The 69618-nt window shown below is 55.0% G+C and overlaps 2 protein-coding genes and 2 pseudogenes across 4 annotated transcripts; 2 read left to right on the forward strand and 2 right to left on the reverse strand.

The window, feature by feature from the left end:
* Positions 1-1375: 1375 nt before the first annotated feature.
* Positions 1376-11575, reverse strand: LOC124245753 (keratin, type II cuticular Hb6-like). Its single transcript, XM_046673455.1, has 9 exons — positions 6705-11575; positions 5741-5949; positions 5009-5069; positions 4511-4606; positions 4132-4296; positions 3741-3866; positions 3272-3492; positions 2401-2432; positions 1376-1845 (listed from the first exon to the last, which is right to left on the reverse strand). Exons 1-9 carry the CDS (start codon positions 7131-7133, stop codon positions 1733-1735), a joined length of 1452 nt encoding a protein of 483 aa, XP_046529411.1. The 5' UTR covers positions 7134-11575; the 3' UTR covers positions 1376-1732.
* LOC124225859 (keratin, type II cuticular Hb1-like) lies at positions 11133-19033 on the forward strand (annotated as a pseudogene).
* A 567-nt stretch (positions 19034-19600) lies between these two features.
* On the reverse strand, positions 19601-33842 carry KRT7 (keratin 7). Of its 3 annotated transcripts, XM_046673402.1 has the most exons (9): positions 33058-33833; positions 31566-31777; positions 29469-29529; positions 28218-28313; positions 26593-26757; positions 25339-25464; positions 22861-23081; positions 20275-20309; positions 19601-19898 (listed from the first exon to the last, which is right to left on the reverse strand). In XM_046673402.1, exons 1-9 carry the CDS (start codon positions 33379-33381, stop codon positions 19741-19743), a joined length of 1398 nt encoding a protein of 465 aa, XP_046529358.1. In that variant the 5' UTR covers positions 33382-33833; the 3' UTR covers positions 19601-19740. The 3 variants fall into 3 exon arrangements, with proteins under 3 accessions (XP_046529358.1, XP_046529350.1, XP_046529341.1); XM_046673394.1 differs by lacking the exon at positions 20275-20309 and having other exon boundaries at positions 33058-33837; XM_046673385.1 differs by lacking the exons at positions 19601-19898; positions 20275-20309 and adding an exon at positions 20351-22053 and having other exon boundaries at positions 33058-33842.
* A 1075-nt stretch (positions 33843-34917) lies between these two features.
* On the forward strand, positions 34918-40700 carry LOC124225966 (methyltransferase-like protein 7A; annotated as a pseudogene).
* The last annotated feature ends 28918 nt before the right edge of the window (positions 40701-69618 follow it).

The following is a 69618-nucleotide window of genomic DNA, read 5'->3' on the forward strand; positions in this document are numbered from 1 at the left end:
AAAAAGCTCTTATTCCTAGGTTATGTATTAGCATTCTTTTATTTTTTTTTTTTTAACATATGAAACACACCCAGTTTTTTCTGCCTCTGATTAATTCCAGTATCCTCAGTCTTCACAGGGAGGGTTCTGGAGTGGGGTGCTTCTGCTGACTCCCGCTTATGATGGCATCTTTGCTCACGTTTCACGACCTTTGTTTAATTGTGAGCTTGCATTTGTTGGGACTCTCTCGGAGAATTCCCAGAAGCCTGAGTTTTCATGGCATTCTTCTAGAGAGGATTTGCATTTGCTTTTGCCAGATTTAGGGGGGAAACATCAATCTGGGCTCATTTGAAACTATGTTCTCACCTTGGGTGTTGTAGGTTTTTACCACAGAAAAAAATATGAACTCCAAGCCAAACCTATGTGAGGGCAAACTTGTAGTTCAGAATTATCAGGGAAAACATTTTTCCCTTTACCCAAAGCCAGGGTCAAGAAGGCCCGTTTCCTTCCTCTCCCCTTGCAGAGTCTTTTCCTGCTTCCCCCGGTGCGGGAGACGGCCTCAGTTGTCTGTTAGGGACATGGCGTCCACTCTCCCTTTCAGGGGCCTACTCTTGTGCCCCATCCGTGAGCACGGTGGGCTTCCCTCCCACTCCACCAGTGACCGACAGGTGCCCCTGCCATGCCAACCTGCTGCATCCCTTCCCATCCCTCCCTGGAGTCATGCTTTCTTGTTGTTTTTGCCTCTGATGATCTCCCATACCTTCTTGCTATAGTTGATGAATTAAAACATAGTTTTTAAGTATATAATCCAGAATTTTAAGCGACTTATGACAAAGGGTTTTTCAGAGTTCCTAGTCCAACATATTGCAAGAAAAGAAGTTCCTGGTGGCATTTTTCAAAGAAAAAATTGACAAGGTTTGATGACTCATTGGGTGGGGAAAATAGGTTTTAAGCTGGAGATTTCAGGAAGAACTGATAGAAAGAGGGAAAGCTCAGAAATGAGTATCAGTAGAGGGGAAAATGATGAGATGTTTTGAAGGCATGTTGAATTCCAAATATCAGGGCAACATTCAAATGGAGATGCCCTTTGGGCAGCTGGGAACCTTGGAGACGAATTCATTCATTCTCATAACACTGCCCAGCACCTGCTACAAGCCTCTGCCAGACACTTCCCAGCACTGGAGAATTACCTCGGGGAGCCCTGAGCCCTCAGAGCCCCCTGCTCTACACCGCAAGCCCTGAACACACGATTGAATGGATCGCTGGCATGGCCCTAGCAGCCCCCACCATGTCGAGTGCCCTCCTGGAGATCCCACCCACCCCTCCAGGCCTGAAATAATGGACAGAAAGATTGACAACCATGGCAGGAACTATATGACTTTATTTTAAGCACAGACAGCAAGGAGGAAAAGAAGATTTGGGAAAGGAAGGGATGAGCAAGAGAAGGGGAGGGTGGGGGGCGGAGGGGCTGTCCTCCTCATGGGCTCAGGCAGCCCAGAATCCTCAGACAGAACAGATCCACGTGTCACTCCTCCCAACAGCCTTTCTCAGCCGGAGAAGGCAGGAGTCAAGGAGGGGACTCCCACGCAACGAGAAACAAGAAGCGGACAGCAGGGAAGATGGGTCCACATGAGATCAAGCTATCGCACCCGCCACCAGGCTGCACATGGTCAGGTTGGGCAGAAGGGCCAGCTGGGATCCTCGGGAAGGTGAGAGGGCTGGGGGCTCGGGTGCTCCTCCAAGCCCTGCCAACTTAACACTTCTTATAGCTGCTGCCACAGATTCCCACTCCGCGGGACTTGATGGTGCAGGTACGGGTGGTTGAGAGGTCCCCACATACGACTCCGCCCTGGGAGTTGCTCACACCTGCACAGGGACAATAATGAGAAGTCAGAACCCTCGGTGGGGGTGGGGAGCTGGTCCCAAACAGCCCCCACCTCCAATCAGAACTCCCTCCCTACCAGCCTAGAGCACCCAGGTGGACGGCTCCTGCTCAGCCACATCTCCGGGGACAAAGACAATGGGAGCTTCCCCGTGGTCTGTCCTCGGGACTTCCATTCTCACTGGAAGGGAGTCCATCTTGTAGTCCATCTCAACCCCTTCTTAATCTACTCTTTTGTAACTGATTTCAGGAAGACCTCCCTGGGGACACTGAGCTGATAAAATACCTGTTTAATCCAGAAAAGTGTTGGACACTTTTCTGGAACATGGACCAGCGTGTTTGAATAGGGAGAAAATAAGACCGGCACCCTGACAGGCCTGGAGTGAGGAATTGTTCCACTCAGGACCTGTCAACCCTCTGTAACTGTGTGGCTGGAAATGAACGGGACCCCCACGCCCTGGGTCTGTCCACCCTCAGAGCTAAGATGTTCTTCCCGCTGTCTAACCTCAGTGTCTCCCTTACGGGCCAGAATTACTCACAGATATTCACAGAGCTGATGCCATCACACAGCCTGATGAGGGAGAGAAAAGGTCAGCATTAGGACCGGGCAGGAGTTCCTGGCAATGATCCCAGGAGTCATGTGGTCACCAGCTCTGAACCTGGTCACCCAAGGAATCACCCAAGTCCCCCCCCAGAAGGTCCGAGGAGAAGGTCTGAGGTCTAGCATCCCCAGTAGCTCAGCATCTCCCCAGCTCTATCCCAAAAGAGCACAAGGGGCGGGCTCTCCCAGAATCTGTCTGGGAAGTGAGACCTGCCAAAACGCAGCGAGAGGCAGAGATCTCTTCACCTGCCCCCAGGAATTCAACTCCAGCCCACCTCCCCCGCCCCATAGACTGGCTACGTGACCTGGAACAATGCAGTCTCCCTGGGCCTCAGGTTGTCCATCTCCCTAATAGAAATATGTCTTTCTTTCTATCTTCCCCTTCTGCTTGAGGTCCCCTTCTATCCTCGCCCCTAACAAGTGGTGTTCTGCAACCAGCTCACAGAGCCTCTTTTGCACATTTCTGGCCAATTCTTCATGAAGTCAGAGTGGTAGCTTGAAATCAGCCATGATGGAAGTATTTACACCACTGGAATCAGCAAATACTATGAATCAGAGGGGTTTTTTTTCCCCCTCAGACATCCAGCAAACCGTCGTCCCTAATTAAATCATACAAGAAGACTATTGGAAATCAAGCAGTGGACCTCAATGAAGACTATTCTTTTTAGCCTCTCCCCATGGCAAGGAGGAACCCCGAAAGGGTTCCAAGATGGGAGCAGAAGAAATGGGGGCTGGGAAAGTATTGGGGCAAATAAACGGGTCAGGTCTGCAGGTGAGGATCTGAGCCCAATCGTGCTGGCTGCACCCACCTCTGCTCCTCGCCCTCCAGCAGGCGCCTATAGGTGGCGATCTCGATGTCCAGGCCCAGCTTAGAGCTCAACACCTCCTGGTACTCCCTGAGCAGGCGGGCCATGTCCTGCTTGGCCTTCTGCAGGGCTTCCTCCAGCCCGGCCAGCTTGCGGCGGGCGTCAGTGAGGGCCACCTCGCCCTGCTGCTCAGCCTGGCTGACGGCCGCCTCCAGCTTGGAGTTCTGGGGACCCAGAAGAGAACAGGGTGGGTTGTGGTCCCTGGGTCTCTCTGTCCATCTCCTGCATGTGTCCAGGCCTCCCGCCCAGCTGGGAACACCCCAGGAACAGTCCTCCCGCCCTATCCCCTGGGTCTCCCTGAGTGACTACAACCAGGGACCCTACTCATGCACATGGGCTGGGGGATGAATGGTGAGATCCACACGGAGCACACACTGCCTGTGGGACCCGGGTAGCCCCAAACAACCATTACCTGGCTCTTGGCATTATTGATCTCGGCGGTCAGCCTCTGGATCACGCGGTTCAGCTCGTTGATCTCCTCCTTGGTGCGGCGCAGGGTCTCCCCGTGCCGGACCACCGTGGCCTTTATCTCCTCGTACTGGGGGGAGGCAGAGAGACTCCTTGAGGCTTAGGATGGGACATCCCACCATTCAGGACAGCAGAGATGATAGTGCAGGTTGTACAGTGCTCAACCTGCGCAACCAAACATGGCAGCCCTGCCCTACCACCCCAACCTGAGCCCTCTCTGCGCTTTTACTATCATCCCAAAGATCAGAATCCCCAGACAAAAGAAGCCTTTTCTAATATACACCTCACATTCCTCCCACTGCCATGTGTGGAGGCAGTTGTCCTGTGCCACTTACCTTGCCGCGGTACCAGGACTCAGCCTCAGCCCGGCTACGGCTGGCAATGTCATCATAGTGAGCCTTGATCTCAGCCAGGATGCTGTCCATGTTGAGGTCCCGGCTGTTGTCCATCTTGACGATGACCGAGGTGTCTGAGATGTGGGCTTGGAGGACGCGGATCTCCTGGGGGACCAACAGCCATTCACATCACATATACCATCCCGAGCCAAGGAGAACAGAGCTCACATCCTTCCTTTACACCCATGCACACACACACATGGAGCCACCATTTCCAAAGCCCTCAGGCCTGCAGACCCCTCTGTCTGTTTGCTCTGGACACAGGCTGGCCTGGGACAGAGAGAGGAGGGTGACCAACGCCCTCCCTGCTGATGCTCACCTCCTCATACAGGGACTTCAGGAAGCTGATCTCCTCCACCAGGCTGTGGGCATTGGCCTCTAGGTCTCCCTTGCGCACGTAGACACCGTTCACCTCCTGGAGACACAGACACACAGGCAGTCCCCAGATGCTGTAGAGGTTTTCCAGAGGACTCCACCTCCCCCAGTCCCACCCTGGAGGAATCCCCAATCCCACTGCCAGCCCGGCAAAGCCAGTCACGGGCACAGACCCAGAAGTTGAGGGTCAGGGAGCTAAGCTCTCCCTCCCACAGTAGCAAAATGCAGCATGTGACTTTGGAAAGTTCCTCCACCTCTCTGGGCCTCTCTGCAAAGGCAGATCCAGAGAATTCCTGCCCTATGGACCTCCCAGGGTGTGAGGAGGAAAATGCCCTTCCATCGGGGGAATCAAGTATGAGCTGATGAACTGACAGAGGGAGGACCGCATGCCCCTGGGGCTGCCAGAGTCCCAGGCTGCTGGCCCACAGGCAGACTGACTCACCTGCTTGATTCTGACAAACTCATTCTCTGCCGTGGTCCTCAGGGTGACCTCCTCTTCATACCTCCACAAAAGAAAGGGATTTGGGAAATTATTCGGAGGTCTGGCTAGTAATGGAAGGGAGGAAAGACCACCCCAACCTGACCTGTCATGTTCCTCCCCCGGGATGTCTGAAATATCCCTGTCATCCATGTCCCTCCCCCCAGCTCTGAAACACCTGGCTCACCCATATCCTCAGTAGTACATTTCTCTAACTTATATAAACATTGCTCATTTTAAAGATCTGGGTTTTGCTATTCATCTAATATAATAAGCTGACTGCCCGGGCTTAGATCTGGGAAGGCAGGTGGAATTGGCAACAGGAACCAGCGGGTGGGAACAGTGGGGCAGAGGTGGTGTCATTTCTTTGTACCCCTGGTACCTAGCACAATAATGGAATAGAGTAAGTGCTCAGACCAGGTTTATGGGATGGATGGAAGGATGGATGGATGGATGGATGAATAGGGATGGTCATCCTGAAAAATTCATAATGCCATGGGGAAGGGCTCATAGCTGCTGTTTTAGCTTCTCTTCTCTTCATGTGTCTTCCCGTCACTGCCTTTGAAGCTGATAAAAGCACAGAGCCGGTTCATGAAGAAAGAAGTTTCTAAAGCAAGCGCGTTCAGTGGCCCCCCACCCCGTTGTCGTATCGTGTATCCCCTTCCAAGAGAAGACGCCCAGCCCCACCACACTCACTTCTTCTTGTAGCCCTCCAGCACCTCCTGCACGTGGTTGAGCTCCGAGGCCAACCTCCCGCTGTCGGCCTCCACGCGCTCGGCCTCCCGCCGCAGCGTCTCGATGTAGCCACTGAACAGAGGCTCCAGGTTGCTGTCGCAGCACTTGCGGTTCTGGTAGAACTGCCACTTGGTCTGCAGCAGCTTGTTCTGCTGCTCCAGGAAGCGCACCTGAGGCCCCAAAGAACAGCCATCCATTTGCCCATAATTCTGGCATCCTGGAGGACCCATCCCCCCCCCAGCTTCCACGTCAGCCTTTCCCTCCCCTCCCGCCCCCCCCACACACCAGGGCCTCTCTCTATCATTTGAAATGGTTGCAAGTATTAGTCCAAGTTTCCCATGATCTTGGAGATGTCCAAGTGGAGACATCCTTTCTCATACCCAGGGTCACCATGCCAGGGATCAAAATCCCCTCCCAAATCACAGAGATTTCCCCTAGGACACCTTCTCTGGCTAACTCTCCTGTTGACCCACACCTGTTGGGAGGGAGCATTGCCCAGGAGGCCTCAGCTGGTCCCATGTTCACTATGAGTGTGTGTCTATGTGTGTGTGTCTGTGTGTGAGATCGGGCTGGGAGTTCCAGGCAGCAGGATCATCCCAAAGGATGACCCTGTGGTCCTGCTCCTATCTCTTATGTGTATTTCTTATGCATCTTGTGTACATGTATGGCCTCCTCTCTCTGACAGGCAGTTCTAAGTCTTGTCCTTGTCTCTCTTTGGGGACCCTGTCAATCTGGACAGAGGTTGTGTTTAATAACAGTTGTATCGAACCAGGAATCCCTGCCCTGTTATCTCTCCGTGTCTGTGGCCTGGATGTGTGTCCATCTCTCCATCAGACTGGGAGCTCACCTGGACCCCATCCTCCTGCCTCAGCCTGAGTCCTGAGCATGGGTGGGACTCAGGAAGTGTGTGATCAAGGACACCCACCTTGTCGATGAAGGCAGCAAACTTGTTGTTGAGGCTCTTGATCTGCTCCTTCTCCTTTTGCTTCACACCCTGCGCGTTGGGGTCCATCTCCAGGTTGAGGGGCACCAGGAGGCTCTCATTGACCGACACAGTGGTGATGCTGGGTGCGCTAAGTCCACACAGGCCACCAGAGCGGTATCCGAAGCTGCGGCCGCTGGAGCCAGCCCGGACGCCCCCACAGACGCTGCGGCTGCCAAAGCCGCTGGCAAGGCCGCGGTAGCAGGAGATGCCGCGGTAGGGGGCGGCGGTGATGCAGCAGCGGCCAGGTCGGGGCCCACAGGCCGAGGAGCAGCTGAAGGTGCGGCCAGAGCTGTATCCTTGAGTGGCCACACAGGAGCTGGACGTGCGGACTCCACTGCAGGAGCTAAAGCGAGCTGATCCACAGGTCATGGTGGCTGTAGGCTGGAGGAGACGAAGGCAGAGGAAGAAGCGGAGGATGCTGTCCTCTCCCCCGCTGCCTGCCCCTTTTATACACCCGGACACCTGGGTCTGCCCGCCTCCCCGTGTGGAGCGGCCGCGTTGTCACCTTTATGGGCTTGGGGAACTTCCCAGTCATTTCTCCTCTCTCCTTGGGTAACATCAGCAAGATGGAGTTTTGGAAAATCCTACACTCAGGCAACACTGAAGCCTCAGCAGCATTTCTTCCACAGCGGAGGGCCCGAGGGCGCCCGAGGGTGAGTCAGGCGAGGCCCGTGCACTCTGCACTTGCTGAGATGATGAAGGTGGGGACGGGAAGCCGGGTTGGGACAAGTTCGTTCAGGTGGTGAGCTAGAATCATAACCTCCATCTTTCAGTTGGGGCCACAAGATGCGCTGAGAGCAGGGACAAAGGACGGGCCATCTTAGGGGTGAGGGAGGGGGCAGCTTTGAGAGGAAGAGCCTTCCAGGGGCCCCGCAGGCAAGGCCGCAGGGACCACACTTCAGGGCAACCTAGAACCCTTGGCCCTGGGCACGGGCCGAGGGAAAGCGCATCTACACTCACTAAAGCACGGAAATGGCTCCCACACCACCGACACATTATTTGTTCACCCACTTCATGCAGCAGGACCCAGGAGCTTGGTGGCTGTGTGTCACCAGTGTTGGGGGAGGGTTCCAAACATCTGGATTCCTAAAATCCCCAGCCAGTCCATCCACCTCCATCCCTTCCCATGAGCCTGCACGATCCCTCAGCCCCACCCAACACAGAGTCTCTCTCAGCGAGACCATCAGCACAGGGCCACACTCTCCACACAGCCTCTATCAAAGGGCTCCCTGTCGCCTGGGACCCTTTCAGAGGGTCTTCTCCCACAAGGTCTGACCCTGGAGTGAGCAGTGGGACTGGGGGTCCCAGCCAGAGAGCATCCGTGTGAGGAGACCACAGCTCCCAGGCCAGGAACAGCGGGCTGGCCCAGGATGGGAGGTGGAAGGGGGGAGCCGGGGGATGGTTACCAGAGCAGGTACCTGGGGTGCCCAGTGAGCAACAGAGGGGAAATAACAACAACGACAACAGTAATAATAGCAGCTGGTATTTATTGAGCACCGACTATGCACCAGGCCTTGTACTAGTGCTTTACACACACACCTCACTACCCTCACCTCGTCCCTGGAAAAGTGTGGTATCTTCATTCTAGATACAAAGGAAACTGAGGCTCAGACATGTTATGTAATTTTTGCCCAGATGGTAAGTGGCGGAGCCCAGGCTTGAACCCCAGCGGTGTCTGATCCCAGAAGCACTTTTGACCACTATCCAACCGAGAAGGAAGCACATTGAAAGGGGCACGTTGATGTTCAAGACGTTTCATAATGATGCCTTGGGTTACCAAAGGAGACACACACACAGACACACTTTCACACACACACCCTATGTACTATGCCCATGTCCCATTTGCTCACACGCCTCTGAGCATGGCCGTCTCCACATCAAGCTCCTCCAGGCTCAGCTTGACATTCTAAGCCACTCCGCCCATCCACCAGATCCACCACCCACCCTCAGCCTGCCTCCTTTCCCCTGCCCTCATCTATCCCCTATTTTTCAGCCAAACTGGACCGCCCACTGTTCCTCTCGCATCCTGCGACCTCCCTTCCTTTGTGTCTTTGTCTGAATCCTCCTCCCCTCTCCTATCTCAGCACAGCTAATTCTCCACCTTTCTTCAGGCCCAGCCAACCTGCCATCTCCTCCAAGGACCCTGCCCTGACCTCTGGCCCCAAGCCCCTGGAGTGGCGGCTCACTCTCCTGCCAACTGCCCATGGCACGCAGCATTCCTCCCTGGCGCCAGGCCCCCTGCGGCTCTGTAGCAAGGCCCTCAGTGTGGAGCCTGCCTGGCCTGGGCTGCAGGCTCCTCCTTCACACTCTGAGCCCGGTTCCAGCTCGGCGCTCAGCACGTGTCTGCTCCCTGCCTTGAACTGACTCCTGGGGCCCACAGAGGGATTAAAGACGTGACAACCAAGACAGAGCATTAGCTTTTCATCAATAGACCGGTGGATTGGGGATTAAAAGGGCAAGGGAGTGAGTTCTAGAAGATCTGGTGGAGAATGGAGCAGCCCCCCCCTCCTCCCCAGCACTCACGCCTACCAACCCTCTCCACGGGGAAGGCTGTGCGTGACTGTGTCTGAACTCCCTCACGCTTCAGCCCGTTAATCCCCACTGGGTCCCAAGAATAATGAAGGGGACCCAGGGCACATAGTCCCCTGGGGCTGGGCCAGCGCTTAGTACTGACAATCTGGAGGACCACCTTGCTCTAGCTGCCAAACCTTTCAATTCCATCCCCTTCAGGCTGTGACCTTAGCAGGCACAACTCAGCCTGCAGCCTTCCAGTCTCTGGATTTTAACTGCACTTAATTATCTGTGTAAACAAAGGCTGATTATCAACCTCCTCACTGAGTGTGATAGCACAGAAAGTCTGCTCCACCCGCCCACCAAAATCCAGAAAGGTCCAAGCAAGCATCATGTAAGTGCCTCCATGAGTCTAATTTAAGGTCTCCACACTTCACGGTAAGTCCATTTCCTCTGTGAGGGAGACACCAAGGAAAGACTTCTCCAATACTATATTCCTGGAGAAAATTGCATAGCCCCAAAGCCATTAGTCACACAGCTGGCAACCCCAGTTGGAGCTGGAAGTGGACGCACGAGACACTGTAGAGCTGGGCTCCGACTTCCACAGAGGCCAACACGAAGGATGGGCTGAGTCTCCTGCAAAAGCAAGGCTGGACCCCAGGGACTCCGGCCCACGAGAGTGTGGGAAAGATGGCAAAGGGGGCAGTGGGGCGCTCCCTGGAAAGGGGATGCCAGCCAGGCACAGTTGGCCGTGGTGACCGCTGGGGCTCCAGGATTTAATTACCCTCTGCACGACAACAACTCATATTTAAAAGCAAAGGAAGCTGAGGGTGATTTGCAGGTTTCTCTTTAATGCTGGCTGCTGAGTTCACACTCTGGTTTCCTCCGCCCAAGAACTGGATGCATAATTAACTTTTCTGATGATGCGATATGGCCTTCCAGAGCCAGTGGCCATGACCAAGCAACAACTGAGGATAAGACTTTGGATCAGGCCAATTTCTCTAAGAACCCAAAGCCTGGCAGTCTGGGCTCCTGCCTGGGAGAAGAACTCCACCCTCACTCAGCCCACCCCCAAGACTCAGACCCTGGCGGGGAGCGAGGAGTACCATGGGGGAGGGCTGGGAGCTTCCCTTCAGATTCTGACTCTGCCCCTGGGTGGAGCCTTCTCTGCTTGACCTAAAACAAGTCCCTGGACCACTCTGAGTTGCCCCTTCCTAATCAGGCAAATGGGCACAATAATGCTGACCTTAGAGGATGCCCTGGGCGTTAGATGAGACCATACGGTAGTTATAAAGCCCTGCACACCGTAGGCACTCCATAAATGCAGCTCCCTTCCCCTCCCCGCAAGCAGAGTGGAGAGGGGTATGGGACGCAATCAATCACTGCCGGAGGAGAGAGGACACCACACTCCCTAGGAGAGGAGCTCTGAGCCGAGTTCTGAGAAAGAGGGAAGAGAAAGTTTTTGCCCAAAGGGAGACAGGATGAATGGCAAATTAATAATAGAATAAATAGAACAAGCAAACAAATAAACAAACATTTACGGTTCCTATTAAGTGCTAGGTGGGGCCCTAAACGCTTTCCGTGCATTATCTCATTAGGTGCTTAACAACTCTCAGACGGGCACTGTTCCTATACCTGTTTTCCACATGAGGAAACTGAGGCTCAGAGAGGTGGTTCCCCTGTCCAAGGTCACGAGAACAATCTGCAGGAGTGACTTCAGAGACCCCTCTGCTACACACACACACTGGCCCCCCGCACCGGGCGGAGATGCCCAGATAACCAAGACCAAGGCTGCCGCTCTGGCACCGATGGGGGGCGCGGGGTGCCCGGCTGCGCAGCCTGGGGTCGGGGCCCACGATGCAGCGCCACCCTGGCCGAGGCCGCGGAGGGGCGTGGGGGGAGCGCAGGGTGTCGCAGCGCACAGCCCGCGGAGCTGACCGGCGCTTCCCGGCCCATAAAGCGCGGGCGGGAGGCAACGCCGTTTTATGGAGGCGGCCGGGCCGCTTGGAATCCCGGCTGCCCGAGGCGCGAGGGCCGACCCCACGCTCGTAAAGCCGCCGGCCGCGCGCTCCCTGCCCGGCCCGCGGGCCGCGATATAAGGCGCCGCGCGGGCTCGGGGTCCAGCGCCCGCCCCGTCCCGCCGCCGCGCCTTGTCCTGCCGCTCAGCCCGCCTCGGCGCCCCCTGCGCGCCCCGGCCTGGCCGCGGCTGCATCAGGGCCGCCCCCTACCGCGGCGTCTCCTGCTACCGCGGCCCCGCTGCGTCTGCGGGGGCTTCCGGGCCGGCTCCTGAGGCCGCAGCTTCGGATACCGCTCCGGCGAAGTGCGCGCACCCAGCTCTCCCTGCATCACCACCGTGTCGGTCAACGAGAGCCTCCTGGCGCCCCTCAACCTGGAGATCGACCCCAACGCGCAGAGCGTGAAGCACGAGGAGAAGGAGCAGATCAAGTGCCTCAACAACAGGTTCGCTGCCTTCATCGACAAGGTGGGTGTCCTTGATTACGCCTTTCCTGAACCTTCCCTTCCTGGGCTATGCACTGAAGAGGTAGTCAGGGGCTGGAGGGATGTGGTCCAGGTGAGCTCCCAGTCTGATGGAAGAGATGGACACACATCCAGGACAGACAGACACAGAGATGAGTATAGGGCAGGGGCTCCTGGTCTGATAGCACTGTTGTTATACGCAACCTCTGTCCAGACAGGCAGGGTCCCTACAGACAAGATGAGTGTCCTTGATCACACCCTTCCTGAACCTGTAAGTCTTGGAAGGACCTGGGAATTCACAGCTCAGACTCCAGAAGTGGGGACTAGGGACGGCTGATATTTGATGTGACAATTTTAGGTGGTACATCAAAGCATTAAATAACATCATAACACCTGATAAGACAGTTAAGATTCAATGGAGAAAATCTCATTGGGTGCTAATATGTCTTTACCATCCCTCTGACGCTTGCTGTGCTCCCACTTTGAATAAAGAGAGCAAGCCTGAGGTTCAGAGCTGTCTGGGGCCACAGTTTCAGCCAGAATTTCATGTCGTATGCTTTCCTTTTACGTCTGCCTGTGATACTGGTTTTACAACCGTGGTGGTCATATAAAGTTACCCCTTCAACTCCATTCAAGTGTAAATGTCAAGCGAATCCATTTACAGGTTAATCAGGAGCACAGTGGCACCAGGAGATGGCACGGTCCTGAAGTCTGCCCAGGAAGTGTTCATATTTGAGGTCGCTGCCAGCAGCCCAGCCCTCTGAGTGTACACAGCAGAGAGAGGAGTCAGGGATAGAGGGCCAGGGCCTGCCCAAGGGCCCACCGAGAGTGGGCAGCAGCAGGACAGCGAGCCCAGGCTCTGTCCATCTCTGCAGCCCCCTGGGCCCCTCCAGGGTGAATGACTTCCAGTGAGGGCTTGCACGCCGCGCTCCCCCGCAGCCCACACCCTCCCTATTTTCCAAAACCTTCCCCCATTCACATTCCCTGCCTGGCCTGCAGGGACACGTGAGTGTCCAACATAGGACTTTGGGCCACCTGGGACCACACCCCTGTCCCTGTGCCTCCTCAGGCCCCAGCCATCCTGCTCAGTGAGAGCCTGCCCTCTCCGCCCTCTCCAGCCAGGTAGCCTTCCCACCTTGACCATCCATCCTAGCCCCAGGCTGGCCCCTGAGGACAGAGATAATGAAGCCCCGGGCCCTGCCCCTGGGGAGCTCACAGCAAAAGGCTTTCATCCTACTCTATCCCTCCCAATCCTCCTCTAACTTCCTTTCCTCCAAGAAGCCTTCCCTGATTGCCGCTACCCTCCACCCATACCTGCCGCCCCCACCCCAGCCCAACAGGAACCCAGCGCAGCCTATGCCCCTCAGCTTTTCCTCATCCCATCCAGGCCCACCAGGACAGACCCTCACTCAGGCCAGAACAAGCAATCACGACACAAGGATTCCGCCAATGGCTCCTCAGACCAGGAAAGCTCGGCAGGGGCTGTGCCAGCCACCCCCTGTCCTGTACGCTGCACCACCGCAGGTCCTGTCCTGAGTCTGCCTTTGCCCTAAGCAGGGCTGGGGGGAGCAGCTCCTCCCACCGACTGTTCTCCCGCTACCACCGCAGGTGCGCTTCCTGGAGCAGCAGAACAAGCTGCTGGAGGTCAAGTGGAGGTTCTACCAGAAGCCGCTGTGGCCGGATGCCAAGTGCGTGGAGGCCAACAGCGGGAGGCTGACCTTGGAGCTCAACCACGTGCAGGAGGTGCTGGGGAGCTACAAGAAGAGGTGAGCACATCGGGGAGGAGCGTCTGGAGAAAGGAGATGGGATTCAGTTAAAGCAGGAGAGCTTTGGATTAGCCCACAAGAAGAACTTTCCAACAAAAAGCAGACGACAAGAAGCCTGTGGGAGAACTTTTCCTTTCTGGGATGGGAGCTTAAACATCGGAGAGAGTCTGAGCTGCTCCAGCTCCCTCATCACCATGCGTTTATCTCATTAATCCATCAAACACTTCCTGAACTTCTACTCTATGTTCCAAGTGCCGTGTTGGGCCCTGAGGTGGGGCAGGGGTGAGAAAGGACAGAGGAGGGGAAAGTGTTCCTGTCCCCAGGGACTTACGATCCAGAAGCAGAGAGGAGGCCTACAAAAATATGCAGGGCACCCACCCAGCCCCCATCAGGAATGAGAGTCCCTGAAACAGGCTGAGCAGTGGGTGACGTGGCTGGGTTTGAGCGCCCGGAGGAAATAGATGGACAGGGTCCCTCCGCATCTGGATTCTGTAACCACCTCCAGAGCACGCGGTTCCTGGCATGTGTTCGTCTGGGCTTCATGGCCAGCCTATGGAATTTCTAGCCACCGACCCTTGTGTCCTTTGTCCCCAGGTATGAAGAGGAGGTGGCACTAAGGGCCACCACTGAGAATGAATTTGTGGGCCTGAAGAAGGTGAGTGACCCCAGAATCCTTGTCCCACACCTCAGAACTGAGGGCAGAAGCAGGAGGGAGCTCTCTGTAACTCAGAGAGGCTGAGGGACTCCCTCAGAGTCACACAGCACCACCTCTTCCCTATTCCTTTCCCCAAATGCCGCAGTGCTCCCTGAGCTGCCCCAGACCTCAGAGTACTCTCCTGCTTCAAGCAGGGCAGTCTTCTCCCCCATCCAGGGTAACTCCCATCTGGCCATGGGCCTCCTGCCTCCTGCCCTGTGTGTGGCAGAGAGCAGGCACTCTGTGAATGCCGGTGGATGACAGTACGCGACTGCCAGAGGCTGGCTGCATCCTCGGGCCCGGCAGCAGGTGGGAAGAGCTGGCGTGAACGAGGCCGTTGTTCCTCACCTCTCGGAATTCCGTCTGCACAGGCGCCGGCATGGGGACGCTCACCAGGTCCTTCCAGCCACCTCCATATGAGGAAGGCAGGGGTTACCATGGAGAAACTGAGGCACAGAGGTCCAGGGTCTTGCCCTGAATTGCACTGAGACCTCTTCTGACCACAGATCTAGATTTCTTTCCATGAGATTCCAGAGCAGAGAGGGTGGGGCATCACTGGAACAGACCCATTTTACAGGAGATTCTAAGTTTCAGTGATAGCTCCAGATGTGGATTCCAGAGGAGTCATTCCAGTGGGAACCAGAGGAAGTGCCTGGAACCCTCAGGATCCCCCTCTGTTGCCCAAACATGCTCCTCACGGCAGAAAGGACCTCACCAATGCCATGGTACCAGGCACTGGGCTGAGCAGCTCAGAAGGGTGTCTGGGGAGTGTGCCCAGCCCAGTGAGGTGTCCCTCGCTGGTGGGGAGAGCTCTATGTTGTCACTCCAGTGAGACCCCTGGGCCGCCTTCTCCCCTTTAGGACGTGGACTGCGCCTACCTGCACAAATCAGACCTGGAGACCAACGCGGAGGCCCCGGTCCAGGAGATCGACTTCCTGCGGCGACTGTATGAGGAGGTAGGGGCCGCAGGGCCGTGGGGCAGCAAGGAGGGTGTGAGTCAGACACCGGAAAGGACTTGCCACCATTTCGGCTTCTGACCCTTGGGTGGGGGCAGTGCAGAGCAGAGTTCAGAGACCTGAGGAAGTTTATGTCAGAAGGTGAAAAACTGTAGCTTGATGTCTCACTGCCATGCCCCAGATGGGCTGGTGTTTCTCATTACTATGGTGACCGTTATCACAAATTGGTAAATTCTGGTCCTAGACCCAAAGGATGGAGACAGGAGGCCCCGACTGAAATCAGGCAGTGCACCTCCAGCATGAGCTCCTCTCAGCCTCGCGACTCGGGGCCTGAGGAGCACTGAGAGGTCCCAGGGCTGAGGGGGAGACTTCACCTTGGAGGGTCGGGCTTCAGACAGTGAGGCTATGGAGGAAGCAGGGCAGGGGACAGGGAAGGACCAGGAGAGGGCTGCCAGGCGGGGCTCTGGTCAAAGAAACTCCTACCCTCCAGCCACTCCCCACTCAGCAGCTCCAGATCCTCCACGCCCACATCTCAGACACCTCGGGCATCGTCAAGATGGACAACAGCCGGGAACTGAACATGGACAACATCCTGGCCAAGATCAAGGCCCAGTACGATGACATCGCCAGCGGCAGCCAGACCGAGGCCGAGTCCTGGTACCGCAGCAAGGTGAGCGGGCCCAGTGCCCCAGCAGGGAGGATGCTAAAAGGGCTTCGGCCTTTTTCCAGGTGGGATGGGCAGGCTACTCTCAGGATGGGGCAGCGGATGTGCAAGCTGTGGGGCTCAGTGGGATGTCCCATCCTGAGCCTCAGGAGCCTCTCTGCCTCCCCCCAGTGTGAGGAGATAAAGGCCACGGTGGTCTGGCACGGGGAGACCCTGCGCCGCACCAAGGAGGAGATCAACGAGCTGAACCGCGTGATCCAGAGGCTGACCGCCGAGGTCGAGAATGCCAAGTGCCAGGTACGAGAGCCTGGCCCACCCCTCAGTGCAGGAGGAGAATGGGTTAGCCTGAAGCAGGGGGATCTAAGTTGGACCTCCTGCCAGTGTGTGGGGAAAAGAACAAACATCAAATGTGAGAAAATTGGGCTCTCAAATCAGCCCTGCCACTAGCTCATGACATGATTCGGGGTCACCCATTTCACCTCTCTGGCCCACTGTTCTAGGTCAGTGATCGCACACTCAGATATCCACAGGGGGTGGTAATGAGTGAAGTAAGCTGGTCCGATCCAACTGAGGCCAGCCCTATGGAAATGCAGGCCCAGTGGGGCCGTATCCTCTGATTTTTCAACAGAAGCCAGATTCTGGATTTTTATGTTAAATTTCAAAAACTAAAGACTCTGTGCCAACATTCCCTGGGAGCACTAATTTGCAACTCATGACCCAACAAATGGGTAAAGTCCCTTCTTCTTCTGACAGTCGATGGTCAGTGGATGCCTGGCCTCTGACCCTGGATCCAGAGCAGGGAGCCTTAATAACTCTCTCCTGACCCCCAGGAACTCGAAGCTGGAGGGGGCCATGAGCCAGGCTGAGCAGCAGAGCGAGGCGGCCCTCACTGACGCCGGCTGCAGGCTGGCTGGGCTGGAGGAGGCCCTGCAGAAGGCCAAGGAGGACATGGCCTGCCTGCTCAGGGAGTACTAGGAGCTGATGAATGCCAAGCTGGGCCTGGACTCGGAGATCACCACCTACAGGCGCCTGCTGGAGGGCGAGGGGCAGAGGTGAGGCCCTCAGCGGTGGGGAGGATGTCTCTTCCATCCCCCCAAACTGTGCTTAGAGCCAGGAGCATGTTTGCATATTATTTGCATCTGATTTGCATCAAGATTACTTGGAGGAGGGAATTTGCAGGTTAACAGTAGATTTCATCAGCTTTGCTCCCCCTCAACTAATTTTTGTCTCTTTGCTCTCCCCACAAGGTTGTGTGAGGGTGTTGGTGCTATAAACATCTGTAAGTGACCAGTGACCCATACTGTGGGTTCTGAAATAAGGGCTTGAGATGGGCAAACTTTTTCTTAAAGGGCAGATAGCAAATATTTTAGGCTTGTGGGCCATGCAGCCTCTGTCTCAACTCTTCAGCTCAGTCCATGTGATGTGAAAGCAGCCACAGCCATAAGCAATACTTAACAAATAGGTATCACTGGGTTCCAACAAAACTGTATTTACAAAAACAGGAGGCTGGCGTGTGCGGCCATAGTTGGAAGACTCTAAAAGGAAGGAGGGGGTGTGGCAGTGAATGATTGTAACTTAAAATTGCTATTTCTGCCTATAGGGAGGGTCTGGGCTAAGAGTTTATCAAAGATGCTTGAAGTTAAACTGCAGGAAGGAGTGCTCAGGTGTGAGGATGTTGGGGGAGCTGGGAAAGAGAAATGGAGGGGTGGAGCTCTGAGCGAGAGAAGAGGGCTCTGGGCCAGCAAGCAAGGGGCCGCGTGCCACGACCTCACACGAGAACTAAGCCCTGTCTTCCACCTGCAGGTGTCAGCAGCTCCCGGGCCGGTGTCGTCTGCGGGGACCTCTGCGTATCGGGCTCCCGGCCCTGCACCGGGAACGTGGCGGTGAGCGCCGGCCTGTGCGCCCCCTGCGCGCCCGCCCGGTGCGCGCCCCCGGAACACAGCTGCGGCCGCGGCCGCCTGGTGCGGTTTGCGTAGCGCCTCCGGCTTCGTAAATACCCGGCTCCGCGAGCGAACTGTCCCCGCCTGCGGCGGCGGCCCCGGACCTCCCAGAGGCCCTGGCTTGAGGCCGAAGGGCTGCGGGAACCGGCCGGCCCGACCTGACCAAACTGCGGCTTCTCTCCTTGCCTCTCCCCGCTTCGTCTCTTCGTTTCTTCCGGGCAGGCCGGGCTCCTCGGCCGCATGTCTAGCAGCTCCCCCCACCCCTAAGAGTCTAAACGACTGGTTTCCTCGCAGCCCTGGGCAAAGATCCAACCTCGGGCTGCCCTGGGGACTCAGACGCGTGTGGCTTCTAAGGGACAGCCTGACCCCAGGGCCCCTCGTGGTGGACGCTGTGGCGCGGTACCTCCCCCCCCCCCCTTCTGAACCCTCTGAGGTTGCGTTGCCAAGTACGGACGACCTTCCGCTGCTGCCTGCGCTCCCCTCGTGCTGGGTCTCCACTTTCTAATAAAGGTCATGGGTCATATATAAGTCGCTGCCGTCACACGTTTGTGCTTACACATGTGGCCTTCCGGCCCAGTTTTCACCCCGGTCAGAGGCAACAGAGGAGCTGTTCTCAGCCAAAGAGGGAGAGAGAGCTGTCTGAGGCGCCCTACCCCTAGCCGGATGCTATATACATCCTGAAGGATGGGCGCCAGTCCCAAAAACCCAGACACGGAAGAGTGAGGAGCAGCTAGAAGCCACGAGAGAAGGGCAAGAGGGAGGAGCCTTAGTCAGGAGGGGAAGGGCCTGGCCCTCCAGACACCTGAATGAGGACCTCATCACTTATGGCTGCTGGGGCACCCGTGGTCCACTTCTTCCACTCCCCCCTCCATCCCCACCTCAACATATGAAAATTCCTGGCCATGAGATCAAATATACAGAAACCAACACCCCCTAGGTGGCCCCCCTACTCCACACACACCCCACCACCACCACCCCTGGTGGGGGAGGGGCGAGGGTTCCCAGACACAGAGACTTCCCACCTCCTCCCCAGGACCCATCATAGTGCTGCTGTCCATCCGGGATGGATATTCCCAAGCACAGACCACAAAAACACGCCCCACACTCACAGACACACAGACCCTGACACATAGATGCCCCCACCAAGCACAGACTTAACACGTAGGAGTGTCCCCCACCAGGGATCCAGATACACAGCCCGGCCCTCAGCCCAGTGACCCAGGCACAGAGCTCCCTACCAGAGATATAGACTCTGGGAACCTCTCCCCCTACCCCCTCCCAAACACACACACATACCCCCTCCCACCGCCATCACCCCCCAGAATCCCAGACCCAGAGAGCTCCCTCCAGGGCCCCAGGCCCCGGCAGATCCAGCACCAGGAAGAGCTCAGGGCAGCTGGTCTGAGAGTTGGCTGGTCCACCCGAAACCCAGACCTGGGCAGCTGAATGCTTGTGGCTTCTCACCACCCAGGAATGTCCTCTGGCAGCACAGGCATGGGGGGGAAGGGGGAGACAAACAACCCTCCCACCCCCCTGAGTGGGAGAGGACTCCAGTGCTCACTTTCTGGCAGAGGGAAAACTTCCCTGGGGCGTTTCTTCAGGACACGAGTTGGGATTGGCCCCAGCCCTGGGAGGGGGCCAAGGCCTCACGCTGGATCAGAGCCAAGTTCTAGAGAGCAGCACCCCACTGTCACCAACGTGCCTTCCCAGTCCTCTGCACAAAGGCTTCCTAGCTATCAGAGCAGACCCTGTGTGCTCCAGGGCCCTTCCCCCACCACCCCCTTCCCCCAACCTGATGGAGCCAGGAGCCCAGGTGCCAGGCGCGGGGCTCGACCAGGCCTCAGAAAGAGGCTGCTTTATTGGAAGTTACTCTGACATCATTTTGCGGACTGCTTTGCAGCCTTGGGACCAGGGATGGGAGTCCTCCTGTGCGCAGACGGGGGTATGTGTCTCCTCACACCCAGGGCTCAGTTGCGGGTGCTCCTGCGGTTGGCAGATGTGGTCCCAATGGAATAGGCTTTGAGGACCCCCGGTCCCCCACCACTGTAGAAGCTCAGGGCATTGCTGCCCATGGTTCCCCCGAAGCCCAGGGCGCTGCCAGCGCCGCCAGAGGAATTCACCACAGCTAGAAGAGAAGGGGGGGCTCCGTCAGCACGAGGCCCCACCCAAGGCCCCATCCCCTCACTCCACCCCCCCCCCGCCATAGCTACCCCTCTCCCTACCCACCCCCACCTCCCCTTCCCACCGCCCCGCCATGGGCCAGCCCAGAAGGAGCCTGGGACAGTGGTGGAGGCTGCTCCACACATGCCTCCTGCCCCACCCTGCCCTCTTGCACAGCTTTCCTGGGCCATTGAGCCTGGCTGGATGGGAGCTCCAGGGCAGCTGCTGAAAGGGAAAGAGGCTCCTGGTCCCCACAAGGTGGGCCCTCCAGCCAATGCGGCATCCTATGGACACAGCCCAGTCTGGACAGCACAGGGGCTGGGCCGCAGCCAAGGACTCACAGATGTTCACGGCTCCCACTCCATCTCCGGCCAACCTGGAGGCAGACGAAAGACCTGTGAGAGCAGCTCTTCCCTCGGTGCCAAGCAGGATTGGTGTTCCTCCCTCCATCCCCACACTTCTGGAGGGGGCGGCACTTAGGCCCTCCCACCTACAGGTTACATGACCTTGGGCAACGTCCCAGGGCCTCCATTTCCTCCCCTACAAACGGGACTAACTGAGCACCAACCTCACAGGGGCGTTTGTGAGGGTTCAATAACATGATTTGCCTGAAGCCCTGGGCACACAGGATTCGGAAAACGGTAGCCACTCTTATTATTTCTGTAGATGGCTGCCTCCCTAAACCAGATCATAAAATCCTCAAAGTGGGCTGTAGCTTATGGGTTCCTGTATCCCCAGCCCCTAGCATGAGGTCTGGCAGGTAGTAATTACTTAATGTGCGTTGAAATAATTAATGCATTGTTGACTGAGTGAATGCAGCTCCGGGACTGAGGAGGGAGGGGGAGGAAGCGGGTGGCTTTAAGCTGCCTGTGGGGCTGAAACAGGTCTTGCACCAGAAATTAAAAATCCATCTGAGACAGCTGGGTGTATTTGTTTTGTGACTCACAGACCCATTGTCACTGAGCCCATGGCCTTGGGGAAGAGTTTACTCTGCAGGGGGGAGGGGAGACCTCACTTTGGTGGAGGGAGGGAGGGGAGCCCAGCTGGCCTCAGCAGCCCCAAGTCCAGGACAGGGGCGGAGCAAAGGCCAAGGGCAGGAGATGAGTATGCTAGGAAGCTTGGCTGCCCCTTGTTCAAATGACCCCGGCAAGTGCTGGGAGGTACTGGCAGTTGTGGGTGGGGAAGGGAAGTCAGGTTGCAATCAGGCAGCAATTCCATATGAGAATTTCTGTGACAATGACTAAAGAACTCAGCAGGAAGAGATCTGACATGTCTAAGGCCCTAGTGATTTGTGTGATTTTTCTTTTCTCATCCTAAATAAATATTTGCTTTGTGCCTAATTTCCTATTCGTAACTTTGCATCCTTAAGAGAAGGTCCCCCAGTTGCGTGAGTTTCTAAGACCACAGATCCTAGACCTGCCCCTGGAACAGGCTGAGGGGTTAAGGGATATAAACAAGGTGTCCCTCCCCGTGTCCCCCGGAGGGGTGGATAGGATGGTCTCCTCTCAGAGAACCAGGATCTGAGCCCCAACGACAGCAACCTGGACCGAGATTAGACTTTCAGAGGGAATGTCTCGATTGTGGTGTGACCGTGGGCACGCCACTTGGCATCCCTGACCTTCAGCCCCCTCATCTGCCCATGGGAGGAAGTGGATCAGGCCCCACTCTAAGGGTCCCTCGGCTCTGATTCTATGAGGAAGAGAGGGCACGCATTTCCAAGAAAGTGGGCCCCATGCACCTGTGGTGGAGGGAAAAGCCCTCCTCCAACTGGCTGCGACAGTTGGGTTCTGGGGTGGCCCCGTGCCCCAGCTCAGCTGCTCTCTCTTCCCAGAGGCCTCTGATGTTCAATTCCTTTTCCCACAAAGACTGGGTGCCACCCAGGCAGGGGACAGGTCAACTGCAGGGGCAGAGACCCTTCCTCCTCCTTCCCCCTCTCAGATCCTGCTGCCGCGCTTCTTCCCTCCTTGCCCCCAGTGTCCAGGCACTCTGCTTCCAGCACTCGCTCGTTCCCCGCTTCCTTCGAGGACTCCCTCCGTAAGCTCAGCATTTCCCGAAGGCAGGTGACTGATCTCCAGTGCCTCCTCTGCAGATCTGCACATCTCAACCCCTCTGCAAGCTCCCTGAGGGCAGAATTGTGTCTTACACATCATCCATCTCCGTGTTGGGTTCTAACAGGCCAAGCCATGAGGAGGCCTACTTCCAAGCCTGCATCCACGCTGTTCCCTCTTGCCCTCCTCAAATCCTAACCTTCTCCCAAGGCTCAACTCAGAAGCCTTGTCTGTTGACTGAATGAACCAACCACCCATCAAGGTAAGACTGAAGGCCTGCCTCCACAGACAGAGTGCCAGTCTCTCAGGAAGAATTCCCTGTAAGGACCCTGCCCAGCCTCCTCTCCGACTGCAGGTAAGTATGTGAATATCTCTGGGGACAGGGGGAAATTAACCTCCTCTACCACATTCTGGCAATACCACTCGACTTAGCACTCAGCTACGTAGCAAGAAGCAGCCCGGCTCGTGGAAGATGCTTGGACCAGGAGCAGCAGGGCATGACTGCACACTGGCCCTGTCCCCTCAATTAATAAAATGAACCACAGTGTCCCCTCTGTAAACTAGGGAATAGACAGCACCTGACCTGCTTACCTGAATGTGTTCTGAGGATCAAATGATGACCCTGCTAATAGCCACACACATGAAGGGGCTGTTATTACTTCAACTTTCCCACTGAGCTTTATGCCACATGGTCTTTCCCTCCAAAAAGTCATCTCGTCAAGGGCAAGGAAGCAAGCATCAGTGGTACCCTCCCTGCATTTCCCACCCTCCGGTCCCTGCAGAAGAGGGTACACAGGAAAGGCTGTGGGTGGGTGAATGTCAAGTCCCAGACCCCCCTGAGCCCCAGAAGGATCTCCTTCCCGGCCTCCGTGTCCTCACCGGCTCTCCTCGCCCTCCAGCAGCTTGCGGTAGGTGGCGATCTCGACGTCCAGGGCCAGCTTGACGTTCAGGAGCTCCTGGTACTTCCGGAGCTGCCCAGCCATGTCCTGCTTGGCACGCTGCAGGGCGGCCTCCAGCTCCTCCTGCTTGGCGTGTGCATCCTTGAGGGCCAGCTCTCCACGCTCCTCAGCCTCGGCAATGGCAGCCTCCAGCTTGGCACGCTGTGGGCAGCGGTGGAGCTGTGAGCCAGGGGCAGGCCTCACCAGTCACTGCCTTCCTGCCTCCCCATCCTGCAGGGAGCACCTGGGCAACCTGTTTACAGTGGCTTCAGTGGCAACAGCCTACTCCCCAAGCTCCAGGAAGCCCAAGGGTTAAAAACATGGGTTTGCTGCTTGATGCCTAGGTTCCAGTTCAGTCTCTACCACTTACTAGCTATGTGACCTTGGACCGATCTAACCCTTCTAAGCCAAAACGTCCTCTTTTCTGAAACAGCAATAATCAGTGTCTACCTCACAGGGATACTACAAGGATTAAATGAGGAAATATGCAAGTCCTTGGCACAGTGTCCAGCATACAGGAAGTGCTTAAACGTCATCATGATCACTCTTATTAATAAATGCTTTTATGATTTACAAATGCGCAGCCCCCCACTCCCCAGCCGCAGGAGCTCCAGGGCCAAAAGATCCTAGTTGAGTCCCCAAATCTCAGGCAGCTGACAAGAACCAAAAGCCACCTTCAAAACAGGGAGCAGTTTGGAACGAGCCCAGAACAGGGGGACTCAGAGGAGAGACGCTGCTTGGAACATCCAAACCCAAAATGCACAATCAACGGCGCCCCGGTTTGGGCCAGAGTGGTCGATTCACAACGGACCTGAACAGCAGCTGCCACTTCCTGCCCAGCCGCAGCATCCCTCTGTTCATCCCCCACCACCAGGAGCCCGGGCCTCCCCTTGTTCAGCTCAGAGGGCTGCCATCCCCATCCCATGGCCCACTGCTTCCCCTCCTTCCTTCTCACCCACCCTCCTCTGCCCTCGATCCTCTCCCACTCTGCCCCTCTGCCCAGTCCTTCCAGTCATGCCAGGAGGCCCTGTCATGCTCTCTGCCCCTTCCCTGCCTGTACCCTTCCTGGTCACACTGGTGCCCCCTTGGCCAGGGCCATCCCACTGCTTCTGGGCCCCTCAATGGTGGTAGACACCCCAACTCTGGGGCCTGGCTCTGCGCTGCTGGGTGAGAGGAGAACCAGATGTGGCAGAAGCTGCAGGATTTGGGAAGCCGCCATTCATTATTCTGTGCCTCCCCTCCCGGCCTGGAAGCTGGCTCGCTTCGCCGGTGATTCATGGCCCTGCATCTGGGCCAGGAGGCCGCCTCCGACCTCAGGTAAACAGGCCTGCAGGGCTCCAAGGGGAGGACATTTCTGGTAAATCACCTCCACATCCCCTCCCCGCAGCTCATCTGGAAATCAGCTCTGTGAACCTGCCACACTGGTCACCTCCTCTCCCTCCCCACTGCAGACACCTGCCCAGGTTCAGCTGCCCCGTCCACCCCCATGCCTTGGCCAAGGGACCCTTCCCTCATCAACACCCCCCACGCCAGCTTCACAGCACATCCTCCCATCAATGTCTCATCTGAGACCTGTGTCCCTAGCATGTGCCAGGTGCTGGAAAGGGAGGAGCAGCGAACCAGACAGACCAGACAGGGTCCCTGCTCTCAAGGCATTTTTTTCTATTCCAAGTGCAGGTGGAGGACAGCCAACAACTCAGTTAACACAGCAGAAAATTTCAAACAGTGATCGGTGCTTCAGGGAACTTCAGACAGACTGCTGAGAGAGTGGCTGGGTGGTTGAGGAAGCCATCTCTGGGAAGGGGTCTTTTGTCCCAAAGCACAGGTATGCGAAAGGGGTAGCCATGTGCAGAGCTGGGAGAACCGCATTCCAGGCAGAGGGAATACCACGCACGTGCAAAGGCCCTGAAGCATGAACACGCTCAGCAAATGCAAGTCCCAGGAAGCAGGCTGGTGCGGCTGGAGACAGCGACAGAGGGAGGGGTGGGAAGTGAGGCCAGAGCATGGGGCGGGGCCTTGTGAGCCACAGTGAGGGTTTCTGCTGGCCTCTGCCCCCCAGCTCCCCACGGAGTGTGAGCCCCCAGGTACAGCACACTGCGCCCCGAGCTAGGTACAGGAGAGTGCTCAGTACCCATCTGATAATAAATGGCGGTTCTTCTCTGGCCAGCCAGCCCGAGGCTCCCTCCACAGGCTCTGTGCCCAGCTAGGACTCCTGTCCTCCCTTGGGCCTGAGCCAGGACCTGGCCAAGAACATTCTATCTTGGAGATCTCACGAGTGGGCCCGAGAGACTTGAGCGGCACCAGCCTTCTGCACCCGCAGAACGTATACCCTCGCCCCAGCCTCCTGCTCCTCATCCTCAGCTGGCTGCCCTTCACATGTCCCAAGACACAGAGAGGAACAAGGAGGGCTTGTCCCCACCTGGTTCTTGGTGTTGTCGATCTCTGCCTGCAGCCTCTGGACGGCCCGGCTCATCTCGGCGATCTCGTTCCGGGTGTTCCGGAGGTCGTCCCCGTGCTTCCCAGCCTGGGCCTGGAGGGTCTCAAACTGGAGGAGCCATACAGCCGGGGCGGGCAATGAGGATAGGTGACTCGTCCCTCTCCCCATCCAAGGGAGACCCCAGGTTCCACGTGATAAGCCCTCCTGGCTTATCTTCCCCGGGAGCGACCGTCTGACTCCCAGCAATCTTCATCCTGTGCCAGGAGGCCCGACTGCTGGGCAGGGGGATTCCGCAGGGGTTCCCTTTCCTCCCATCCAGAACAGGGAGGACAAGGCGGGCTTCCCGGGTCACAGCTCCATTGTTCCTGGGGCTCTTCCCATTCCCCTCATGTCCAACCACACGGACAATCACCAGATGTCTGAGATCCTCACCTGTTAAACCACGCCCCCCACCCCATGTTAAAAATACACCTGTTAAAAACGTCAGCACCACCCATTTCACAGATGAGGAGAGTGAGTCCCGAGGATGGAAGGCACTGCCCGAGGATCACACAGCAAATCTGAGCCAGGTCTCCTTGCTGGCATAGCTGTGCTCTTACCCAGGCACTATGGATGACTCGCTATCTCTGTGGATATCTGCTCTAGCTGCTTTTAAACCCTGCCTCAGGCTCCCTCCCCGAGAACACTGGCTTACCCCAGCACCCCCCGCCCATTCCCTCAGCACTTGCACGGTCAGCTCTCCTGCCTCCACACAGCACGTGCCGTGACGAAACCTTTCTGGTCTGGAGACCCAGGACCCAGGATCTAGTCCCTGCTCTTCCATCTCCTAGCTGTGTGGAGTTAGGCAAATGACTTAACTTCTCTGTGCCTCAGTTTCCACATCTATAAAATGGGGATAATAATAGTGCCTACGTAATGGCGTTGTTCTATGGGGTAAACGAGTCAACGCAGGTAAAACATGAGACATTTTGCTCGGCACGGAGGAGTTGTCAAACTTTAGCTATTATAATTTTTAATCCACGTCCATTTCCTCCGCCCTGTCCCTCCATCTGGGCAGAGACCTGGCCTTCACATCCTCTTCTTCCCAGGATGCTGGAGAGCACCACAGACTTAACCATGGGTACCTGCCGGGACAGTGGGGCCCAGGCCTCAAGGCTTGAGACAGGGGAAGGAGGAAGGGAAGCTGCCACCCAGGACCCTGCCAGGAAGAGAAAATGTGCCCCAGAGGCCACGCACCTTGGTCTGGTACCAGGCCTCAGCCTCGGCCCGGCTGCGGTTGGCGATGTCCTCGTACTGGGCGCGCACCTCGGCGATGATGCCGTCCAGGTCCAGGGAGCGGTTGTTGTCCATGGACAGCACCACGGACGTATCCGAGATCTGGGACTGCAGCTCTGTCAACTCCTACAGCGACCAGGAAGAACGTCAGAACTTGGGGCCTGACCCACCCCCGTTCCCACGCCCACCCTGGGATCCCCCACACACGGGGGAAAGAAAACCGGGGAAGAGGCCGGGGTGGGCCTGAGTCTCCTGGGAGAGAGGGGCACAGACCCCACACCTGCTGAACAGCTCTGCCCCCCCGATCCCCCAGGAGCCCATCAGTAACTTCCCATATAAAAGAGCCTGGTGGGGTCACAGCAGATGAAGAAGTGACAGAATGTGGGGAACTATGAAGGCTCCTAGCTGCGAGGGGCTCTTGAAGCATGAGCTCTGTTGTGAAGGGGGTCAACAGGGAGTGGGCAAAGTAAGCCATACTCCACCCTCAAGCGGAAAACTCTGGAGCCTTGGAAAGTGGTGATACGGCTGTATTTACACACAGGGAAATATATCCACGGCATATGCTACATGAAAAAAGGTATGATTCTATTTTTATTAAAATATACATTTCTATATCTCCATGTGTATATATGCACAGAAGAAGTCCGAAAAAGTAGAGGCTAAGATGATAAGAGCAGGTACAGGTGATCTGTTTCAATTTTATGCTTTACTTAATTTTCCGGATTTTTTGCAATGACTAGGTATTACTTTCATAATGAGAGGAAAATAATTTTATATATACACATACACATATGTACATATACATACATGTATATACACCATGGGAGAGACCTATGGAGACCTGCAGTGAGATTAGAAGAGCCAGAAGTCAGCCTCAAGGATCCAGCCCCTGAAGTTCACACACGTGGAAGTTCACTCCAGGGGCTCACAGAGGCTGGATATTCAGGCAAAGACTGGACTGGAGAGAGCTAAGACCTGTCCTGTCATTAGCCTCACATGTGCTTATATCCCAGACCAGACCCACCAGATGAGTGGCCACCAGATCTTTTCCTACAGCCAGAGACTCACACTGATGGGAGCAGAGAGGTTTTTAAATCCCCATGAGAGAAAAGAGCTGGAATCCCAGGACAGGGCCAGAGGAGAGGGGCAGACAGAAGGGGATGGGAGGGGCAGCCACCCAGCCAGTCCCTCTGGGTGTAAACTCTTGGGCACTCCAGTCTCTCCCGCCTTGGGCTGCCCTTGCCCGCCTCATCCAGCTCGCCTTTGAACTCTGTCACAACCAAGGACCCCTCAACCTCCTCCTGGTTCCTTTCAGCCCCTGTCCGTCCTCCTTCCTGGCAAACAGTCATCCCACATCTCTGGAAGGCGATCCTGACCGACCCCACCCTGCTCTGCTGCCCCCAGCTCCTCCTGAATTCCTTGCCCATCATGGATTGCAGAGTCCAGGAAGGATAAAGAGCTGGAAAAATGCCCACAAACACATACCCAACACACACCCAGACCGGCCCAATGCAGGGGCTGGACCAGGTGGCCCCCTGGTTAGGACACGTAGGACGTGACGTGTCTCCCACCCCCCAGGTCCTCACCATCTCACTGAGGGTCTTGAAGAAGTTGATCTCGTCATTCAGGGCGTCCACCTTGGCCTCCAGCTCCACCTTGTTCATGTAGGCGGCGTCCACGTCCTGGGGGGGGATGGTGAGAAAGAGGAGAGGGACACCATGTCCTCAGTACACAGAACATTTAGCAGGGGTGAGAGCAAGCCAGCACTGTCAGACCCACAGAGCCAAACACCACTGCCCTACCAACAAGCACACAGTTTCTCCAGGCTGCCTGGCACGCTGAAGGCAGGAAGTTCCCTCCACTGGACCCTCCCAGGCTGCGTGGTGGACACCGTCTCCCTGCATCCCCAGGACCAGAGCCCTGAGCAGCCCGAAGCCCCAAACCTAGCACTTTACCAGTTCCTAAAGGCTTTGGTGTTTTGGACACACCCCTCACTCTGCCACCTACTACCTATGTGACCTTGAACAAATCAACTCAGTGAGCCTCAATCAGGAGAGCACAGAACCATCAGACTCCAGGACGCCGCTCCCAGAGATGGGACACCTCAAGCCTAAATGTTCAACTTGCAGCATGGGTGACTCTGCGGCAGGCGGGCCGTGGCTGACCCCACAGGTCCAGAAGATGCCCGGGCCCCTTCTGGCCACGCTTTCCTGTGGATAAACTCCTGTACACAGGGCTTCTTTCCTCCTCCCAGCCCTCGGGCCGGGTTGTGTTCATGCGATGGGCCCAGAACACTGAGCTGCTCAGTGAGTGTGCGCTGAATCAGAATCTTAAGTCAAGCCCCTCTAAGATCTTCCTAAGGCCTTCCAACCTCGGCTTGCACATCTCCAGGGACCGGGAGCTCACTCTGCCTCAAGGCCACCTGTCCCCTTCACTCAGTACATATTTCAGGTCTGCGATTTGCCACCTTTGTTTGTAATGACATGTTCTGATTGTGATAGAGCATTTCGTTATTCAGGGTTGAAATCTCCTTTTCTAACCTCCATCCTTTGGTCTTAATTCTAACCCCTCCAGGCCCAGAAACAAGTCCAGTGACTCACCAGACACACACACAAATGCACACTCACACATGCACACACATACACACACAAGACAGGCAGTGCTATACGGGCCTGGCCTCCAGACCGCTCCTCTCCAAGCCCATTGCTCCCTTCTTGTAGTCCCCAGGTCAGACCTCGGCCACAGGCCCCTACTGGCTGCTCAGGCTGGAGAGCCACGTGGTCCCATCCCATGAGTTTTCAGACAACGTCCGCACCCCGCCTGTCAGGCCCCCTCACCTTTTTCAGCACCACGAACTCATTCTCAGCAGCCGTGCGACGGTTAATTTCATCTTCATACCTGCAGCAGAGGAGGGGGCGTGGTGCTCAGGCAACTTGGCCTCCAGCCCCCCTCCTGTGCAGGTGTGAAAATCTGCCCTGCATCGCCTTCACCCCCTCCTTAACGACACGCCTGAAAAAACAGGTGTCAGCTAGGAAAGCAACTAGCCCCGACTTCTCCACGTGGCTCTTCCCAAGGCTTTGAGTCTTGGCGTTGGGTGGGGGTGGGGGAGCAGGGACCGTGTGAATTAAAGGAGAAAGACTGCATCTACTGGGAGCAAGAAAGCAAATAATAGTGACCATGTTCATGGACCACTTCGTGTGGGGCCTGCCCTGCATGCGCTTCCCGTGAGCTGGTCATTTCATCCTCACAACAAGCCCATCACCACACAATGGCACTGGAATTCCCAGGGGAGGGAACGGAGGCAGAGAGGCAGGGAGATCCGTGCAGCCACTAAGCTGCTAAGTGGCAAAGCTCAGACGTGAACCCTGGCCGTCTGACTCAGGCCTGTGTCTTAACGGAGACCTAATCCCACACCCTGAGGGTGAAGACGGGGCCTGAAGGGAGGACCCTCGTGGAGTCGGGAAGGGGGATCCCCAAAGTCCTGGAAGAACCAGGCCCCAACTAGGTGGTCTAGCCCCCTCCCTATCCCACAGTGCCCCTCATCGCTCTTTCTCCCAAGGAGCCGGTCCCACCCAGAGGAGGACGCAGGACACAGAGCAAGAGAGCACCTGGGCCTCACCCAGTATTTATTTGAGGACTTTTTTAAAAAAGGTATCGGAAACAGAAACTCAGCAGTGCCCAAAAGCTGCTGGAGACCAGCAGGGGCCACATGGGGCGACTACAGTGGGGAGCAGGATGCTCCAGGCAGAGCCCCTGCCGGAGCCCAGACTCCCAAAGTCCCACTCCCCCAGGTCCTACGGAATAGTATGGAAATACCTTCATCATTCCACCCTGCCCGGGCGGTGCCGCTGGGCTCAGAGAGAGCACAGGTGGGAGCTCTCTGGGCAGCTGCACCCAGGGCCCCTCCCCATGCCCCTTCCAGCCCAGAGCTCAGCCTGGCTCCAAGGGAAAGTACTCTGTGGGCTCTGCGGTGGGGGAGCATGTGCTCACATACAGGCAAGAGAACGTGACAACAGGGGCTCGCTGGCTGGCCCAGGCCTTCCCCGCCCTGCACCTGCCTGCTTCCACCTGCTGGGGCTCATCCCGTTCGCTGCTGCCCTAGGGAAGGAGGGGGTGGGCACCCTCCACAGACACCTTTGCTCCTCCTCCAGTGAGAGCCAGTGTCCCTGCTCCGGCTGAGTCATGCAGCCCCAGGCAGAGCACAGAATTCACTCGCTGGCCCCGTGTCCACCGAGCGGGGACGCCAGGCTGGGGCCGGCCCAAGCCTCAGGCTTTGGTTTCTATTCAATGAGAAAAGAGCTCAGCAGGCACCTCAAAGTCCTCCCAGCCCCTGCACCCGCTGCTCTCCCTCACAGCCTCCTTTCTGGCTCCTGCCCTGACCAGACCCCCCTCAGCCTCGGCCACCGCTCCCACGGCTCACAAGGATCCTTCTCCTTCCTTGCTTCCCCCGACCTAAGTCAGCTCCACGTCACCTCCCAGGTGTCAGGGCCCAAAATTCAAGTGCCAGCTCTCCCAGGGATCTGCTGCATGATCTCCACCAAGACCCTGAAACTCTCTGAATAATTCCTCCTCTGAACAAAACGGAGTTGTTCTAGAATAATCTGTGAGGGTCGTGCAAGTTCTGAAGCACATCTCTCATAGGACACCTTCTGCCCTACGCTCTCTTGGGGCCTTGGTCAGGCACCCCAAGGGAACAGTGCAGGTCAGGGCCGGGCGGAGATATTTCACGGGGAGGAAGCCAGGAGAAAAGACCAGAATGACTTAAAAACAGCCCCCGGGTACAAAAGAGGAGGAGAGACAGGGAATGTGCTGGTCGAGACATTCCCTTCACGGAGTCAATGTTGTGACCCTAAGGGGGCACTTGCAGAGAGGGGGCTGCGGAGGGGCACGCTGGCCCAGGGCGAGGGGCCCGCAGGGCACACTAGGGACAGTACTTATTCTTGAAGTCTTCCACCAGGTCCTGCACACCCCGCAGCTCCACCTCCAGGCGGCTCCCGTCCATCTGAAGCCCCTCAAGCTGCTTCCGCAGGCCAGCAATCTGGGCCTCAAAGATGCCCGGGACACAGCTGCTCTTAGCCGACTTCTGCTCCTGCAGCAGCGCCCACTTGGTCTCCAGCAGCTTGTTCTGCTGCTCCAGGAACCGCACCTGGAAGGGAAAAATGGAGGAGGAAAGTCACAAGGTACAGACCGTGCCCCTCACAGCAGGGTTGGGAGGGTCTCCAGGCACCCTGCGGAGCCCATGCTCCCACTGGCTGTTCTCCCAACCTGGGCCTCCAACCCATGGTCCTCTCCTCCAGGAAGCCCACCGTGAACAAGCCTTTCCTCCACAACTCTCTATCTCAAGTGTTTAGAGTGTGAGCCAACTATGCAGTGCTTGTGCTAGGACCTCCTCCGTCCTGTGTTTTCCATCCATCGCAGGTGACTGCCCCACCTCCCTCTCTGAAGGGCTGCCCCCCCCCCCCAGGTCTGTGTCCTGGGCCTGACTTAGCCCCTCCCTTCAGGTTGGGACCTCCTCTCATCCTCTTTCAGTATCTTCTCTCCCCTTTCTCCAACGGGCCTCTGGACAGGGTGCTACAACCAAGTCCACATAAAATGAGCACCTATTCTGTGCTCAGCCCTGCACCCCGAAGGGACCCCAGGGAGCACCCAGGATGATGGGGGTGGGAAGCCAGCCTCCTCAAAACCAGCAACTCAGGGCAGCAGGCCGTGGGGGCAGCAGGAGAGAGCAGCTCCACAGCAGGGGCGGGCATGGGCCTGGGAAGGACGCCCCGCCCGGTCTGAACAGTGGAGAGGAGGATGTGGGCCAGGAAGCAGAGAGGGACACAACGGCAGGAGAGGGGAGGCCTGGTCTATACTGGCAGGAGGAGGCCCTGGCCAGCCGGGCCAGATGGGCTAGCCCTTAGTTCCAGGCATAACCTCCCCCTGTCACCAAAGAGGACCAGGTTGGGGGGTAGTGTGGCAGGGAGCCCCCCTCCACCCTCCCTCCAGCCTTTTATTTCCAGTATTTGCCTAAATGTAGATAGAATCTGAGCGGGGAGGGCGGGGCGCCTCAGCTGGGAAGGGCAGGTCGCTGTTCCCCCTTCTCTGACTCCAACAGCCCCCTCTCAGAGAAAGGGGCCTCCTTCAGCTCTGGAGCTCCCAGCCAAATACCCGTGAAGCCGCCTCACAGACTCAGCCAGCAGGGGCAGCCGGACAGACCCAGGCACACATTCTGGGAGGAAAAAGCGGGGCAATCTGGGCAGCTTGTTGGAAGACAGGGCTCGGAGACTGAGGGGGACAAAAGAGCCACAGGGTTCACGGAGAGGGGGAGGGTTCCCAGGAAGAGAGAACGCACGGGTGCTCCCAGCGCCCGCCCGCGTGCAGCCAGGTCTGGGGCGGCTGCTGTGGCCTGGAGCGGGGCTCGGGGCAGGGCGCTGGCCGGCTCACCTTGTCGATGAAGGAGGCGAACTTGTCGTTGAGGGTCTTGATCTGCTCACGCTCCTCCTGGCGCACCTGCTGGATGGAGGGGTCGATGTCCACGTGCAGCGGGGCCAGCAGGTTCTGATTGATGGTGACCTCGCGGATGCCGGCGCCCGCTGGGCCCGGGTAGGCGGAGCGCACGGCCACGCGCGGCCGCGAGGTGCCCAGGCCATAGAGGCTGCTGCTGCCGAAGGCGCCTGGGCGCACGGAGCTCGGGCGCATCTGAGCGCCGCGCCCCGGGAAGGCGGCGGAGCGCGAGCTGAAGACTTGGGAGCTGAAGTGGACGGACATGCTGGCCGGATCAGCTGCACCTGGCGGCGGGCGAGAGGGACCGATCTCGCTGACCCCGGGAGACTCCGCCGCTTTTATCCGCTAGGCGCGGGCGGATGGCTTGCACAGGTAGGGGCGGGGCTGACCGCCGGCCACCTTTCTCTGCCCGCCCGCCCCTCCCCCCGAGGCCGCGCTTCCGCCCTCCACACCGCCCACCCCGCCGAGGCCCATGCTTGCGGTCCAAGCCGGAACCGTCCAGAGTTAGGAGGAGAACGTAGTCCCCCAGACGAGCTGATGCAGGCGGACACAGGGCGCGGTGGGAGACAGCGGTCCCGGGCGATGGGAAATGGGCTGTCAGGGAAGGCTTCCTGGAGGGGCTTGGGGAAGGGGTGAAGAATATCCAGATTCCCGAGGCCGGAGCAGAGATCAAGCGGTAAAAGCCTGGGGGAAGAGGTGGACAAAAAGTTCTAGTCCAGGAGTCAGCCCAGGCTCCCTCCCCGGGCTACTGAAAGTTAGAAAGGCATACTCTGCCTCCCCTCAAGTACAGCTCCTCCTTCAGAGTTCGGCTCAGTTCTTGAGAAATCTGACCCTAGGGTGGGCATGGCCTAGCTGGTTTCCCTGGCCACATGCCCCTGCACCTAATTCCCATATAGAAACTAGGCTGCATGACGCATGACCCCACTTGTCGCCACTTTCCTGCCTGCTCCAATAGGCATCTGAGGCCCAGAGGCCCCATAGGAATGGTTACCCCGGGCCTGCACTTCCCCCACCCCCTTATCACATTCTTGTCCGTTTATTCATTGTCCCTGTAGAGGAAGAGGACACCTGTGTGTATTTGGGAAACTTTGTGGATGTCTGTACACTTCTGTGTGCACACACTTGCAAGCCACTGGGCTTCACCGTGTGCACACCCTAGACATACACTGTGTGCGTGGCTGTGAACGTGCTTGTGTTCGGGGGAGATGTCTGTGGATGCACTCTTTGTGTGCTTGTCTGTGCGTGTGCTTGCATTTGCACGCAAATGCTGCTCCCATCCCCCCACCCCTGCTGTTTCCTCTTGAAAGGTTCCCGGCTCTCACCACCTCCCCCACCTGAAGCCACCACCATCAGTCCCCACTGGATTCAAGCCCAGCCTAAGAGGGGGATCAACATTGTGCTGGGACAGGAACACGTGATGGAGACGGCCTAGCGCCGGCCTCACTTCCTAGGAGCCTCCAGCCACACGTGCCACACACTCTGCACGGCCCTGCCCCAGCTCCCCAGACCCAGCTTGATAGAGGGGCAGCCTGAGGAGGCTTTGGAAAAGAGAGCTGACAGGCCTGTTGTCACCTTTAGCCCACCTCCAGCCCCGCCCAATGAGTTGGCCAGGTTGTTGGGGGCCCAGGTGGAGCAGGGTGCGAATGGAATGCCCTTCCTGGATTTCACCTCAGAAGGCTTTCTGGAGCTGGGAGGCTGCTACGTGCAGCGGCCCCTTCTCATGCTCTCAGTGGAGGCTCAGGCCCTCCTGGCCCTCTCCTCCATGGGGGTGTCAGGACAGCTCAGGCCAGAGGCGGAAGGATGCCCGAGGAGACCTTCAGTGGTGTCTGCTGCGAAGGGGTGGGGGGGCACGCGGGTGCAGGTATGAGAGAGAAGGGGATGCGGAGAGTTAACCTGGAATTCTCAGTTGTAGCTTGACGAGCATAAAGATTGCCTGGCCCTGTGATATTCACAGTCATGGGGGTCCCACTCCTCCCCCACCCCTAGCCCCAAGCAAGCCAAAGAGACCCACTGTTTAATTTTCACACACATGTACACATTTATACACACACATACAACCACATCACTCACACACATGCACACACACTATGTTACGTAGACACACACACCATCTCGCTCACATGCACGGATACACACACACATGCACACCACATCTCACACACACTCTCTCTCTACCCCTTAGGGCTCATCCTCAACTCTTTCCCACTACAGAACCTCCCACCCCAGCCCCCTGCTCCTCCACCCCCAACTCCACGTTTTGCTGCTGGCCCCTTCCACCTGCAGCCCCCACAGGGTCTGCTATACTGCACCCACAGCAGGAGTTCCTCCTACCCCTCCCCTTCTCCTCTAGAGCCTGGCCTGAGAAATCTTTGGCAGGGTGCAGGTGACCTGTCTTATGGCCCTGGACAGGTCATTGTCCTTCCCTGGACTGTGGTTTCTTCACCAGACATGAAATCCCGGGTTTCTTGGTTGGAGGGAGCTGGGAGGACATTTCAAAGGAGAGAAAGTCTTTGGCTTTCCAGGCCCAGGCCTCAGCCTCTCTGTGAGCAACATTTCCCCATTCCAGGGCCTGTCCAGTATCCGCCCCTCGCTCTTTCATCCCCTCCCGGAAGCATTCCTGGCCGCTCTAGCCCTTGCCAGCCTCCTCCTGTCTCTCCATTCACAGGCCAGCGCCCTGAGCCCACTCGGTGCCAGGCCGCGCACAGAAACACCCCCTGGAAGTCTTCACGAGGAGCTGTCAGCACCAAGAGGCCCAGGGTCAAGTTCCTGCCCTGCAAGCGTGCACAGTCCAGTGGGTCTTTAAACTCAGTCTCCCACCCCCCAGCCCATGCTCTGCTGGCCTTACAGAGATCCCCTGGGAGATTCTGGGCAGAATCTTGAGATGAGTTAATCCCACAAAGCCCTTGCCTAGCCCAAGGTCTCACTCCCATCCCCACAGCGTTCTGTGACACACGCACACACCCCAAGTACACACTCACTCCTCCTCCCACTCCCTTCCCCTGCGCCCTATGACCCAGCTCTGAATAAACGAGCAGCCGGGTCCTCAGCCCGGCAAGGCCTCCCTAACCCTGCTGGACCCCGCGTCCTGCAGGCCTCATGGACAGAACAGGTTGCTGCTCTCCTGAGAGGGGGATGACACTCTTTCTGGCTCCCTGCTACACTTGCAGAACCATCACTCAGTGTCCGTCCCCGAAAACACGTCCTCCAATTCCTAAAGAAGAAAAAAGGCGTGATGTATTTTCATGATCTTGGAATTTGAATGCTTATAATTGCAACAAAAGCCATTTTACATTTCTGCGTGGAATGTAATACTTTAAAAAAAAGTCAAATGATGAAAGACAAGGAAGCAACATGTATGACAACCAACAGGCTACTCTCCTGAGCAGAGGAATCCGTAAGAAAGATGAACCACGCGACAGAAACATGGGCGACGGACGTGGGTAACGTGAGCTACGGCTCCGTCGTGCCCGCTTTCCCTGGGCCGGGCTCCGTTCTAAGCACTTTGCTGCTGTCAGGCTGTTCAGTTCTCAGGATAACCCTGCGGCATAGTGTGGGTGGTTACTCCCATTTTAAGAGAGGAGACTGAGGCACAACGAATTCAAGTAAGTGGCCCAGGGTCACACAGCTAGTCTGCAGAAAAGCCAGGATTTGGACCTTCGTAGTTTGAACCACTAGATTGCTTACAGAAAAAGAAAAGAAAGAAAAGAAATTACATAGCAAATATGAAAAAGGTGCTCAGCCTCGCTCAAAGAAATGCAACAAGAATAGCAATGAAAAGCCATTTTCACCTGTCAGGTAGTCAAAGACTAATGAGTTTGGTGGCCGTATTAGCTGGTGTGTGGGTAAAGGAAAGTTTTGTCCCTTGTTCATGGGGTCATCGATTGGCGCGTCCTCTTTAGAGGGCAAGTCGGCGGTACTGTCGGGGCGGGGGGAAAATCACCTTACTTCCCTTCTTGTGTTCTTATGGCTGGACTAATAATGAAACTGACGCAAGACCAGCTTAACAGGAGAAAAACCCAGTTTAATATGTACGTATTGGGGACCATAGAGAAATGATGCTCAGAGAGTAAAGGAAGCAGGCAGTATATATCTCTTTTATACAAAATAAGAATAAATTTGTGAAGAATCGACAGGACAAAGAATCTTAGATTTGAGGTACGTGGTTAATGAGGACCTTAAGCAGAGTTTAGGCTGGAGGCAGTGAATGAGCAGGGTTTGCTTGTGCAGCTTCTCGGCCCTGAATCCCCAAGCCCTGGGGATAAGGATGCCGGGAGAGCACCTGTCACACGGGAGATGTATTTCCTGTGACAGGAGGGTCAGAGTGCCCTTTCTGCTTCTCTGGTAACTTTAATTCAAAATAATCAATATGCCATTGTGGGATATTTGGGGGTGGCCCCCACAATGGCTATCAGAATTGAAGACACGTGTCCTTACCTCAGTAAACAAAGCAAATTAAATGAATCCACTTGTCCTTGTCCAAGTACTTCCACTGCCAGGAACTCATCCTAAAGATGCTCTCACCAAAAGTGCACATGTACGTGTGGTCCCTGCTGCCATTATTTTATATTTGTGAAAAACAGAAAGCAACATATATGCCCGTCAATGGGAAGTGATTAGATGAATTAAGCTACATACATTCAGAGGAATGGTACTTATTGAAGAGAATGAGATCTTTTATTTACTGATTGAGTTTTTACCTTTATATATTGATTGCACAAATCACTATCGTTTTGAAAAGCCTGTGAGGCTCCTGCCGTCCAGCTATACCATGTCTACCTGCTCCCTGTGGCTGGTCCCTGCTGGCCCATGGTCACCTCCTGGCCACACCCTTTGGCTCACCAAGGACTCTGGCCCTGGTTCCTGGTGCCCATCTCCCCCCCGGCAGCCTCATTCTCCCTGGAGAGGACCCGTCCCGCATCTTTGCCTGATCCTTTCTTAGCTCCTCAAGCCCAGTGACTTTCACCTCCCACCTTTTTCTCTTGTCTCTGCCCGTGGCCACACTCTAGACCCTAAACTGCTTGTCTCTGGAGTCTTCAACTCTGCTCTCACACTACAAGACCGTTCACGACTCCCTCTCTCTCAGCAGGTGGGGTCCTCAGCCACACCAGCATCCCCAGCCCGGAACCCAACTCTTCTGTTTCTCCCCACCCACCACCCTCCTTCACGCTTTCTTCCCAGCTTAGACCGCTCGCTCTCTGACCCCTTACCCTTCAGTCTCCTCCACCTGGGTAAACCCCCAGCCCTGTTCAGCCTACACACTGAACTTCTCTGCTTGAGCTCTAAACAGCAGAGCCCCAGGGAAGAAAACCATACCCTCAAGATCTGGTGTCGCCACCCGTCCCAGTCCCCAGGCTCAGCTGCATCCTCTTTGCTACTGGACACTTCTCTCTGCCCTTGGTCTGAAAGCTCTCCTGGTCTTTTTGTTGTTGGTGTTGTTTGTTTGTTTGTTTTTTGAGGAAGATTAGCCCTCCGCTAACTACTGGCCAGTCCTCCTCTTTTTGCTGAGGAAGCCTGGCCCTGAGCTAACATCCGTGCCCATCTTCCTCTACTTTATATGTGGGACGCCTACCACAGCATGGCGTGCCAAGCGGTGCCATGTCCGCACCCAGGATCCAAACCAGCGAACCCCGGGCCACCGAGAAGCGGAATGTGCGAACTTAACCGCTGCGCCACTGGGCCGGCCCCCAGCTCTCCCGGTCTTGCAAGGCTTCTCTACTCTCTTCTTCAGTGAGAAAGTCAAGGGTATCTTGATTCCTTCCCCCGCCCAAACTCACCTCCCCCCAACCCTGTCTCCCTCCAGGCTCTGAGGCCAGACCTCCTCTCCACCTGTGCCCCGGACGCCAGCCTCTGCCCCCTCCTCAGATATCGTATCCATTCATTGGTCACCACTGCCTGATACTGTCACCCTGTCTGTCTCCCCTCCCCCTGACTGCCTTCCCGTCTGCCTGCACGCACTTTCACTGGAGCTGTGGAGGTAGACGCCAGACGTCAGCGGGCGAGGCTTGAATGGAGTGAGGAAGTGGAAAGAGTGAGGGCCAACTGCAATTTCTCATGAACTTTCGCAGGCAGAGAAAGCGAGATGGGCAGTTAGCTGGAATGGAAAACAAGATAAAGGAAAGGATTATTGCAGGATAAAGAGACTTGAGCATGCGGGTTGGTGGAGGCAAAGGAGATAGACCCTAAGGAGAGGTGTTAAATATGAGAGAAAGAGAAAGGGGAGCTAATTAATGGAGCAAGGTTGAGGGTGGGGGTTAAGAACCCAGGAGGGGCCAGCCCGGGTGCAGAGGAGAAACGCCCCACATCTGTGGCAGGAAGGAGCCAAGGGTGGACGAGGAGACACACCTTCAAAGGTGGGCAGAGGAAGCCAGTTCAGAGAAGTTTCTACAGACTCTATGAGAATGGCCATTTCTGCTTCCAGGGGTGATAAAAACAACATTTTGTGGGGCTGTTCTGACCAAAGTCTCTGCCGCTGGTCCTCCTGCGCATGCACATTCTCTGGTCTCAGACTAGCAGAGACCAGCAGCCTCAGGGAAACCGTAGAGCTCCAGGGTGAAAGGGGTCTGCTGGACTCAGACTGCCGCTTCCTAGCCACACGGCCCTGTAGCTAACCTCCGTGAGACTCAGTTTCTTCTTCTGTAAAATGGGGAATCAACAGTGTCTATCCCGTGGGCTTTTTTAAGTACTGAGGAAGATAATGTATAGAATGTGCTTGAAGACTCAATAGACGACGTTGTTGAAGTTACTGTGGTGGACCGTCACTGGAACGTCAGCTCTGCTCTTGGCGATTCCTATCTTCTCCTTTCCGGTGGGAGCCCAAGGAGACTGGAACTTGAGACACCACCTCCCTTGATTTGTCCCTCATTTGGTGACTCTGTGCTCCTGGGGAAGTCTACAGGGTCTTACATTACCCGCGGTGGTGCTGCCACCCCCCACCCCACTCCCAACCCCCCATCTCCGTGCTTCTGCCTTCTTTCCTGCACACTACCAGTCCTCACCCACCTTCTCTTTCTGGCCATATGCATCCCGGCATTTCCCATATACCTGTGAACTTTCTGGGCTTGTGGAATAGGATATGTAAAATATGGTTCCCCCGCTTCTTGGAGAGGTTCACGGTGATGTACAACGAACAGATGGCCAGCAAGAAGCGGGAGCTCTTCAGCAACCTGCAGGAGTTTGTGGGATCCTCCGGGAAGCTCTCCCTGCTGGAAGTGGGCTGTGGCACCGGGGCCAACTTCAAGTACTACCCGCCTGGGCGCAGGGTGACCTGTATTGACCCCAACCCCAACTTTGAGAAGTTCTTGATCAAGAGCGTTGCCGAGAACCGACATGTGCAGTTCGAGCGCTTTGTGGTGGCTGCCGGGGAGAACATGCACCAGGTGGCCGATGGCTCCGTGGACGCGGTGGTCTGCACCCTGGTCCTGTGCTCTGTGGAGAACCAGGAGCAGATCCTCCAGGAAGTGTGCAGGGTGCTGAGGCCGGTGAGTGACGGGGGAGGGGGAAGAGACCCATCTTCACTGCGCACTAAGCTGGACACCTGTGGGCTTCAGACACAGCGCTCACTAAGGGTGACCTCGGGCAAGTGACTCCACTCATTCCTTTGTTCATTTCATTATTCAACAAACATTTAGAGAATGTTGACTACGTGCAGCTACACAGTATTCCTGGGGAGAGAAATTAGTCTCAGAGAGGTTAAATGCCTTTGCACAAAAGCACATAGCTCACAGAAATGGCAGAGACACACCTAAAATTCAGACGCCTGAACCTCTGGGTTAAGAAGATCCAGGGAGCTCACCATTATCCAGCTCTGGCCGCTTCCAACCTGGTGTCTCTAAGTCCCATCCCAGAGTCCAGTTCTCTAAAGATGAGAACAGTGAGCCCCCACGGGGCATGCCAGAACATCTCCCTTCTCCAACAAATGAGAACTTGTGAGTACGGGGACAGCCATCTTTATTTATGCATATGTTCTTCAGTTTTCACATGGGCGCCTCAGGAGTTAGCTACACACCATTCTCTAGGGCTTTTCTCTAGTAGAAAAATGAAAAGGTCTGCTGGGACAGACAGAGAATCGGGGAGAGCAGTCTCTCCAAAGACATCGCCAACGGCATCGCCTCACATCTGCAACACTGTTAACTTGCAGTGTTTCTTACTTCATTGTCTTTAATTATAAAGAAAATTACAAATGATTCAAAGAATTCGAAAATTAAAGGAGAACATAGAGGAAAAAATGAAAATTCTTCCTTCACTTCCCTAAATCCCCTACGTATCCCAGTAGGTCGCTACGGTTAGCGGGTATCCCGCCATTTTTTCTCTTTTTTAAAACTTTCTTTTTTAAATACTTCCCTGGGATTTGGAAGTTTTTCTATCTATCTCGAGTTTACTAATAGTTACTTTCACCTTTCAAGTTGTATTTGAACTGTACTTTAATATCAACATACCAAAATTATGTGTTTATATGCCCCCCCTGCAGCTTAGAAGAGACCTATAACACTTTTTATTTCTCCATCCTCAGCCCCTCTTTCCTCTCAACCCCAACAGTTTCTCCATCCCATATCCTGGCTTTGGTTAAAATCATCTGTAATTTTAGTTTCCACCTGTTACTAAGGATTTTCTCTCTTGTTTTCTATTTCGAAGATCTTTTCTAACTTATAACAAAGCTTAAAATCAGTTAATCATCATCCTTTTTATTTACTAAAGATTTTACTAGATTTACTGTTCTCCACTGTTTCCTATGCTCTTTGTTTCCCTGTCTTGAGGTGTTTTTGTTCTTGGTTTTCAGATTTAATTTTCATTTGTCTCAACTCCCTTCTTGAATAGTTTCCTGAGAAATGGTACATGGAGATACCTGGCACATCTTCTCCGCTCCCCCTTAATAATATTTTGGCCAAGATTCTTGGATGAGTCCTTGCCCTCAGAAGTTGTGAGCATTGGTCCACGGTCCTGGACCTTTCCAAGTTACAAATGATGCCTTCAGTGCCAGTCTGATTCTCGTTCCTCTTCAGGTAACTTGTTTTTGTTGTTGATAGTTTTTATGTCTGGAAGTTTTTAGGATTTTCACTTTTTTTTTTAAGTTCTGAAATTTCACCAGGATATGACTAGATGTGTATCTTGTTTTCATCCATCTTGCTAGGCGTTCAAAGAACCCTTTTTATGTTCTTATATACACAAGTCTTCCTTTAGCTCAGAGAAGTTTTCTTCTATGGCTTCTTTCTATATTGGTTCTCCTCCATTTGTTCTTTTTTCTTCTTCTGGAACAACTGTTATTCAGATATAAGATCTCATAGCTGTGGCATCCTTGCTCTTATCTTTTCTCTCATAATTTCCATTTCTTTATGTTTTTGTTCTATGTTACAACATAGTTCCTCCATTTGATCTTCTAGATGACTTCCTCTATCATTCAGCAGTATTCCTTCTACTTTTCATTTTCTCTATTGAATTTTAAATTCAGGATTTTTTTTTTTAATTGCCAAAACCTTTTTCTATTCCCAGATCATTCCTTTTTGTTGAAGCCCCGTACAAGTATTTTCGTTGTTGTGCATTGTTTTTAAGTTCTATCTTACTTGTTCCATTAAATTTTCCTCAGTAGGAGGCACTTGTTCTGATGGTTCAAATCAGTGTCCTCCCTTCTGGTTGACAGTGAATGGGCCGGTAGGCAGGACTCTCTTGTCTGAAGAATGGGGAGAACCTCTAGGTTCTTTGGCTGTTCTGGGTGTGAATAGATAAGGGCAATTTTCTCCCAGCTCAGGCACACAGAGTGGGTCCCCTCTAGGGGAACCATCATCAATAGGTTTAGGGGGCTTCTCTTCAGGTCTTTTGCAGAGTGGCCAAGGCTAGTTTTTCCCTTGTCCTGAGGGAGTGGATCTACATGCTCAGGTGCCTCAGGGGGTCTTGCGTCTGCTAGACAAACAAGCTTCCCACAGGCCTTTGGTTCCAGGGTCCTGAGAACTGGAAGCTTCTGATGTGTCTGCTCTAGACTTCAGCAAGAAACCAAACTCCCCCAACCACCGTCATTAGCTGATTAGATTTTTGTCCTATTGGTTGAGTATCCCAGCAGGACGATGGGAAAAAGAGAGTCACCCTTTTTCTACTTCAGCCACCATTTTCCCAATATGCCCCAGAGATAGACAGGTAGATAGACAGACAGACAGACAGATGAACACAGAGAGAGATTTTTATCAAAGTTATACATGCACATGGTTTAAAGAGGCAAGGCACAAGACTTATGATGAAAAATAGTAGCTCTCAGCTACACATAATTTCTACTCCCCAAACTTCATTTAAGTTTTAACCTTTTGTTTTTAAAATTTATATACATATCTCTAAGTAATATGTTTATACTGCTACTTCTTGACTTTTCAGGTTTGCATATTAACTAGAAACTTCCCACTTGGAAAGTGAGAATTTCTCTCTCTTTCACAACCATTCCACAGCCACCACATTACCCATCTCCCCTCCTCCTCTTAGAAATATTTCACTAATCAACATTCACTGCTGAGCCATGTAGTATATTTCATGGCTTATCTTTTGAACCATGCAATATGCTTCCTTACTTTTGGTTTTCCCAGAGTTAATAGTTGTCTATATATCTAAATATAGACATAAGATAGAGATGATAGAGATCCCTAAATCATCCAGACTCTCCCTCACTTGCCTAAACCTCTCAGTATGTTCAAACATGTCAAATATTCTATCAATTCATCATCTGGAGCCATTTTTCCCAGGCTTTCTCTCAGGTTCCCGCCTGAACTGGGTAATCCCCAGATCTGCCACACTGCTCTCCTCTTGGGCTCTCCCTGTACCATCATCCAGGGAACTCCTTTCTTTTCTCTCTTGCACTGGACCCCCTGTTTCCCACATTCTCTCTCTTCCTCTTTCTTAGTTTACTCCCTCGTTTGGGTAGAGCACATCCTCCAGTAGCTTTCTGAGAAAGGTGAGGTAAAAGTGTTGAGAGAGTGCATGTCTGAATACTTTTTATTCTCAAAACCAGTTCATAGTTTGGACATGCATAGAATTCTGAGTTGGAAAATGTTTTCCCTCAAAATTTTGAAGGTATCCATTGTCTTGTAACTGCCATGTTACTTTTGAGAATTCTGAAGCCATCCTGCTTCTGGATTCTTTATAAGAAACCTTTTTACTCCTCTCTATAAGTTTGTAGAATCTTGTCTGCCCCCAGTGAAATGACTTGATGATATCTGTTGGGGGTTTAGTGGTCCATTTTAATCTGCAAACTCATGTCTTTCAGTTCCGGAAATTTTTCTTGGATTATTTCTTTGATTTTTTTTCTTATATTTCACTCTGTTCTCTCCTTCTGGGCCTCTTCTTATTTAAATGCTGAGCCTTCTAAACTGGTTCTCAAATTTTCTTATCTTTGCTCTCCTATTTCCCATATGTTTGTCCTTTTTCTACATTTTCTAGTCTTCCTTCATATTCTCTTCAAAGCCTTTTACTAAATTTTTCATTTCTGCTGTCATAATTTAATTTCCCAGGGCTGATTTTGTTTTCTGACTATGCCTTTTTTATTACATTCTATTCTTGTTTCAAGGATGAAATATCTTCTCTTTCTCTTTGAAAAGACTAATAAAAGGGAGGGTTTTTTCTTTTAATTTTTTTTTTTTAAGATTGGCACCTGAGCTAACAACTGTTGCCAATCTTTTTTTTTTTCTGCTTTTTCTCCCCAAATCCCCCCCAGGACATAGTTGCATATTTTAGTTGTGAGTCCTTGTAGTTGTGGCATGTGGGACACCACGTCAGCATGGCCTGATGAGTAGTGCCATGTCCACACCCAGGATCTGAACTGGCGAAAGTCTGGGCCACTGAAGCAGAGCGCACAAACTTAACCACTCAGCCACCAGGACAGCCCCCTCTTTTAACATTTCCATCTCCCTGCTTAGTCTCTGCTTCTTCCAGATTTTTTTCCCATTGTTGCCTGAGCCCCAGTTGTTGAGTTGGAGGCTCTTCTCAGATGACTGTTGGTCCATGGCAGACTGCTCACATTTCCAGGGGTAGTGCTAACAGCCGGTTGGGAGCCCCATGAGCATGGATGAGGATGTCAACACTGGACTCACCATAGGGTGAACTAGCTGAGCTGTTCACATGGAGAGATCCCAATGTCTGTATTTTGGGTCTTTCATTTGCAGCTGCTCGAAAGACTCTTCCAAGTTTCTGCCTGGAATCTATAAGCCCAGCATCTAGCATTCCAGAAACCGAATGAGAGAAGAGGGCTGGGGCGGGGCGGGGGGGGGGGGGGGGTCTCAGCATTCAGTCGCAAACCTTCTCTTCCTCCCCATCTCTTCAGCAAGGTGTCTATGCCCTACTGTGCCTTGTTACGAAGACCAACTTAACCATCTCCAGAGAGCAAACCTGGGGTCCTCTGCTGAGGTGGGGAGGGACACTGCCTGGCTGTTCTGAGTGCGGGGGGGATTCCAAGGTCCAATGGCTTATTAAATATACTTCGACCAATCTTCCGGATTTTTTAATATCAACTTTATTGAGATACAATTGGCATACAATCAAAAGCATCCATTTTATGTGTGCAGTTGGATCTGTTTTGATAAACTTATATGCTTAGGCAGCCACCCCCAAAATAAAGATACAGAACATACCCGTTACCCCAGAGGACTCCCTTGTGCCCCTACAGTCAATCCCCACAACCCTCGGCCCCCAGCAAACACTCCTCTATTTTCTGTCACTATAGAAAAGACTCGTCTTTTCTACAATTTCATAGAAATAGAATTATACAGTAAGTACTCGTTAGTGTCTGGCTTCTTTTGCTCAACATAGATGTTTTTTGAGATCCATCCATGTTGTTTACACGTACTAAATGGTTAAGAAATACTTAATGACTACAATAAATAAGATGTTTTACCTGGAAAAAGACTTGAAGTTTGCTTGCGGACATGAAGACTGGCAGGGGTGCAGCTTGTGAGTGACGCTGAAGCTGCTGTGAGTTCCTGGCGGGAGGAGGGTTACCTGGAATCTGATGGAGAGCTGTCACACCTGTGTGGATGGGTGTGGGGAGGGACCCGAGGCAGCTGGGGGATGTTGGGGTTGTGTGTGTTTTGGGTATCCTTACATAGCTCGGTTAGGCTGGGGACAGTTTTCTGTGTTCACCCATGTTCCTCACAGACACAATTGTGCATAAGCAAAGGTGAAATTCACGTTATGCTCACCTTGTCCCATAATATGTCAATCATGTTGAAACCAATTCTCATTTTCAAACCAACCAACTAACTGTATTTGTATCTAAATAAATAAACAAACAAACTTTGGTGCAGCTTTAGTGGGCTTCAGAAGGGAGCAGTTAAATATGTGTGTTCAATCTGCCATATTTAACTGGAAGCCATCATTTCTTTCTTTCCCCGGGATTCTCCCCACATAGACAGTGGGACCTCCCGGGGCAAGGACTGGTGACTCTGTCCATTTCCCCACTGTCTAGCACAGCCTCTGACCCTCATTAGGTCCTCACTAATGTTTGTTAAATAGAGGTGAAATGAAAATCTAGTGAATGCATCAAACGGACAAAATATTTGTGTTAATTTATAACACAACTATTTTAAATAGATTCCCATCTCTGGGAGATGCCCCTGACTTCGTGGAACCTACAGCTCCCAAACGTTCTAGCTGGAATTTCTCTAGTCAGCAATTCCTCAACCGGTTAGACACTTCCTACCTGAGACCTGACAAGAGAGAGCCAGAATGCTCCGGAAGAGGCTGCTTTCTCTGAGCCAACATTGCTGGCTGGGGAGCTATCTCCTCCTCACATCTCTGTGGACACTGGACTGAAAAGAAAGCGGGTGGGCCCTGCAAGGGACCCTGCATCCGGGGGCTCAAGGCCGGCCCTTAGCTGGGTTCCAGGAAGGAGACACCAGCCATGCCAGTTATGTGAACAGAGAAAAGTCAACGTCAAGAATTATCACCCAGATACAGAGTTGTTAGCTGGGGAATTGAAAGGGTAAAAAGAGAACTCCGAGATGTCACGGAACTGGCACTGGTGGAAGGTGCGTCATCACCAGGGCTGAGGGAACAAGGGGGAGAGGTTAGCGCCGTTAAAACGGAGAAACTCAGAGGAGGGGCACTGCCCAGCGGACACTGGTGTCTGCAGTGGGAGGGCAGCATGAAGCGGATTCTCCAAGCGTTGGGAAACCTGCCCCCTGGATTCAGCTTCCACTCCAGGCAGGCGCTGATGCTGCAGGGTGAAGACCTCACCGGGGCGAAGCTCCTGAACAGCCAGCGGCCGGGAACCGCCCCCCCACCACCCCACCCAGGAAGGAGACACCTCGCGGGCTCCCTCTGGCGCCCCCTATGGGCAGATCCTAAAGGACCCAGCTGGCAACTCCCCACCACCAAGCCAAGCTTGCGAGGGTTTGGAGCTAGGACACCGTGGCTTAACTGTCACACCCATCAGCTGGGACTCCAGCTGCCCCACATCACCTTTTTCCTGAGCTGGCTAAAGCAAGCCGTTGTTTTGGCACTTGCCCCCATATCACCCCTCGGCGGCTGAGTGAGGGCCTCAGCAGCCCCTGAAACAACCCACACGTCCCGGGCTGAATTAATCGAGATGCCTTGGCATTGGATTTCTGCCTGAGTCATACAATAAAAATATCTTTGTATCTTCCATCCCTGCCATCAATCCTCGTGTACAGCAGGTACCCCGTAAATGTTTCTTGAATAAAACCAAACATCTTCAAATATATGCTGATTGAATCAAGATATGTTTTTGCCTACTGCAGTGTCAGCTATTTTTTAAAACAATAATATGCCAATGCCGGTGTTGGTAGAATGTGGCATTCAAATTAGATCAACTCTTTAGAAAACAATTAGGGGGCCGGCTCCGTGGCCCAGTGGCTAAGTTCATGCGCTCTGCTTCTGCAGCCCAGGGTTTAGCCAGTTCAGATCCTGGGCGCCGACCTAGCACTGCTCATTAAGCCATGTTGAGGCGGCGTCCCACATAGCAGAACTAGAAGGACCTACAACTAGAACATACAACCATGTGCTGGGGGGGGAGGGGGGAGAAGAAGAAAAAAAAAGAAGAAGATTGGTAATAGATGCTGGCTCAGGTGCCAATCTTTACAAAAAGAAAAAGAAAACAATTAGTGAAAAACTATATTCATGAAGCTGTTCATCATGACATTGTTTACATAGCATGAGAGAGAGAGAGCAGCCTGCATGTCCTCCAATAGAGGAGTACTTATGAGACAGCCCCTCGCTAGGATAACATGCCTGCATTTAAAATCAGAGTCATGGAAATAGTGTTGTACTGTGGAAAAAATACTTGTAGGTGGACAGCAAACCAGACTTTGGAATCAGAGCTACCTGAGTTCCAGTCCGAGCTCCACCTCACAAGAAGCATAACTTTGGACAGTCTCCCTGAGCCTTGATTTCTTTACCTCTAATATCAGGAAAATACCTATTTTGCAAGATTACATTAAAGATTAAGTAAGAAAGAGAAAACAGCCTATACAGAGGCTGGCCCATACCAAGAATTTCATAAGTAGTGAATGTTTTTATCATCGCCTCAAGTAAACATGCAGGATGGAAAGGTGTGGCAACATCATAGCCGTAATCATATTTATATATAATTATATATATAATAGATGCCCAGGGAGGGAGGATTGAAAGGAAATAGGCTAAAATACTAAGTGATGGTTGTATTCGAGTGGTAAAATTCTGGATGACTTTTCCCTTCCTCTGTTTTCCAAATATGGTACTTTAAAAATGGCAAAACATATATTATTTTTAAGGACAAGTTTTGAACAAAACCTCCCAAAGATCAGGAAAAGGACTGATTCTTTAGTCAGTGAAAAGTCCAAAATGTTGCCTACCTGTCTGCCTTTCAGTGTAATTCATTCCCAAAGCCATTGATGGGGCCAAGGAAAGCAGACAGCCATGCCGGGGTGTGGGGGGGGGTTGCTTGTCCCAACACAGAAGAGGGCTCTGTGCCGGGGGCAGTGGCCACGAGCAGAGATAGGTTACACACACAGGGATGACGGGAGGGGCACTGGAATGAACCATGTGGTGCTGGGGTTGGTACTGAAGTTACCAGTGTGGACTCACGGCCTTCAAGATAGACAGACAGATAGATAAAAACACATAGATTGAAATCGCGTATGTGTGTATACATATATACATATATTCCCTAACTCTCTCCATTGATGATGTCTTAGATTCTGTGAAACATTATGTTTACTCACTAGATCATTTATTTCAATTACAAGTCTCTTCATTTCCATGTTGTCCACCACCTGAGCAAGTTTTAGAATCACTAGTCTAGAATGTTAAAGCTTGAAGGCCACATTCTGTTCCTGGCTTAAAAGTCCAAAAATCGCTGACAAGATTTCAAAAGCTGTGAGCATCCTTAGTGGCCAGATCTTAGTTTCTAAATACCCTTCTCCACTAAAGAAACTAAGGCTCCTTTGAGAAATGGCTAATTCCAGGGCTGGGACAGAGACGTCACAAGATGGGTCAGGACTATCTTATTCCAGAAAGTTAGGAAGTGGCCAGCCCAGTGGCGCGGCAGTTAAGTCCATACATTCCACTTCGGTGGCCCCGAGTTTGCCAGTTCGGATCCCAGGTGAGGACATGGCACCACTTGGCACACCATATTGTGGCAGCCATCCCACGTATAAAGTAGAGGAAGATGGGCACGGATGTTAGCTCAGGGCCAGTCTTCCTCAGCAAAAAGGGGAGGATTGGCAGCAGATGTTAGCTCAGGGCTAATCTTCCTCAAAAGAAAAAAACAAATAAAGAATAAAACAGGAATCCTTAAGTCTATATAACATAAATAAATAAATAAATGTGGAGAAGAGAAAGGTGTTTTTTTTTTTCATACAGAAGATGCCAACTAATAAGTGTAGAGGGAATAATGGATTTGGCAGCCACCATAGTAATAATTAAGCCAAGAAATGTCAGTGATGCTAGAACTAGTGGGAGGAAGTTTGATGAGGATCAGGATGTTTACATGGTCTCAAGGGATCTCTCCACAAACTGCATTTTAGTTACAAAGAGGAAAAAAGTAATTTACGGTGGAGAAACCCAGAAGACACCATCTCATCAAGTCACCAAAGTTAACATCACCAGTGATGGGACATATTGAAATGGTGCACGGCCTGACGGCATCCAGCAGGAAGAACGGAGCATCACCTCTGTGGCATTTCTGCCAATAATGCATTGCCTGAATCTAATCATGAGGAAACATCAGAGAAACCCAACTTGAGGGACATTCTACAAGATAACTGGCTCATCCTCCTCGAAAGCATCAAGGTCATGAAAATCAAGACTGGGGAACTGTTCCAGATGAAAGGAGACTAAGATGACGTGACAACCGAATGCGGTGACACGTGACTCCGAACTGGATCCTTTGCTACAAAGGACATTATTGAGACAACTGGTAAAACTTGAATGGAGCCCGAGAACTCGAGGGCTGTGATGTATCAGCATCAAGCTCCTGATTTTGACAGCTGTCCTGTGGTTAAGTGAGGAAGAATGTCCTTGTTTGTAGGAAATACCCATAAAGTATTTGGCGATAAGGGGACATCAGGGCAGCAACTTACTCTCAAATAGTTCAGAAAGAATTCTTTGTACTATTCTTGCCATTTTTCCATAAGTTAGAAATGATTCGAAAGAAAACAAAGTCCAAAAGTTTATTTCAGCTGCGGCTCAAAGCTCTGACTCTTTCTTTATCTCACTAAAAACAAAGGCTGCAGCCAGTTGGTTTGGCCAAACCTGTTTGTCCTGACAGTCGGGGACAGACTGCCAGGCGTGGGCTGGCAAACAGCTCTCTGTCCAGGGGAGCAGGTGGGAGGGGCGGAGGGCGGCTTCCGGCCTTACACGTGGAACCCCAGCACTGAGCACTTGGGGGTCGGAAGCTTATGGCCTCTGCGGGTTGGGGTCAGAGGAGAAGCAAACCAGGAGTCTCTCTACAACCCCCCAGGACCAAGCCGGTCCTGTTAGGCCCTGAAGGCTCAGAGAAGGAGGAGCCCAGAGAAGAGAAGTGGGGGGGAGAGGGAAGAGAGCACAGTCTTCGAGGTCTGGTATTGTCATTGTTGATTCATAAATATCTATTTAATCCATAGAAAGTCCCCAAACTCTGTTGTCCTTGGACCTCTGCGCCACTGCCCCAGCATTGTGCCCGCAGCAGACACGGGCAGGGGCCCTGCTGGTGCAGGAGCCAGGGAACCAGGAGAGGGCTGCCCTGGATGCAAATGCTCCTGCAGCCGGTCACTGTGGGTTTATGAGGCTTGTTTGATCCACACAGCAAAGCTGCTGCTTCACTTTTTGCATATTTTAACAGATTTGATGTTTTCCCTGAGGTTCTTGAAATGTCAAGGATGGAGAGGAAAGAAATGTTTGTTGGTGTACATCTCCTCTGTGCAACCATGGGCTGCCATTGGGCAAGAGCTGTGCAAGGTCAACCTCACGTCACTTTTTTTTTCTTTCTTTCTTTCTTTTTTTTTTTTTTTTTTCTGCTGAGGAAGATTCGCCCTGAGCTAACATCCATGCCAATCTTCCTCTATTTTGTACATGGGATGCCGCCACAGCATGGCTGACAAGTGGTGTAGGTCTACACCCAGGATCTAAACCCACAAACCCTGGGCCACCAAAGCGGAGCATGATGAACTTAACTGCTATGCCACGAGGCCAGCCCCTTCCATTGCCCTTTTTATCCACTCCCTCCCAGTCCCTATAAGGGCTGGTCCACAACAGGTGCTCATGGCCGATGTGTTTCTGTGCGTGTATGTGCACACGTGTGTGTTTTAATTGACTTTTTCTGCATGTCTAGGTGGCACAGATAAGCCCAAACACCACACCACTTCCCTCCATCTTTGCACCTCTGGAGGCTCTCTGAAGCATCTCATCTAAGTCGTATCGTCTATGTTACTGTCTAGAAGGTGTGTTTAGTTCCTGAGAGATGGAGGCGTCTTCATAGAAGCCATAGGTATCCGCTCTAAGAAACCGGGACGTTCCTGTCTCCAGAGAAGCAGTGGCTCCTAGAGATAAGAAGCTGGGCGTTGAGGATATGTGTAGTGTGGCTAAAACATTGACTATTGCAAAGCTCAGAGACCCTCATCCCTGCCTCGGCCCACCCAATGCACGGGCGCTGTCCACTGAAGCGATGGAGCAGGACAGACCCGCTCCCCAGAGTCAGGGGTGTGCAGACAGAGTTCAAAGCAGGAATTTCTAGGTCCAGTCCAGTGGTGCAGCGGTTACGTTTGCGCACTCTGCTTCTGTGGCCCAGGGTTAGCAGGTTCAGATCCCAGGCATGGACCCACGCACTGCTTATCAAGCCACACTGTGGCAGCATCCCATATATAAAATAGAGGAAGATGGGCACCAATGTTAGCTCAGAGCCAATCTTCCTCACCAAAAAAACGTAGGAATTTCTACTTCTTAAATGTTCACCAAAACCTGAGGAAATCTCATCCAGGTCCTGATTGGAGACTGCTGGGACCTAGAAAAGAAGAGAGGCTCTTGGGAACCAAGACAGGGCCCTGGGCGTGGCAAGATGCATTCGGCAGCCCTGATGAAAGCATCTGCATATCACAGAGCCTGTGTCAACACCACATTCAGCCACAGACCTGGGGGTGCTCAGTCCAGCCCCAGGGCCTCGCCTTCCCAGCTCCTGAGATCCAGCCACTGGCAAGGTAATAAGGTGGCAGCCAGGCACGTGTCTGGTCCTGCCTGGGTCCAGCATCTGACCCCAGTGTGACCGCCTCCTCCTAGACCTGGGCCTGACTCATGCTTCCAGAATGGAAACTGGAGGATTCTTGCTGCCCAGCGGTGGGTGACTCATAGCTGGTCCAGGGGTAGCTGTGAAAGGGGTTCGGGGCAGCTGTCAGTTCTCAGGGAGGAAACACCTGTCTTTTCTGGAGCACTTACCATGTGCCAGGCACAGGCACATCGCCACATGTCATTGGTATAGTCACTCTGTGGGGGATTTCTGCCCTTTTCTAGAAAGAAGGAAAGTGAGGTTCAGGGAAGATCATGCAGAAGTGAATTCAAAGACCAACCTCCCAGCAATAAGCAGAGGCACCCACTTACCCTCAGGAGACTCCCTGGGGCCAGCCAGCACTGTCCCAGGGACCACCATCAGCTCATTCATTCCTCCAGCCAGCATTTATCACAGGCCTCCTGCCCTCTGTTTCTTGGCTGCGCAGTCCCGGAGGGCAGCCTGCGGGAAGCCCACCCAGCTCTCCTGGAGGAGCCAGGCTTGGCTGGGAAAGGAGACACCTGGACCCCAGGTCCACCAAGGTAGAGACAGGTTCCCCACTTCCTGCTGGCAGGCTGCCTCGGGGGAGGGGTCTCTGGCTGGGACCCGGGCATCCATTGGGCACTGCGCCCCTGCACCAGCAGGTGGTCCAGGGCAGGAGGCGAGCTTGCTCTCCCCTAGCCTCAGCCCAAGGTGGGTGCAGGCGGGGGAGGCAGCCTCCTCTCGTGCCTGTGGTTTCAGGTACCTGGCTGACATCAGGCCTGAGGACGCGTGGGACTCACTGAGTCCGGGCCTGATGGGGGGCTGAGGCATCCCTTTAAAAGCTTACAAACCACTAACTACTTCCCCTTTCAGCCTGGCCCCACCCTGGCCCAGGAGGACTAGTCCCCACCTGTACGCGAAGGCAGCTGCCCCCAGGCCCTCCGCACTGCTCACACGCGTCTTTGGCACCACAGACCCAAACGGGCACCCTCCTGAGGGTCTCCTGTCGCCCACACTGCGGTGAAAACGTGTGTCTACACACACAGGCAGTCAGGCCCTCTCGGACACAGGGGCACGCTGTGAGAGCCCCGTGCACACACTCGCAGCCCCCTCTCTCCCTCACACACACCTCACGTGTCTTCATGCCATCCCCACACTCATGGGTGCCCCCGGGCACAGAGGAGCCCCTACTTGGGGGCCCTCAAGCTCCTCCACATACCCGGAAAACGTGTGCCCTTCCCCTACCCTACGTGCTCCCTGGGGTACGCACACTCAGGTACACAAAGGGCTAATGGGCAAAACGCCCCAGGGCCCACATTCCATTCACACGCTCGTGTGTGCACTCTGCACTCGCACAGACACAGACACCCAGCAGGATGTACACACTCAAATCACACGCCTGCACCAGACACACGCATGCATGCATGAATGCCCAATTGTCCACACCCTGTTCACACACTAACGCACACCCCCAGACAAAAGGTGGGACCTTCAGGATGGCCGGGGTGAGAATACGAGCGGGAGAGAGCTGAAGCTGGCAGGCAGCCGGGAGTCCCAGCCTCACCTCCAGGAGCCGCTGCTCTCCGTCTACAGCCCCAGCCCTGGGCTCCAAAGGGCGAGAGCTGGCCTCGGGCACGGTCTTCCCGCTGGCCTGAGGCACACAGTGGCTGGGCCTGGCCAGCCTTCAGGAGGAGGGGGACATCATGGGGACAAGACAGCCCGTGGTGCATTGGATGACCTCCTGCCGAGGGGACCCCAGGAGGGGAGCACGGGCAGCTTGAACTCAGGGAGGGGAGAGTCTGAGTGGGGGCGAGTGAGTGGAAGAGAAGCAGAGGGAACAAGGAGGAGACGGGAGAGGGAAGCTGAGGAGGTAGTGAGGGGGAAGAGGAGATGGGAAGGGCTGGGGAAGAAAGAAATGGAAGGAGTCGGAAGGGATAGTGCCAGAGACGGAAGGGAAACTGGAGGCAGGAGTTAAGGCAGGAGGAGAGGGAGAGAGAGAAGAAGGAAGAAGAGAAAGGAAAAGAGGATGCACGGAGACAGGGCCACGGGCGTCTTTTCCAGGACCAGGAACCACGAGGTGGGGGGCTCACTTCCCCTGCTCCTGGGCTGACTGCACCATCCACTACCCTGGCCCTGCTGGGAGCAATCCCCTGGGGACGTACTCTGCCTCAACACCTTGGCTGGCCCCAACCTGCCACCTGCCCAACACCCACATGAGGACAACTTCCAACAAGACCCCGGCGGCAGGTGCCCCGGGAGGGCGGGTGGCGACACTGGTGTGTGAGCGTGTCTGGACCCCACTCACTCCTCTGCTCCCCCGGGGTGTGGCAAAAGCTGGGAACCCTGAGACAGAGCTGGAAGGGGCTCGAACCCCTCATGCCCGGGGTTGGTCGGCCTACTTCTTCCTGTTCAGGGCTCTGCGGAGTCAGGAGACGAGCCGTAAAAAGGAAAGACTCGGAGACGTCCAGAGCTGGGCGAGTCCAGGGTTCTCACCCCTTTGTGCCTAAGCTGTCACCCCACCTTCCCCGTCCTCCCAGACCTGGGGCACCTGGTCCCACTCTCACAGGACTGGGTGGCGAGCTGGAAGGTTCTGAGAGAGCAGCTCAGATTTCAGGGGAGCAAAGGAGGCGTTGGGAAGATCTCACCCAGCAGCTCTTCACCCCAACACACTTCCAGAACCTCCATCCCTCCAGCCCCTTCCAACGCACTCTAAGAGCTTTGTCATCACTCCCAGAGCCCACCTTGGGCCATGTGGTAGCCAGCAGGTCCTGTTGAGCTTCTCCAGGTTTCTGCACCCTGGAACTCAGGCCCAGATGGAGGAAGTGACTGTTCATCAATCGGATAGTCCAAGAGACAGAGGGAAAGGCGTTGTGCCCTCCACTGTTCAGATAAGAGCGCGGAGCTTCCAAGAGGTGGCAGCTCGTGTCTGAGGGCCTGTGGAGCAGACCAGCCTTAGAGGCCTAAAGGGAGGATGTGGCACAGCCAAGGCCATGGTCAGGCCCCTGGCCAGCTCTTCCTCCAGCTCTGGTCCTCTGCCTCAGCCTTCCACCGCCAGCAGAGCCCTGACAGTGTCTGCCCTCTATCCCACTCACACACCCGCCTGGGCTCCAAATGCCTTGCCAGCGGAGGCCCACCCCTCCCACACATGCAGCCCATCCCCGCCCCTCCCCAGGAGCACACGGCCCCCTCATCACTCCCTCCTCCCTGAAACCTGAAGTCAGACCACCCCATCCCTCCTCGCTCCCACAGCATGGCCCCTGCATCAGACCACCCCTCTCCCCTGCCTAAAAACCCTTCAGTGGCTCCCCACTCCCCTGGAGATTCAGTGCACACTCCTAGCGTCACATCTACCACACTGCCGACTTTTCTGGACTCATCTCTACCCACCGTCCCCGCCTGTAACACACCCAGGGACCTCCAACCACAACCAACCACACGAGTGCTTCCAGGCCGTGGCTCGCCTGCCCGGCACAGCCTCCCACCCCCATCGGGAGGGGCACGCGCAGCCCTCAGAGCTCCCAGAGCCCCAGGGCTCCCCCCTTGAAGGCCCATCTGAGTCCCCCTCTGTGTGTGCAGGACCCGGTGACTCTCGGCCCAGTGACCATCCTCAGCACCTAGTAGGTGTTTTATAAGTATTGTCAATAATGATGGGACTCTAACCATTTCAGGGATGGGGCGTCTGCTCCCCTCTCCTCTGCACAGTGCAGGCCACAGAGGCGCTCAGGCGGAGCAGGGCAGCTGGCAGTCGGTTTCCCCTCCGCCCCACCCCCATGCTCCCTCTCTGGGAGCTGCACCGGCCCCTCTTCGCAGGCTTCACCAGCAGTGGCAGGCCCCTGCACGGCCTAGGCCCCCGAGGACTGTCCCCAGGAGAGTGGGCTTTGCAGCCCAGCAAGGAAGTTGGAGGCACACCTTGTCCCACTAAGCTCCCTTAATCCCCTCAGGCTCCAAGAGGGCCTGAGACCCCCTCCCACCGCCTGCCTCTGCGGAGCCACCCAGAGGCCACAAAGATGACATCACCCTCTTCCCAACAGCTTTCCCAGCTCCTTCACTTCCTGGAGCAGCTGGAGCAAGGAGTTGATGCATAAGGGCCCTGCCCTTAGGAAGCTTCTGACTGGAAAGCGAGGAACGAGCCTGTCACCGCAGCCCAGACAGACACAGGGACAAGCCAGGCCAGGGTGCGGGCTGACACGTGCTGTCGGATGATGACAGCAACACAGTAATCATGGCTACTCCTCGTTAAGCACTTACTAAGGACCAGACTCCAAGCCAAGCAATTGGTAGATGTTTTCCTGTTTAATCCTCCCCATAAATCTATGGGGTAGATAGCATCCTTATTTTACAGATTGAAAAAGGAAGCTCAGAGAGACCTAGCAATTTGTGCAGCATCACACAGCTAGCCAGTGGTGGAGCTGACATGCAAATCCAGAGCCACCGATTCCAAAGGCCGCACCCCTTCCAACCCGTTTCACGACCACCCCAAACTCTGGGTGGGGGGTTGCTACTTCCCTTCCAAAAAAGCCTCAAGGGCTCCCCACTGCCAGGAGCAGAAGCTCCCCAGGATATGCCTGCCTGCCTTTCCACGGCTACCCCGCCCACACCCATAGCACCGCAGATTTCAGTCTCACATTTTCCAAGGGGAGCCCTCTGAGCTTCGCTTCTGCTCTTCCCTGGGGCTCACACGCCTGCCCCATTTTACAGATGAGAAAACAGAGGATTAGGAACGTTAAGTAACTAGCCCAAGGTCATGCAGCCTGGAAGCAATCGAGCCCGGTTAGAACCCAGGTCATTAGAGCATCAAGCAATAAAGCACTAATTTGTGTTCCAGACAATTAGAGAATGGGAATGAGCAGGACTGGCTGCTAATGGTGCAGACCGCCGAGGAGAGAGGTGGGCGGGGCCCAGAGTGGAGGAGGGCCAGCCTGGCCTCCAGGGATGGTGGGGTCTGGATGGGCGACCTGGAGAGGGGAAGCCTAAGAAAAGTACAGAAACAAGAGAAAAAAGAGAGGGAAAAATTAGGGAGGCAGCGTGATACGGTGGAAAGGGCTTGGCCTGGGGGGCAGGAGACCTGCAATGTCCCCCAAATTACTGTGTGATCTTGAGCAGGGCCCTTCCCTCTCTGGGACATGTCTTTTCTGTACATGAAGGATAGATGATTCATGCCTTGACAGTCCCTGGGGTCCCACCCATCCTGACATCCTAGGATTCTGACTGTGTATGTGGCCACTAGGACCTAAAACACAGGATCTGACCCCAGATCCACTGACCTAGGGCACAGGCTTGGACACCAAGAGCAGACGTGCCAACTGGCAACACGTCCCCTGGCAGGGCACACCCGAGGGCTGGCCCCAGTTACATGCCAGGAGTTGCCCCACATCCCTGTCTCCATTCACCCGTGCTGTGAGCATGTGTGGGCTCGCTACGGTGGGTCCAGTGCTGTGGGAGCTGGAATGCAGCGGTGAGTGGTCAAGACGGAACAGTGGGCTCACGGGGAAGCAATAGGCTATGCCCACCACAGGTCAAAGCTGAGACCCCAGCTGATCCTCGGGCAGGGGAAGGGAACGGGGGTCCTTAGAGAAGGGGCAGAGAAAGCTTCCTGGGAGTAAGTGTAGGGTGTTGGGATTAGAATGAGAGGTGTACCAAATTGGAGGACATTTGGGGAACAAGAATGGGCCGCAGTCAAGACAGGATTGCACCCAAATATAGAGTACATTCCGGACCATTAGCAAAGAGGACATTCTCTCTTAAGCGCCTGTGATACACCAATACAGATGCCACTGGAGGGGCAGAAATTGTATCACTAGAGACTGTGGACACCTGTATGTGTGCACATGCATGCACACACACACACACACAAATGCCTGCAGAAAGACCCCCAAATCAGGCCATCCATCTCCCCACCTCCATACTGAGCCCTTCACAACTCTCTCGCTCGCCAGAGAACACGCCCTTCACATGCCGATGACGTGCAGCCCCGAAGTCAGAAGGTCCTGCGGTCTCACCTCACTCCTTCTTGCTGCTGTGCTGACGCGCGCGCTTCCTTTCTGACTCAAGAGGCGCCAGACAGAATCAGTGCCCCCACCCCTGCATAGCTGACCTCCACCCTCTGGTAGGGGAACTCACCTCTTCTCTTTCCTGCCTGTTTGACCTCCAACTCCTGCCCCTCTCATTATTCACCACTGATGCTAAATGAAGGAATAAGTGAGCACTGGGGTCCCACATGGTCCTCCGGGGCCCTGCCTCCCTGGACCCTCAAGATGGATCCCAGAGCTGGAGCTCCCCCGCTTACTGGCTGAGAAAACTTGGCCTGCGTTTCCATGTTCTGCAAGGTTGTGGTGAAGATGACATGAGAACTAGGAACCTCCCTCGGAGCAGGACACAGAACAAACCCACAATGAGGAGCGCCACACTTATTATTGACATGGTCCTTCATCTTAACTCACCCTTCCCTCATCCCACCATCCCAGCCTCCGAGCAGGAAGTCCTTCTTGAAGCCTAACCTCAAGCCTTCATGCCATGGCACGAGCCAGTGTTGCACCTTTTGTTGGAGTCTGGGGACCAAGGTGGATGAGGCTTCAAACTGGCTGGTTGAAGGAGCCGCCTCCCTGGAAGGGGACGGGGCCAGGAGGGAGATTACCGAGGCGCCAGGCCCAGAGCTCCGCCATGCACCTGCCGAGGCTCCAGCAGAGATGGGGGGCATGCCAACTTACCCCGCCCCATGACCTCATGGCTGCTTTTGCCAGGCGCTGGCTCAGGGAGCAGGTGATGACAGCAGGGCCTGGGCACAGAGCCCAAGGACCAGAAGGCGGGAAAACCGTGAGGGCCAACAGCAGAGCCATCCCCACGAGACTCAGACACGAAGTCCCCCTGGCCTCCACGTGAGGGTTTTGGTTAGTGACCCAGCACCCCTGTCTCAGCTCCCCCTCCCAGGCCCCGTCATGCTGCCCCCCAGTCCCCAGAGGACAGTGGATGAGGGGAGGGGAGACTCTCTCTTCTTCCCCAAGGGTCAGTCTCTCCTTTCGCATCTCTTTTGGCTTCTCTCTGCTCCAAACTGCTGGCCCTAAACAGTATGCTGCTGTTGGAAGCGTGGAGAGTTTCCTGGGCTGGAGACGATGGCCAAACACAGTCGTTCCTGAGACCGCTGCAGGCACGCTCTAACTGCCAGTTATACAGTGACTCTGAATCCCCAAGTCGACACCTCCGCCCTCATCTCAGGGCATCTCTAGAGGTGAGGACAGAGCAGGAGGCAACCCCAGTGCCGAAGTTCTCCTGTAGCTTGATCCCCAACCCCTCCTTCCCCAGCCCACCCCAGGATGCGCCTCCCAGGAGCTCCCCTCCACCCACCGCAAAATCCACTGCTGGGCTCAAGAGACCCTCCACCCAGCCCGGGGTGGACAGACTGCGGCTCCCGGAACACAGCACGGTGAGACCCAGTGGCAACCCCAGGCCTCGGCCCTCGTGCTCCCAGGAGTGAAGTCACCTGCGCCAGAAGCCCTGTTGGACTGTCAGGGGCTCCCTTCACCTCTTGATTCAGCTGGCGCCCAGAGCTCTGTGCCTCAGGGCGTTCTTCCTGCACCCCACCTCACTGTCATCTCAGCCAGGCTCCCTACACACGTCTCCCCCTCCTCACCAGGGAGCCCCCACCCATTCCAGCTGCTCCACCCTGCTTCATGGCCCACCCCTCCTACAGGGAGCCACCCGGGGTCCTCCCCTCTCCCTCTTCAACCACCACCCTAGCCCCGGTGCCCAAGGTGTGTCTGCTGTCCTCACCTCGGACCTTGGCCCAGGCTTGGGATGCACCGGCCACCCTCTGGGGAACGCCTGGAAAACCACAGCAGTGCCTCTTCCTTGAATCCTGGGTCTACCCCAGCCTGACCCCCACAGTCTCTCCTTCCCTCCCAACTCCTGGCCCTGCAGGCCCCTCTCTGCAAAGGAAGGGGGTAGACTAAGGGCCTGTCCCACTCAGGAGCTCTGTGAATCTGAAGTTGCTCTCCACCACCCCAGGCCAACCCCAAAGCAGCCAAGCGCGGGGACGGGGTGACTGCGGGCCTGTCCTCTTCCCCACTGGCACCCTGACCCCTGAGGGGGAGGCAGCAGGCCACAGCAGCACCCCCTTCACTTCTCAGAATCCCCACAGGCCCCACACTCCTCCCTTATCTTTCCCCAGACAGTCCGAGAAAAGACACCCCAGTGACCTCAGGCCAAAATGGGGCCAAATTCCCCGGAGAAGAGGACCTGGCTCAAGGCCACACCACATTTCCATGCCATTTCCAAGTGGGCTGGGCAGGCATGTGGCTAGACCATCCCCACCCAGGAGGCAGGGCAAATTCCCAGGGTACCAGGTCACTGAGCCAGTGGCTGCTTCCAGAATGACGATGCCACTGGGACACAAGGTGCCTGCTGCTCTCCCCACTGCCCCCACCCCAAGGAAAGCCTTGTCTGTCCCCAACCCAGTCCACACCCCCTGCTCCAGGAAACCTCCCTGGGCCAACCCCACCCACCTCTGACCACTGCTTAGACCGCGTCCCCTTGGCACTCAGACCCAGAGTTCTCCCTGTCTTCAGGGGCCCTGTATATGTGTCCCTTACAAATGTCCTCATAAAGTGACATATTCCTTGACCATCTCTAGCTGCGAGTCCCTGTGTTCATTAAGCCCATTTTGCTAAGAATCAGTCCCTGCCCTTAACGAGTGCCACGGAAGACTCTGGAATCTAAGTCATCTCTCTTCCTGCAATTTCTTCCTCTTGATAACCAAGCAAACTCACTAATGAAACACTGAGCAGCTTCTCCCCGTGTTCCAGTCCTTGCCTTGATTGTGAGGGAGGCCCCATTAGGGTGGTATCAGGCCAGGAATCTCTGGGGAGAACCTAGAAGAGGTCAGCTTCTCCTCAAGCAACGCTTCTCCCTCTGGAGCACAGCAAACCCTTCCGAGAGCAGGTCCCCTCTTCCCGGCCTCTGGCACCAGACTGAGTGCTAATGCTGTGTCGCCAACCACACACCCAGGCCTTTCCCTCAACGCTCCAGCAGGATGTACGGGGAGACTGACCCTGGGGGGGATCTCAGCTCCAGCACCTGCTGATCGTGTGGACTGATGGAAGCGCTCTGCACCTTGATCCCCCATCTGTAAAACGGGCACAATAAGAACACCTGAAGTGGGTGGCAGAGACTGGAGCGGGTATAAGTAAACCAGCCTGCAGCAGGCGCTGTTGCATCCCCCTTCTTCAGAGGACACTGCAAGTCACTTCAAGGTCACACAGCTGGTTCCAGGGGTGCACTCACTAACCCAGAAAGCTTTCAGTGAGTCCCTGCTGAGCCAGGAAGAGTGCTAAGCTTACCTGCTTATCTAGGTAGACTTACGTAGGAGGAGGCCGACCCGGCAGTGGGAGACATCCGCAGGGCGGAGTGGGTTCAAAGCTGAAGCAAAGCATGAACACGGTGGGGTGGGCAGCTGCAGCCCCTCCCCAGCTCCTGCTTCGCGTCCAGAAGGCTGTGTTAACTCAGTTTCAATCGTAAAAAACATGTTGGTGGGGTCAGCAAACGAGGCTTCAGCGGTGGGACTCCATGCAGGGCGGCTTGCCTGAGACCCTGTAAACTCCCGGGCTGCCCCAGACCCCCACAAACCCCAGGGGTCGCCCCAGACCAGAACCTCTGGGGCACAGATAGGCCCGCTCAGGGGTCTGTTTCATCTGCAGAGGTGAGGAGGACCTGGGGGGTTTGCTGCGGGGAAGGCAGACCCCCACCTGTGGGAGCTGATGTGGGCTAGATGCTGGTGGTCCAGGGCACCTTGTGGGAAGGGGCAGCAGGGAGCAAGGCAGCAGCCACCCAGTCCTGCCAGACGCAGAGGGCAGGGCCCAGACCTGGGGCTCGCCACCCAGGAATGCCATCAGCCAGCTGAAATGCCCAGCCCACACGGCACCCCACAGCTGCGGGGGAGGGTGGGATTTTTGCCTCTCCCCACCCCCACTGACACCGCAGTGGGAAATGTGTCGAGCTCGTCAACATCTCTCTGGCCCAGGGCCGAGTGCTCCTGTGGCTCCTAAATGATGGGGCAGCAGCTAGGTCATTAGGCCGGGAGACTGTCATTAGCACAGGTGATGCCACCACCGCACAGACAATGGCAAACAGTCATTAGTGGCTGTGTCACAGGGGTGAGGCAATGCCGGCGGAGCGCTGGGGGAAGCACACACTCACGCACTCACAAACAGAACTGTGAGTAGATACACTCGCACACTCACATCCAGGGGTGTGAGTAGACACATCCACACACTTGCATAGTCACACACTCATACTGAGACATAAATAGACACACTTGCACACTCTCACATTCACACGCAGGGGTTGGGTAGGCACACTTGCACATTCACATATGGGGACATGAGTGGGCATGATTGCATATTTACACACTTACTTGTTCACACACGGGGGCACGAGTAGACATGTTCACACTCATATATAGGAACATGGGTAGACACACTTACACACTTGCACACTCACATGTTCACACAGGTGGGTGTCGGCACACACACGTTCACACACTTACACAGCAACACATTCACTGATACACATGAGGTGTGAGTAGACATGCACACACACAAGGGGCATGAGTAGGCACACACACAGGGATGTGAGTAGACACAAATTCTCACACCTGCACCCTCACATATTCACACACACACCCAGGAGCTACAGACAATCTGCCCAGAGAGCTCACAGGATCTGAGATGCCCCACACACATCCCAGAGGGGCAGGGCCCCCAGATCCTCCCACATCCAGGGACCAGGACACACAGATCTCTCCCTTCACCCGAGATGGACATACAGACCGCTGGGGTCCCAGAGGAGAGAGACTCCCAGACACCCCCTTCCAGCCCCTTCACTCCCTGCTTCGAAGGACAGACCAGGATGGAGACACCCGCAAAGTGCAGAAGCAGGCAGCCGTGCGAGCCCTAAGGGCAGGGACCACATGGGCCTTCACACTAGAGACCCCTCCTCACCCCCAGCCCTAAGGGCTAGTGTGTGCCCTGCCTTACTTGAACCCCCAAGAAATGGGCTACTGTAGGCCTGTGTCTAAGAACTCATGAGCCCCTAGTAGGGGAGAGACAGGAAGGGAAGCTGGGGTTGGAGGAGGAGGAGAGCGCCTGAGATCCAGCCTCTTCCCTCCCACCCTCCTCTCCAAGGGGCTTTCCTGCCTCCACTGTGGGGCCAACTCTCAGCTCAGTCAGTGTGAGTGAGGGCAGACAGACGGGCAGCCTGGAGCTGGAGTGAGGGCAGAGCTCAGTCCAAGACCCCAGCGGACATGTGGAAGCTTGGGCTAGGGGCTGCATCTGGAGGCTGAAGATCTTGGTGCAAATCCCATACCTCTGCCAAATGGTCTCTAGAAGCTGGGAAAGGTGAGGCTGTGGATCTTTGTCTAGCACCCTCAGAAAGAGTGCAGCCCTGGTGGCATCTGGAGTCTAGCTCCTTGAGACCCATTTTGGACTTCTGACCTCCAAACTGTAAGAGAATGAAATTGTGTTATTCGAAGGCCCTAAGTTCATGGTAATTTGTTACAGCAGTGTCAGGGAAGGGACACAGCCAGCTAGCAGCAGAGCTGGGATCTGAACCCAGGTCTCAGCCCCACTCTGCCCCCTTCCACCTTACTGTCTGAGGACTACGTCTTCCGTGGCTCCCCTCCCATCTTCAACTAGTCCAGTCTTTCTCACAGCGTCACTCTTCTGCTTCCTCTGCCATGTTTAAAGGACCCTTGTGATGTCACTGGGTCCACCCAGATAATTCAGGATAGTCTCAAGATCCTTAATCACGTCAGCAAAGTCCCTTTTGCCACATAAGGTAACACACTCACAGGCTCTGGGGATTAGGACGTGGACATTTTGGGGATCCAATATACCGCCTACCACACTGGGTGACCTTGAGCAAGTCATTTAACCTCCCAGAGCCTCAGCACCTTCAACTGTCACCTAAAAATAACCCCTACCCCAGTGTGGTCATGGGGATTTAGAAGCCCCCATGGACATGAAGCACCGTGCCTCACACTGGGGGTGTCCTGGGTCCACAGTACCTCCCTCTCCCTTTTCGGCTTCCCGAGGACGGAGGAGGAGCAGCATGCACAAGAGGAAGATGTGTGAGGGACCAAGCACAGAGGCTAGCAAGGGGGCCTCGTGGGCTTGGGCAGGGGCTGACTGGGAGGGGGCGGGTGTCTATGACGGTCTGGGTGGATGTGAGGCCGTGCCATGAGGGGAGCTAGCCCCGTGTGTCTGTGGGCCCCCCGCCCCCCCACCACGGTGACCGGGGACAGGGAAGCAGGGTGGAGGCGGGGCACACTGCTCCTGCTTATTCCTGCCTTCCTCTCCCTCATCTGCTGCCATCTGTTTGCAGGGCCCTGGGGCCAGTGGGTAGGCAGGAACCCAGACCAGGCTGCTATTACCCTGCTAAGTGCACACTGCGGAGCGATGACCCAGGAAGATAGACCCCACATAGAGGAATCACCCGCTGGAAAACACTCATTAGTCCCCAATCTCACCCCGCACTGTTTGCCCGCTCAGGAGGTGACAGTGCTCCTCAGAGAGGAGCTGAGGTCGTCAGATTCCCACTGGGCGGTCCTGCTCCATCCAGCGGCCCAGCCCGTGGCCCTGCTGCCTCTGCCCCTCACCCCACCGGCCCTGCCCTACGCCTCCCTGTCCCTTCCCACCCCAGCTCTTCTCCCACTCTCTCAGCCCCCAGCCCCTCTGAGCTCTCCCAGAACCTCAGAGCTTAACTCAGGGACCAAGACCCCAGCGGACATGTGGAAGCTTGGGCTAGGGGCTGCATCTGGAGGCTGAAGATCTTGGTGCAAATCCCATACCTCTGCCAAATGGGGGTGCAGGAATGCCTGGACTGCCGAGCAGCGTTGGGAGATGAAATTGGGTCACCAGCGTGAGTGCTTTTTGTAAGCCTGGGTCCTCATTTGAGTTACGGGGACATGCGGAAGGAGCCCCTCTCCTCCCCTTCTCCCTGCAACACAGCGGGTAGGGCTGGCCTGGGATTGGCCTTTCACAGGCTGCCTTGGAGTCTCCGCACATCTCGCTGAGTCAGGAGATCCCCAGCAGGTGCTGGAGGAAGGAGATAGAAGGATGGGGAGGGAGAGGACACAGTTGTCTGCACATGGTAGGTCCCCATCATAGGTGCTGAGAGCCTGAAGTTCCACCTCTGAGCTGCTGCTGTATGCCAGGCCCCGTGCTCAGTGCTGGGGATGCAAAGAAAAATGAACCGTAAACAACTCAGCTCCATCCTGAGAGCCTCCCGTGTGCCGGCACGGGCAGTGAGGCCCCTGGATGAGTGGGACATCCCTGCGTGTGGGGTGGTCTGCAGGACGGTGGCCACACTCCTGGCTGCAGCTTCCCAGAGCTGGCTGGCCTATGTCAGCTGGCACCACGCCCAGAGCCACCCTGGGCTGTGGCCATCCTGGCAGGCTCACAGAGGCCGGGCACTGATCGCTCAACAGGGAGCAGAATATGGTTTCAGTCTATTATCAGGGCAGATAAAGGCAGCAGCTGAAGCTCGGGGAGCGGTTTGGGCTGACAAATAAGCATCTCCAGACTTCCTACCACTCCCGTCCTGCCTTTGTCAGCCACCCCAGCCTTCCAGTCCCTCTTTGTTCCTCTCTGAAAGCAGCCCCGGGGAGAGGGACACCTCCTAAATAGCTGTGTGCAGTGCCAGGAATGGAAGGGCGAGGAGACTAGAACCAGCTGGGCAGCTGGCCTGGAGGCAGAGGCTGGATGGAATGAGATTGCAGAGCTCAGAAAGCCCTGGGCTGGGAGGCAGAGGGGACCAGGATGTAGGGAGAGCCCCCAAGTTGCCCCCCAGCCTCCCTTCTCTCTGTATTTGTCCCCCTGCTCAGCACAGGGGCAAGCCCCCAGGAGAGATGCCAGAAGCGCGTGCTAATGAAGGCACAGATGGCAAGGTGGGGAGGATTGGCCAGCTTCTCCAGGCACAGGACTCTTGGCATGAGGAAAGGAAATGTCCCCCAGACCAGGGGAGGCTGGTAGAGGGAAGAGACCCTGCCTAAGAGAGCCATGGAAACAAGTGCTGCAGAATAGAGGGCACACTGTGCGTTCATTCCACAGCTCTTTCCTGCAGGCCTACTATGTGCCAGTGGCAACAGAGCCATGAACAAAACAAAGTCCCGCCACCATGGAGGCAGCTCTGTAGAGCTCTCTCGCTCCAAGGACAAGTGAGGGGGGCTATTTGGGAAGACTTCCAGCAGGGAGGGAGCACGCCAAACTGGCAAGTGGCAGCAGGAAGGCTCAGAGGCAGAGGAGGGAGTGGGAGGGAGGAGGATGCTGAGCTGTCTGAGGCCTGGGAAATGAGGGCTGTGGGAAGGAACCGTCCTCGTGGGCTGAGCGGGCAGGCACAGTGGGTGGCATGGAGAGTGTGCAGGAGGCCACTCGGAGGCCTGTGGCCGGCCCCAAACCTGTGTTTCCTCCTGGGGGAGGAAGCAGATGAGAAGGTACAGTGTTTCCCGGGGATCCTTGGTCCTCCCCGGAGGGAGGCGGTGAGCAGAAAAAGCAGGGCCCTCCCGCAGTTTCCCCTTGTGCAATCCTTCTTCCTGCTCCTCTCCACCCAGAAGCAGGCCTGGCAACCGTGCCGAGATGCCACTGGCATGATCCCAGCACCCACACAGCCAGGCTCGGGCTGGGGTTCCCCAGGTAGGTTGGACCTTGCCTACACCCGGGCCAGGGGCACATACCCCTCCATGCTCCATCCTCAGGTCTTGCATCAAAGGAGAGGGCCTATGGCTCGGTCCTTGCCCTGCCCCAAATGCATGCCTGACCGAACTCAAGGCCGACTGGGGCTTCTGCCAGCTTCAAGAGGTTTCCGTCAGCCTCTTTCTTTTGCAGGAAGGACCATCAATCTTCTCGCCCACCTAAGGTATCTGACCTGGACAGGAGGGCATCAGAGATCCGCCCGTGCTGAGTAGGAACCAAAGCTGCAGGACGCCCGGCCACTGTGAGTCCATCCGTGGTGTTATGTGTGACACCCCAGGTGGAGGACCCAGTGTCAACCACAGGCCCACCCCACTCACCCAGCTCAGCCTGGCAAGGAGGCAGCCAGGTCCTGTGGGGCAGGGGGTCCAGAGCCGGCCTCCAGAAATAGGGGCATCTCCCATCCTGGCTTTGCTCCATAGCCCACGTGGGACCCGTCGCTGTACACCATCCGACTCTGTGGATGCTGTCTCCTGTGTGGCAATACTGTATGACAAGGGCCCTGTGCGAAGGGTGGCCTTTGACTCATTTCAGAAAGAAATGGTCATCAAGCACCTACTGTGTGCCAGCGCTATGCCAGGCACTGGGAAACCGAGGGAGCAAAACAGACGCGCAGTCTCTGTGTTCCCAGACCTTCGCAGGGAAGGCAGGCCCAGTAAACAACCAGCAACAAATAATTACAAATTGGGCTAAGTGCCGTGGAGACAGGAAAGTGTAATTAGCCCATGCTTACCTCTCCCTGCCCTCATTACCAAACACCTGCACCTGCCGGACCTCCCTGGCACCCTGCTCGGCCAAGGGCCTTGGTTCACTGAGTACCTGGCACAGCGAGGGAGTTGACAACAGTTTTAGGAACATTCGATGTCCCTAGAAAAAAATAATTTAATTAAAAAAAATAGCCATCATCCACGTGGCTTGTACAACCTAATTTTACAATCCACTGAGGCCCAGAGAGGTCAAGCATTTGGCCCCAACCCACATAGCTGGTAAGTGGCGGAGCCCAGGTCAGAATCCAGGCCTCATGTCCCCAGGTCCAGAGCTCTGCCACCACCCCGAGGCTGCCCCCTAGTCTATCCTGAACCACTGCACAGCCCCAGGGGTCTGCAGCCTCCTGGCCTCATTCAGATGCCTTCTTTACAGATCAGCGCTGTCCAATAGAATTGCATGCGATGATGGAAATGGTCCATATTTGCACCAACCAACGCGGACACAGGGCAGCACTCAGCAGGTTCAGGGAAATGGGTCCAGTTTAGTCAGCAGTGGGTGGGGGTGGCAGGGGCTGTGGAAAGAAAGAGGGTATGGCAGAGATGAGACACAGAAGAAGGGCAGTAGGTGCCCTTGTTTGATGTCCCAAAGTACCTTCTGGACTTTATCCCATAATCCGCAGGGAGCCACCGAAGGACTTTATGCAAAGTAATAAAATGCCTTGATTGCTGCCTACCTGGGCCCCCAAGGTGCTCACTGCTCCTCTGAGCTCTGAAGCATCTCCGACACTCCAGTAATACTGGCTCTTGTCCTTCTCACCGTCCCACACAAGTAGTCTCTCACCCCACAGCTCTGGTTACTATTGTAGCCTGAACACTCTCCTCGCCCCTCCTGGACAGCTCTTCCTCTTCCTTCAAGCCCTTGCTCGCTGTCCCCTCAGGGAAGGCATCCCAGATGCCCTCGGCGGGTCAGCGCCCCTCCTGTGACTTGGAGACTGCCTGGCACATGGAGGGGCTTCACAGGCCTGTTCTAGTTTCTCTATCCTTGCTGTTAGTTCCCTCTCTCTTGGCCCCTGCCCTCCGCAAATCTGTGCTCAGCTCTCCCCAAACCCCAACTCTGGGACCCTCAGAAATTCTTTTCCCACAGGCGCAGGTTGCTCAAAGGCCCTCGGCCCTGTGCCGAGACCAGCCCATTCCAAGGACGTAGCTCCGTGCAGGGCCTCCCTCCTGCGGCCTCACAGGCCTGCTCAAAGGGCCGGTCCAGAGAAAAGAAGTGGGAGTTTCCAGCCTCATCAGGGAGAGGGCCCTGACCCAGTGAGCATAGATGTGGACGTGCATTTAGGAGAGAGGAGGAGAGAGAGATAGGAACCTAAGT

Source organism: Equus quagga, chromosome 1, assembly GCF_021613505.1.
Source record: "Equus quagga isolate Etosha38 chromosome 1, UCLA_HA_Equagga_1.0, whole genome shotgun sequence".
Taxonomy (NCBI): Eukaryota; Metazoa; Chordata; class Mammalia; order Perissodactyla; family Equidae; genus Equus; species Equus quagga.

Coding starts and splice junctions, on each gene's coding strand:
- LOC124245753 (XM_046673455.1), bottom strand. CDS start 7,133: ATGACCTGTGGATCAGCTCGCTTTAGCTCCTGCAGTGGAGTCCGCACG. Junction 5,950..6,704: donor TTGCTGCCTTCATCGACAAG/GTGGGTGTCCTT, acceptor TTGGGGCCTCAG/GTGCGCTTCCTGGAGCAGCA. Junction 4,607..5,008: donor AGTTTGTCAGAATCAAGCAG/GTGAGTCAGTCT, acceptor CTGTGTCTCCAG/GAGGTGAACGGTGTCTACGT.
- KRT7 (XM_046673385.1), bottom strand. CDS start 33,381: ATGTCCGTCCACTTCAGCTCCCAAGTCTTCAGCTCGCGCTCCGCCGCC. Junction 29,530..31,565: donor GTGGAAGACTTCAAGAATAA/GTACTGTCCCTA, acceptor CCTCTGCTGCAG/GTATGAAGATGAAATTAACC. Junction 28,314..29,468: donor AGTTCGTGGTGCTGAAAAAG/GTGAGGGGGCCT, acceptor ATCCCCCCCCAG/GACGTGGACGCCGCCTACAT.